This window comes from Astatotilapia calliptera, chromosome 20 (genome assembly GCF_900246225.1).
Source record: "Astatotilapia calliptera chromosome 20, fAstCal1.2, whole genome shotgun sequence".
In the NCBI taxonomy this organism is placed as follows: Eukaryota; Metazoa; Chordata; class Actinopteri; order Cichliformes; family Cichlidae; genus Astatotilapia; species Astatotilapia calliptera.
The window spans coordinates 15,684,798-15,756,886 of NC_039321.1; the positions used below are offsets into that span (position 1 = coordinate 15,684,798).

The 72,089-nt window shown below is 40.7% G+C and overlaps 1 protein-coding gene across 3 annotated transcripts; it reads left to right on the forward strand.

Moving 5' to 3' along the window:
• Window positions 1-13,362: 13,362 nt before the first annotated feature.
• Window positions 13,363-43,359, forward strand: slco4a1 (solute carrier organic anion transporter family, member 4A1). 3 transcript variants are annotated; one of them, XM_026154544.1, is made up of 12 exons: window positions 13,363-13,509; window positions 27,477-28,580; window positions 30,189-30,279; window positions 31,123-31,244; window positions 31,393-31,504; window positions 33,024-33,178; window positions 35,532-35,802; window positions 37,572-37,722; window positions 39,078-39,253; window positions 39,619-39,683; window positions 39,788-39,936; window positions 40,713-43,359. In XM_026154544.1, exons 2-12 carry the CDS (start codon window positions 27,749-27,751, stop codon window positions 40,881-40,883), a joined length of 2,295 nt encoding a protein of 764 aa, XP_026010329.1. In that variant the 5' UTR covers window positions 13,363-13,509; window positions 27,477-27,748; the 3' UTR covers window positions 40,884-43,359. The 3 variants fall into 3 exon arrangements, with proteins under 3 accessions (XP_026010329.1, XP_026010330.1, XP_026010328.1); XM_026154545.1 differs by lacking the exon at window positions 13,363-13,509 and adding an exon at window positions 19,597-19,760; XM_026154543.1 differs by lacking the exon at window positions 13,363-13,509 and adding an exon at window positions 25,387-25,951.
• Window positions 43,360-72,089: the final 28,730 nt, after the last annotated feature.

The following is a 72,089-nucleotide window of genomic DNA, read 5'->3' on the forward strand; positions in this document are numbered from 1 at the left end:
TTGTCAGTAAATAATAATTATTTTTTTTACAGTAAATAACTATGAATTTAAAAATAAATTGTAAAATTGTTTATGGGTAATTCATGTGAAAACAACAGACATTCTGTTAACCTGATTTACTTCGTTAAATATAGTGAAACTGTATAAAATAATACGGTATCAGACTAAAAAGTTTAATATTATGGTAAATTACTGGCAGCTGTGGTTGCAGCTACATAGTGATAATGTAGAATATATAACGGTATGCTATGTTGATAAATGTAAAATTCACAATAAAGAATCATAAACCTGTTCATGGTAACTCATGTAAAAACAACAAACATTCCATTAACCTGATTACAATTTTGCATTGTTAAATACAGTGAAACTGTATAAAATAATTATTAAGAAGTTGAATATTACGGTAAAATACTGGCATCTGTGGTTGCCAGAATTTCACCGTGGAAAATATAGTGATAATGCAGAATACATAACGGTATACTTTGTTGAGAAATGTAAAATTCACAGTGAACTTTGGTTTTTGTACAATAATTACATTGAAATCAAAAACTAATATAATGTAAACCAGTTAAAATACATTTTTAATAAGCTTGATTACGATCTCCTGTTGACAAAGCACAAAAGCATTGCATGTTGTTCTTCAGATGCTCGGTGTAGATTAGCGTTCTTTCCTTGCAGTCTGAAATTACACACATGAAATTTCCTTTCATGTGTGTATGGAAAAAAAGTTTACTTTTCCTTGCTTTGATGCAGCTTTTTTTTTTATCCCAATATAACATTTTAAAGCCCTACATGTATATGCAGCACATATTTCACATAGTTCGTAGCAATACTCATGAGAAACACAAAACATCAGTGCAGAGATCCAAAAAGTTAAAAGAGCACACACTTATTTGTTACTGCAATACGAAGTGTTCAGTTGAACTGACAAAAAAAAAAATTCTGCAAACTTCAACAGAAAAGATGACTCTGCAACCATCCTCTGATACTGGAGGGTGATGTTTTCCTCTGATACTCTGACACAATTGTTTACACTGTGTGGGATTTGAACAATGGGCTCTCCTGTCACTCGCAAAATGAATGTTACCCCTCAGCCATGAATTGTTGACTTTGTTTCCCTTTAAAAGCAGATGACATTAATTAATATTCACACAAATAATCCCTGTGCATTTCCCTGATTCCCGTTTCGTGTCTTTCTCCCCGATAAGTCTGTGTCTACTGCTCTCCGTTCCCGTGTGTCTGCACTCTCTGTGCTTGCTGCTCTGGCTTTCCATGCTATCCACTATTCTGAGCGCACGTAAAAAACAATTTGAGCGCACGTAAAAAAAGTTTGCAGGTGCAAGTGTTGTATTTTGAGGAGAAATTTATTTTGAGAAAAGAAAAGCTGAATTTGAGTGAAAAAAATTCATTGCTGCATGCAAAAAATGTATTTCTGTGTTTGCTATTATCCATACACACACACACAATAGCAGCCCCTCTCGCTCAGTTTTTGTATTTGCGCTCGCTCACAACGTGTTGCTTGCGCTCTAAACATTTCTGCCCGTGCGCGCTCAACTCTTTCTGTACACCGTTATATTTCTGCCACAAAACCAGCAAACCCGGTATAAACAATGAAAGGTGGTGGATTAGCCAGTTGGTCATGATCAACCCTAGGCTGGATCAATTACAATCAATGTTGGGTAAGTTACTTTAAAATAGTAACTTAGTTACATTACTAGTTACTTCTCTCAAAAGTAACTCAGTTACTTCAAGTTACTCGTTACTTTCAAAGTAACTAGTTACTAGGGAAAGTAACTTTGGTTTTACTCAGAATTCACTTGTTAATGTGTTTCTTCCATAACTTTGCCAGTCTTCTAGCTTGCTTACTTGCCACAAGTGCACTGTGCCACCTACCAATAGAAAGGAAAAGATAATGTGCATATTTCCACGAGAGAAATCCCACGCCTGGACCGTCATTGACTGCTGCCTTGATTCTAGCCTACGTCACAGCGTCAAGCGCGCCTTTTACATCCAACACAAAAACTGCAGTCGTGGTGCTTTCGATTGTACTCAGAACTCGGAAATTCTGCCTTCTGAATAGGAAGATGTAGGTAACACCAGACTGAAGATGAGCTGCATACAGAGCTGGACTGGGACAGAAAATCATCCCGGGCATTTTGACTAGAGACTGGCCCACCATTATAGGAAAAATCATAAAGCCTTTGAATATAAATAAACACTGTTGTGACAGTGATGTACACTGTCTTGATGGTGTATATGCATCAATCTATCAACCGTTTGTTGTAAGATTCAGTCAATTATTTTTTAAAAGCTAGACATTTTAAATGAGAATAAGAAAGAAAAGTATTTCTTTGTGCCCCCCTTTCCCTGTTAATGCCCTACATGCCCCCTGGCAACACTTTGCTAGATCCGCACCTGCACAGTTACCAGCTGTCAGCTACCTAAAAAAGGATCCTGGTGTTATTTGTCTCTCAGAAACAGTTCATAACTTCCCTTCAACTCATTCATGTCACCTAAAAGGTAAACCTGTTTCTCCATCATTGTTCAGCTCTGATGATCCAGTAAGGACATCTCCTGGTTTCATCTTCATGTTTCCCTCTCACCAGATAACCAAACCGACATCATGACCAGCAGCTTTTTTGCAGCTGTGGCTCCAGCAAACATCAGCTGATACTAGAAATTAATATTAAATAAATTCTAACAATAGCTGATCAAGCTGTTGTTTAGCGCGACATCGGCTGGTTTCCTCTTTCGGCGCAAAGTGAGCGATAAACAAACAAGAGAGCCGATCAGCTGATCATTGATCAGTTTTCATGATTGAAGCAGAAACGGGAGAGGGAGGGGGGAGAATGAAAGAAGAATAGGCAGCTGTGCAGCAAAGACACAGAAAAACTCCACCTTTGTGCCTTTTTCATTGTAGCTGAATTACGGGACAAACTGTTCCTTTTCACCTCAATAAGAAACGCGTAATATTTTCTCTGAATACCAGGCGGGACGGTTGGCAACTCTAATAACTTATGAACAAAATAAAGTTCAACATCATTAACATCACAGCACCCACCCAGCTGTATAGAAACTCCGTCATGCTAGCTAGCACGCAGTACGGAAAAAGTCAGAATAACGAAAATAGACTCCACCTAAACTTGGTTCATATCTGACCCAGAGAGACTGCAGGTCATAACTTCTTACCTGAAGTTCAGTTCACACTTGGACCAGCGGCCGCCTCGGGTCTCTTTTCCTTCATCCACCTGCTGCCCTCCACCACTTGCTAATGTTACTGAATCTGTGGAAGCTCCGCGATAGCCACCACACGAAGTAACGAGTAACGACCCTATCTAAATCCCAGTAACGACCAGTGTTGGGAAGGTTACTTTTAAAATGTATTCCATTACAGAATACAGAATACATGCCCTAAAATGTATTCTGTAACGTATTCCGTTACGTTACTCAATGACAGTAACGTATTCTGAATACTTTGGAATACTTAATATATTATCATGCTTTTTACAACAACGTGAATGTACTATTGCTGTGTGATTTATTACTATTACTGAAGGTCCGCGACTCCTAACTGTAGTAAAGGGACCTCTGACTGATACGGCGGGGTCCCTGTCGGCTCGTAGCCGAAAAATAGCTTTACTTTGTTGTGTGGGTCAACTCTGCTTGCCAGAGACAGAGAGAGGCGTTGAAAGACTGCTCCAACGGAACTTATTGTTTTCGGAGGAAAACACTAACACAGTGTACAGTCGAGTCTTAATAGCTTACTTACAACTGGGCTCGTCAGGCACTCTTCTTGGCTGAAGTGGTTATTATTATATTTACATGCTTCCAGCTCCCGTTTTGTACTTGTACCTTTCCACTCCCCTTTTTCTCCCTCCTCGCGCTCACAGACACATAACGTGTATGGCAGTCCATTCTCCCTGCAGCACGGACTACACTGCCCATGATGCTACATTCTTTAGAGCTATGCTTGTAGCATTCTGCCTGTTAGCTTAGCACAACAACAACGAAAAGGCGCTCTCTCACCCAGGAAACACACAATCGCAGAGAGAGAGAGAGAGAGAGCGTCGCCCTGTAACCATGGCAACCGTAACGCTGCCGCCCGGAACAACAGAACGTAGCTGTCAAACAAAACCCAAACAGTCCTGACCCGCGACAATATGAAACAGGAAAGTACCGCCGTGTAATCCATTTATTTCAACAAAGTAACTGTATTCTGAATACCACCTTTTTAAACGGTAACTGTAACGGAATACAGTTACTCATATTTTGTATTTTAAATACGTAACGGCGGTACATGTATTCCGTTACTCCCCAACACTGGTAATGACTAACGCGTTCCTGATTTTGGCATAATAACTAGTTACCGTGCTCGTTACCACAATAATAACGTAGTTACTGTAACGCATTACTTAATAACGTGTTAGTCCCAACACTGATTACAATACATCTGTATTGAGGTGGAAAGGAATGCGATTCGTCCCGGACTTCAGCTACAATGAAAAAGACACAAAGCTGGAGTTATTCTGTCTTTGGTGCACAGCTGCCTCTTCTTCTGCCTCTTCTTTTGAGTGAACAAAAAATTATTTTGTTCACACAAATTCAGCTTTTCTTCGCTCAAAATAAATTTATCCTCAAAATACAACACTTGCACCTGCAAACTTTTTTACGTGCGCTCAAAGATTTTTTACGTGCGCTCAGAACAAAAATAACGCCATATAGAAGTAGTTGTAAGGACACTCAACTAAAACAGGTATGCACTCACTGGACTTGGTACTAACAACACTAACGTGGAGTCTCACGCAACGATCCCGCGCCAGTGGAGGCTTCATCACGCCGTTAAGTAGCTCCCTCCGCTGACACTGATCCGCTGCAGGTGTGTGGCATCCTCCCTGGGCGTGGCCTGTTATCCAAAGGCCTGACAGTGCCTGTAGCCCGGCCTCCTGGCTACAGCCACAACCACGCACACACACACACACACACACACACACACCTCCCTATACATAGACACATGGAACAAAACCCCAGATGGCAGAACAGTGCACACACATACACCAAATAATAACAACAACAACAACGACAACAACAACAACAACAATAATAATAATAATAACAACAACACCAACAACAGTCCACCCTGCTCACGGACCCCGAGTCCTCCAGAGCTGGGTCCGTGACACAAATATACAATTTTACATTTAATAGAGCTGACACAATTAATCGTATAATGATTTACAATTGTGATGCATTGCAATGCGGATATAGAACTAATCGATTATTAAATACAGTCCCGAAAAAAAGTTTACGATCACTTGAAAAATAGTGTGAGATTATTATATTATCTTATGCCACCTTAGACCCCTAATTAAAGATTGTGAAATCATAGTTTTGGTTTGCATTATTCTCCTGACTTAGAAGAAGGTGATAACTATTACACTTATTAAACTGATTTGTATTACATTAGACTGCTGATTTATTGTGAATGAATGATATTGTTTTATGATGCATTATACTGCTGAGTTATAAGAAATACTGTTTTCAGAGAGTCATCGCCTTATTTGTCTGATTAGAAAAGAACAGAACATACTGCAAAGGAAGCCAAGGTCATAACTCAGGCTCACTGAGAGAGAGAAAGAATGTGAATGTTTAGTTTTTTACGACTAGGTGGGGGCCATCAGGGGCTATAAGAGATTTGCTGTGACCCTCTTCATGCATGTCTCCCCATCCGGATGGTTTATGCTCATAAAGTGTTGAATTGTATGGAATAAAAGATTGTTGATTGAGCATCTATACACCGAGTACTGTCCTTCCTTCAGCCCAAAGATTGAAAGAATTGGGAGGATTTAACAATAGCAAAAAATCATCTTTAGCATGGTTGGATCTTAACAAGGTTCCAACAACATGCAACAAGTAGAAATGGGAGTGAGACAAAACATTTAGCTTACATTTAATAAACTTAAACTGGGACAGGCTGTTTTACAGCTGGTCAAAAGTTTAGGACCACATGCCTTTAAAAGGCCAAATCTTTGCAAAAATGTGGATTCATTGTCATTTTCTGTCAGGTAGTCACACTGTCATGACGTTCTGATGGCAAAAGCAAAAAACGTTCCTTTTTGAACATGGTTGGCTTGTTGAACTGCATAAGTCAAAATGTAACCTTTTTTTTTCTCCTACAAAAAAATGTAAACTTGATGGTCCTGATGGTTTCCAACGTTACTGGCATGACAAGCAGATCCCACCTGAGACGTTTTCTACGCGCCACAGTGGAGGGGGCGCCATAATGGTATGGGGTGCTTTTTCCTTCAGTGGAACAATGGAGCTTCAGGAGGTGCAGGGGTGTCAAAAAGCTGCTGTCCAGACATCTATGTCCAGATGTTGCAGAGAGCATCTCTCATGACTAAGGGCCCTCATCTGTGTGGTAACAACTGGGTTTTTCAACAGGACAACGCTATAGTTCACAATGCCCAAAGGACAAAGGACTTCTTCCAGGAGAATAACATCACTCTTTTGGATCATCCTGCGTGTTCCCCTGATCTAAATCCAACTAAGAATGGACAACAGTTCCAGACAGTAGATGCCCTTCTTCACCACTTGGAGAAATGGTAAATGGCCTGCATTTGTATAGCGCTTTTCTAGTCCATAGGACCCCAAAGCGCTTTACACTACATTCAGTCATTCACCCATTCACACACACATTCACACACTGGCGATAGCAAGCTACATTGCAGCCACAGCTGCCCTGGGGCGCGCTGACAGAGGCGAGGCTGCCGGACACAGGCGCCACCGGGCCCTCTGACCACCACCAGTAGGCAAACACGGGGTTAGTATCTTGCCCAAGGATATTTGGCATGCAGCCAGGATGCAGCCTGGGATCGAACCACCGACCTTCTGATTAGTGGCTGACCTGCTCTGCCACCTGAGCTACAGCCACCCTAAATGTTCCCACTCACCTCATGGAAGTGCTTGCATGAAGTGATCAACAATAACAGCGGACCTATTCATTACCGAGTTCAAGTTTGGAACTTTGATTTCTGTTTTTTGGAGGGGTTGTCCTAAACTTTTTACCAGCTATAAAACAGCATGCTTCAGTTTAAGCGTTGCTTTTAATAAATTCCATGCACAAAAAATGTTTTGCCTTACTCCTATTTCTTCTTGTTGCATGTTGAAGCTCTACTTGGAACCTTTTTAAGATCCAACCATACAAAATATGATTTTTTGCCATTTGAAAAATGGCATTTTTCAAATGGTCTTAAACTTTTGATCAGGACTGTAATGTCAGGGTGAGTGGGATGAGCTGTGTGGCTAAAGCTAAACTGTACTGGGAACAAAGCTAAACTACAAAACAGCAAACATGAAGGAGAGTCAGCAGAGGCATATGGAGGTAGATAGCAGGGAGAACACATGGAATGAAGTACGGTAAATTCACAGACAGACCAGCAACTACATCAACAGAAGACACGACTTAAATACACACAGAAGAACACAGGGAGATTACACACAGGTGGGGAACACAGCTGGAAGTAATAAGGGCGAACGAGACAAGGGGAGAATTAAAACAGAACACGCTGACATCACACATGAACCACTGACCCAGAACCGTGACAGTACCCCCCCCCCCCCCCCCCCCCCATGCTGCTGGCTCCCAACAGCCCTAAACAGAAAACAGTACAACAAAACAGAGCACCAGGGCGGGCGGAGGGCGTCCAGGAAAGAGGAACAGAAACAACCAAAAGACAAGGAGCAAAAATCCAGGAACACAGGAAAACAGATCAAAACAAAACCAAACTAGATCTTGACATGAGTCCATGAAAAGTTCAGGGGGTTGACCCGGAGCTTGAAAGCACATGAGCCAAAAAAGTTCCGGGGACCGGCCGTGCGGACAGCAGCGGCGATGCAGGCAAAAAAAATCAGGAGGCCGGCCACGACGGCCATGATGTCCCATTAGAGGCCTGGAAGGCGGCCGGCAAAGGCAAGATGGAACAGACCATGCTGGATCTGACAGCAGTGTAGCAACCGCAGGACCAGACGAGGCAGGACCAGACGAGGCAGGACCAGGCGGGGCAGGACCAGGCGAGGCAGCTGCGGAACCAGATGACAGCGTGACAGCGTGGCAGCTGTGGAACCAGACGACAGCGTGGCAGCTGCGGAAGCAGACAACAGCATGGAGGTTGCAGGTGGTGATGCAGGTGGTGGCTGAACAGGCTCCCCAGAGCCGTCAGCAGACACGAGGATGTGCTGGCTGGGTCCTCCGGGTCCTCTTTGCAATGATAAGGAAGATTAAAACATAATCACTTGTGACTCATGATGTGCATTAAAGGGTTAAAAAACACTGTAAAAGCACACAGACGGTGTTATTTTCAGGGTAGTTGGTTATAATATTTCTCCATCGTCCTCTCAGTATCACACTGACAAGTTGCTTACCTTTCATACCTGGTCCTCTTTTACTCCTGTTACCTTACGGGACATCAGTGCTCTGCTTGGTCGAATGAAACTGACTTCAAGCCACCTTGATGTACTTCCTCCATCATTTTTCATTAGTGTGTTTGACTCTATTGGCCCCTGTATTCTGGAAATAATTAATACTTCTCTTTCCCAGCTATTTTAAACAAGCTATTGGTTAAAGAAACCAAATTTGGACCCATCTCTTCCAATCAGTTACAGGTCAATATCAAAATTGCCATTGGTGTCAAAGATCTTGGAAAAAACAGTTGCAGAACAACTTAACAACTTTTTGGAGAAGAACAATTTTCTGGACATTTTCCTGTGTGGTTTCCGCAAATTGCACTCTACTGAAACTGCTTTGCTTAAAGTGTCTAGTGACATTCTGATGGCAGCAGACACTGGAGAGTACACCATTCTGGTTATGTTGGATCTCAGCTCTGCTTTTGATACTGTTGATCACAGCATCATGATAAATAGGCTGAAGGACTTGTTTGGGATTACTGGTGTTGTTTTAAAATGGTTTATGTCGTATCGATCTGAGAGATCCTTTACTGTCTGTATGAATCATGTGTTGTCGGAAACATCAGTTCTGCCTTCTGGGGTACCTCAAGGATCTGTTTTAGGTCCTATTCTCTTTTTGCTGTATATACTCCCTCTAGGCCAAATTATCAGACGTTACAATAATATTTCATATCATCTCTATGCTGATGACATTCAGTTATACTGTTCTTTCAAAGCTTCTGAGTTTTATAAATTGTCTTGTTTAAATAATTGTGTGTCAGAAATCAAACAATGGTTAAATGACAATTTCCTTCAGTTAAATGCAGATAAAACAGAAACTTTGATTATTGCACCTGATCACATGCTCTCAGAAATTAGGCAGCATATCAGTTTTTTAGACCCTTCATTTCAGTCTCAGAAACTTGGGTGTTGATTGAGATGATTATTCATGCTTTTATCTCTTCTCGTTTGGATTATTGTAACGGTCTTTTTACGTGTCTCAACAAGTCAGCTCTGGATTGCCTTCAGTCTGTACAGACTGCAGCGGCAAGACTTTTAACTAGTACAAACAAGAGGTCACACATTATTCCAGTTTTGGCTTCTCTTTTCATTAGTTGCTAGTAAATTTTAGGGTTCATTTTAAAATTATAGTTGTAACTTTTAGAACTCTGCACAGTGAAGCTCCCTAGTATATCTCTGACCTGTTGAAACCTCATGCTTCATCCTGAGCACTTAGGTCTTCAGGTCAGAGGCTACTGGTGGTCCCAAGTACTAGGTTTAAAACACGTAGGGATCGGGCTTTTCAGGCACTGGCACCTAGGCTGTGGAACTCTCTGCTGTTGTCTTTACACTGTCTAGACTCTACTGACTCCTTTAAAAAGCAGCTGAAGACATTTTTATACAAACTGGCTTTTAATTAATTTTAACTTGTATGTCTGATCTTATTGTGAAGCACTTTGTGATTTTTATCTGTGAAAATGTAAATAAATTTTACTTACTTGCTTACTTACTAAAATGTTTTTTTGCTATTAATTATGCCACTTTTTTTTTTCATTGTAAATAGCTGTGGTATACTTGGTAAGGCTGTAGAACTTAAAGAAATATACATACATATACATACATACTATTTTATCAAAAAGTCTGAGCTTGTCAATGTTAAGAAAAATCATCGGAATTTTTACAATAATTCTAACAATGTTTTGACATTTTGTTAAAATTAAAAGTACGGTACGTTTTGAGTAATTAATATACAGTTGTAAATTGTTAAGAAGATTGTCATTCATACAGAATTATTATGTAAATTGTAGGGTGATTAATTGTTACGGTGGCCCCTAGAGACAAAGCACTTGGAAACTCCAAAACACTTGCAAACTCCAAAACACATGCAAACTCCAAAGCACTTGGAAAATCCAAAACACTTGCAAACTCCAAAACACTTGCAAACTCCAAAACACTTGCAAACTCCAAAACACATGCAAACTCCAAAACACTTGCAAACTCCAAAACACTTGCAAAATCCAAAACACTTGCAAACTCCAAAACACAACGGAAGTGCTCCAGGATGCTAGGGGCAGTGTTGAGCTCGATTTGCAAAATAAACGGCAAGTTTGTCTGTATGGGACGGTCTAGTCTCCGTTGCGCTTCCCAGGTTGCCTAGCAACCATGATACTAACCACTCGAAATGTGTCATACAACTTTGTTTGACAGAAATGAAGGAGAACATATTTTGTTCATTTGTTTGTTTGTTTCTACAAGAGCTTTGTGTGATTTGATAAGTATCTGAGGCTGAGACCACAGGACAGTAAAACATGATTTTTGGGCTTCATTTCTGTACTGAACAGTTATTTCAAGATTAGTTAGTAAATAACAATTAGCTAATGTTGTTCATGAGACTAAAGTCATATCCCTTTGGTAATGTGAATATAATATGGCCAATATTATAGTTATTATATTATTCATTATTAGCTATTACAGCAGTGAACATGAACTCTGTGTCAAATACTGAGCCTCAGTACAGATTCAAGTTGCAGTTATTTATATGTCTTATCACCTTAAATCTTCACTCAAAGACAAGTATCTTTCACAGTGTATATATAGGTGTATCATATATAAGAGACAAATGTTGTTCCTTCAGTATGTTGGCTTACATATATTTATAAAAAGAAAATGTACAAGCTGTGATAACTGTTTCTGATAAAATGAAGAGTAGATTGATATATTGAATAGTCCTTTATTGTCATATGTCATAACTGCTTTAAGTCATACAGAATAGATATCAGAGCCTTAAACAGGCTGACTTCTGCTAAATGGGTCAAACTGGGCAGAAAGTCTACAAACACATAACATCCTTATAGAATATGATGTAACACTATAGATCAACTTACCTCAGAATATATAAAGCATATAAACAATTACAGCAATATGATGCAACAAACACAGCAGTGCTACTAATCCAAAATACTCAAAGCTTCATAGAACTGGAACAAATATTTATTTTTAGGTCCATTCTGCTGCTGATACATACTTTAGGTTTCTGAATATTAAACTTGTTGCTGCCTTTCATAGTGTGTAACTTGAAGGCCCTGAGTACTTTCTCCCACACTGAAAACACTGGGAGGATAAAATTATTTGAACATTACCTAATAAGACTGATTCAGGACAGACAATTAGTGATTCTAAACTTTTCTAGCAGTCCTTCACAAACAGGGAACAGTCTGTCTATTCTCTCCATCTGTCAGCTGCTGCTGGCTCTTCCTCCTCCTCTTCCTCACACACTGTTGAGTTTGTCCTGGTGGATCATCAGGGGTGCAAAGCCTCACAGATGATGTGCAGCAGTGGGTCCCTCAGTCTGTCCTCACTCTGGACACTTGCAGTTGTCACACATGGAAATCAAATGTGTGATAAGCTGCAAGACTCAAACACAAGTGTAACTTATAAATACATGTTCATACTTTTATTACACAATTCGAGAGAAAGAAAAAGAGAGAGAGTGCAGGACAGATAGACAGGTGAGTCAGGAGTCTCAGGTGTATACACTGCTACAAAACAGCACAAGAGAAGGAGGATTTAGTGTTTGTGTTATTACGAAACAAGAAGAGTTCCCAGATGGTACAGTGGACACATGTGTGACTCCTGTGATTAAAGCATCTTTCTTTCAGCTTAACGAGTGAACCATCAGCTCGTTCAAACACACGTTAAAGTCCGTTTTAACCGAACAGAGGCAGCAATATAACATAGCTAACATTAACAGTGCAGTGGATCCTGCTTGTGCCGTGATATTCAGGACTGCAAACCGAGCAGCATCACTGACTTTCAGCCTGTTGTGTTTGTGGATATATGACTGACTTTAATTATCCATAAAATCATCACATTCTCTGTAAGATTAAAGTCAACTATTGAACGGTGTATAAAGTAAAGGCTTTAAAACCAAGTTAGTACAAACATCGCTAATGCCACATAACTTTCCCGACATGTGGCCAACAGTAATGTTTTAATGTTCTTCATTATAAAAACATTTGCGCATAAATAAGTGGCATAATATTCAGTACTTACTTCTGAAAGTTTGCTCTTCGGTGGCTCCTCTTCCACCGCTAAATTATCCACACCACCGCCGCGCTATGAAATCTGGGATATGTTGGGCCCATCCTTAAAATTCAGGGAAATTAAGGACGCATTTGAGGGCCGCATTTCGAGCAGCCTTTGAATTGGGACAGCCTTCGTCGTGTCGCTGTGACGTAATCGGCCTTAAAATGCGGTCTTTAAGGCTGCAGACCCTGAATTGGGATACAGCCCAAATCCGGTCATTGGCACTTCCTGGCTTGTGTAGTTACTAGGTAACAAAAGCTCAACACTGCCCCTAGCGTTCCTGGAGCACTTCCGTTGTGCGTTGGAATTTGCATGTGGTTTGGGGTTTGCATGTGTTTTGGAGTTTGCAAGTGTTTTGGAGTTTGCAATTATTTTGGAGTTTGTACGTGCTTTGTCTCTAGGGGCCACCATAAATTGTAGATAATGTTACAGATTTTTCCTGTTGTTTTCAAAGACAATGTGCCATATTACTGTAAATTAATATATTTTCAACTAATTAGCAGTGTAAAAATAACTGCAAATCACTGTTTCTCAATTTACAGAAATGTAATATACATATTACAATCATTTACTCTTTTTGATTTAATGTTAATTTACCGTTGCCATTTTACAGTTATTTACTGTAATTTTTACATACATATCTTACAGTGATATTTTACACAATTTAATACTAAACGGAAGAAGACAAGAAATGAATAAACATGCATGCGTAATCGTAATATACTCTATTTTTGCTCATATGTGTGTATTTGTTCATTTATTAATTAATTTATTTTATTTTATTTTTAATGGCGGCATCGATCATCCTCCATACTAAAAGTGGCCACACCGCGATTAAATCCCGCTACCTCCATAAAAGAGGATCGCTAAGCAGCAGCACTGCAGTCAATGCACCACATCTGCAGCTAGTTTTTCAGCACACGAGACTGTAGACAGAAGATTATATGGGAAGAAGTGAACTAATAAGCGCTGATTTACAAGGTAAGCGTGCCTATTTTCATACACCGGTGTCGACTATATGGCGGGGACTGCCGCTCAGCATCAGCAGCAGTGATATCCCTGTATCCACATGTCCGAAGCTAAAATGATGGCAAGAAATGCATTTAGTTTGCAATCTACAACATGTTCATATAGCAATACGAGAACATTCCACACATTCTCTGTTTTTTAGGGTTTTTTGAGCAATCCATAAACTAAAATGAACAAATGGCTTTTTAATCAGTCGCATTTGGTCTCATTCATCCTTCACATGCTCTGTCACTGAATTCTGCACTGTAGCAAATAGCCTACTGTAATATATAGATGCGCTTTCAATGTCCACAGAGCCAATCATTCAAAATAAATCAGCAAATCATTAATGCGGATACGTTTTTGAATTGTCAGCCATCAAAAAGCATTCCCCTCACATATACGTCGCTCCCACGTGTCTTTCATTTAATGAAAAATGCGCCGATTTGGCTGATTATTGCAAGACAAGCATCTTCCGGTGGGTTTGTTTGCCTTGAGTGCCTTTCTTAGAAGCATGTGTAGACAGTGTGAGTCACCATTTATAGTCCTATGTGTATTCGCCTACGCTTTGTTTCCTGTGAGGCTACAAGATCTGCTTTAGCCAGACATCCGAACACACGCACACACACACACACACACACACACACACCTGCGGTACAGGCGGAAAGAGTGCGTTTCAAGAGCTCGTGTGATGCAGACATGCAACACGGGAAGTCCGTATAGGGAGGCAATTTGATTATTTTATCAAAGACAGATTGGTGTAGGTGTATTGGGTCATGTTTTAATGCATACAATCTTTATTAAGGTGTAGGGAAATCTACAAAAATAACTGTTACGTTTTACATTGCCTATTGAGTCCAAGAAGCTTTTTAATAATAATAATAACAACAAGAGTAATAATAACAATAATAATGACATGAAGGAATGCACAATGAAACTTTTTATGATGAATGACATAGGATGAAGACAAATCACATGAAAAATTTAAAAATGTGAGCTAATTTCTCTGCTTAAGTCTTGTTTCGACTGTGAGAGTGTGTTTGTCCTTTGCCTGCTCTCACTGTGACACATATGCATGTTGCTTGTGGATTATGTTGCTCCAAAGTAGTATCCACACAGTGAGCAGCAAGCACTGATGTTGTGATCAGAAGCGTTCAATGACTTCAAGTGACAGCTGGCGATACAAAGTGGGCAGATCCTGTGTTAATTTATTTATTTTTTTAATTTGAGGAAAGCGATTTAAGCAGCTACCAATGGCCATGAAGAATATCGCTGACTGAAACATGACACAATTCAGACTGTATTAAAGGCAACTCAGGCAATCACAGCTTAGAATGTCTATTAGTTTCAGTTACCATCTCAGTTGGACTTTTCATTTCATTTATAGCCATTTATCCATCCGTCTGTTAGTGTTGCTGAGTAAACTGTGGCCAGGAAGGGATTGATATGATCAGCAGCGATACTCAGGTAGGTTGTGACCTTTAAATGATCCCCACAATTAACCACATAGACCTTTTTGGAAGCTGTCAGTCTGGTTGCTCAATAGACTGTTACTGACACACTCTCTCAAGAAGTGTGTGGCACGTTATCTGTCATGTTCCTAGTACAGTCCCCATAGTCATTTCTTCTAATTTTGACTTGATAATGTGGTGATTCTAGGAATCAGCAGATAGATAAGAGCCAAAAGTAATAACTTAGTAGAACTGCCAAAGTTTTAATGTGAGAAATTCCCTCTTGACTTTGTGATAATTAAAGTGCTGCCTGCTTGTCATCCAGATGACAAAAGGTTCATCCACTGAGAAAGCCAATGATATATGTTAAAGATGTCTAACTTTCCAAATTTTGGAAAGGTTTTGTAGACAATTTCTTGGTTCAATTCCCATTTAGCAGCCTCCATCACAAATCTTTTTTTAGACTTCTGAAGTGATAAGGTTGATTACTCGCCCAGTATACTATAAATAAGGCGTACAATGAACTATAAGCAATGTGTTTCTGGGTATCTAGTAGAGTCCTAGAAAAAAAATATGGAGCTGAAAATCAGCATACTAGGTCACATAATATAATGTTTAGTGATATTTAGGAAAGTATATTCCCTAAAATATCAAGTCTTTTACTTAAGTATCTTAATTCTGCAACATGAAGGTTTTTCTCTTCATTACAGGACAGAATAGCTCTGATGTGGAATCCCTATTCTGCATATTGCCTGGTTAAGACCCAGCTGACAGAAAGAGTGTTATGAAGTCACTGGCACTTTGTGTAGGAAATTATGAATGTGATTTTATACACAGCTCCAGTATTAGATCACTTGTTGTCAAGTTAATATTCCTTGGCACATGCTTTAAGATGTTCCTCCTTTCAGTTTCACTTTGATAGCCGATCAGATTTGTATCACAGTAGACATTATTTTCATGTGGACACTGTTCTGTACATTTTAAAACATTGCATTCTAGTTCAGAGCTTATCAGAAGTAAAGTCATAATGTTCGTGTGTGTCTAGGCTTTGACTGCTGACTTAGTTTCTGCCAAACCACAACAGACCTATAAGCACTTCTCATCAAAGCTTGCACCTTCTCTGCACGTCTGTGTTTCTTACACGTTAGCACAACAGAAACAAGCTGTTTGCTGATGCCTCGTGTCAGTTATTTAATCTGTTAACACAGCTGTTTTACAGTGCAGTTTGAATGATGTACAATGTAAAGTCATAGAGTGTACCAAATGTGGAACATGACATTTTGCTTAATAACAGCACAGCGGTTTCACAGGGAGTTCAGCCTCTGTGCTGATGAGCGTGTTGCAGAACTAATGCAGCTTAATTTAACAAGATTGTCCGACCCAGTTCACAGAAACAGATGGGGCCAGATCAGGACCTTAATCCTAACCCCGTGATAAAATATCAAACTTTTGTTATTTTTGTTCTCCAAAGTGTTGGCTATTATGAGGCAAGAAAAGTAATTATTGTAACTAACACACACATTTTTTTGTATATGTATTTAAGCACTTTTTGCTTGTCTTCCACACATATTGACACAGCAAGTGTTCAGAGCTTGGGTTGGGGTCATCGCAGATGACAGTTTAGACCTCAGAGGATTAATTACCATCTCTATTTCTGGCTCTTCTTGCCTCTCATTAGTCTTATTTTTATCACACCCCCTTCACCATAATTGCTTTGTAGTTTCTTTAAAAAAACTAATTATAACATAGATATTAGTATTAGTAGCATAGTATATGAATGTATTTGTCCAAAACAATACAGCAAATTTAATTAATTGTATCACAAAAGTGAAGTTTTCAACTGATACATCCTAATAGGGGCTAGCATGTACACATCTGCCTATGCAGAATATAACACATGTACCAGTTAGTAGTTCATTACTGGATCCACACGAAGCAGAAGTAAGAAAGACAAAAAAGAATAAAATCCATGAAAAAGTATATAACTTTGAAATGAGAAGCAGGCAACTTCATAATGTTACCCACATTATTTCTTAACAGGAAATAATGAGTCAGTGGTAAACAGTCATTTAGTTCTGAGAAATGGTGTGAGAGAGAAATTCCTGGAAAATACATGATTTACTGATATTTTCCCCAAATACATATTAACAGATGAACGTCAGTAAGGTAGAGTCAAAGGAAGGAGTTTTTTAGTAGCGACAGAGACAGAACAGAAACTTTGTCTTTTTAGACATTTCAACTGATTTAAGCATGTGTCTTTGCCTGTTTACTTTTAAATACATATAAAGCATTTAGAGCTGTCTTCATTTTTTCCAGCTGTAGGTGAATGATTTTGGAGAAAAAAAAAAATATATATATATATATATATTTTTGGCCTTCAGGTAAACCATTTCAGAGTTTTTGGTTGTCTATTTCTGTATGATATTTTCCTTTAACCTCCTATGTCATTTTTAGTGGTTGACTGCCTGTCTTTCTTTTAAAAGGGGGGTCTTGTGTCCCATGATTGCCAAGTGCTTGGATAATTGAAGTTCTCTAATCTCTATTCTCTATCTGGCTTAAGAGTTGGTAATTAGGTTTATGTGTGGCATGTTTGTTTCTGAGACTGTTCATCCTTTCTTGTGGTTCACAGTACAAATGCGGTACTCTCCCTCCTGCACCCTCCATCATTTCTTGAAAGGTTTAGCTAAGGTCAAAAGTTGAACTTCAAAGCAGTGCAGACAGTCAAACAGATTTGGTGGCATCTTCTTAATTGCCTTTTATACCCAGTATTGACTTACTCTCTAGGTCACTTCTTTCACCAACAGGAGGCAGCAAGTTCACGTATGCTAGTATGACTGTGAGATCTGGGGCAGGAGGTTGACGCATACATGATGACTGTGTGTGTGTCTATGTCTGCAGGTGGATGCTTTTAGCTTTAAACAAGCATGCCACAGTGGCATTACTGAATAGATCAAATTTAGGTTACAATTAATGTAAATATGTAACTTATTGTATTCCCCTTACAATAATTAAATAGCTGAACTGAAATAGAGGTGATTTTATCAGGTAGGGGAAGTGAAGCTGTTAAAGGAGAATGCATTTCAACAAGTCAGTTGTCAGAGAACCAATCAGAATCAATGAAAACACAAACTGCTTTATTCACAACTGTGTCATGCAACACTAAGATGGAGATCTGGACAAAATGGATATTTATATAGGTTTAAGAATGGTTGTGTAGTATATAAATATACATATCCTCCTTTTATGATAACTGTGACTTGGAGTAAAAGGCTCCACTGCTGCTCTGCTGGATGTTATCAGGTTCCTATTTTCTCTGAAATGTTACCATGAGCACACTGTGTACTGGTGTACTGCATGGACTTACTTCCCCCTAAATTTCCCCTTTCAAACCATGTGTATATGGATGGAAATCAATACAGGATAATTTGCATATCATGCAAATATTCTTCCACCTTCAATTTAGGTAGAGGTAGAGTTGGTGTACCTGCACTTCTAGTTGTATATTTGTTCTCCATAATCAGCCCATATTGTCACGACTATGGAGTTAAAAAGGCGAGGAAGAGAAGGACAGCAGACAGTAATGATGCTACTGTTGGTGTTTTTGCTTTCGAAGTTGCAGCCAAGCAGAAGGGCATTATCAGGTCAGTGCTGTCCCATTGCATTAATTCCCCACAGTAACAGTGGGATTCCACAGAGGTAGATCACCCTGCCTACTGTAAAATGAGCAACTATTGTACCACTTACTGACTAAAAGAAAGGAGTTTGCTGGGCTATTAATATATGCACTAATTTCTACATGCATTCATTGCAGACATCTCAGTTAAATGGATAGACTCTGCAGTCTGTTTAATTTTCAATGGAAATATTAAGACCAAAAATTGAGAAAATGGGAAAATGGACGGTGGTTTCCTTTTTCTGCGGCCTCAGTAACCTCTCAATGAGGTCTTAGATGCTCATACTAAGTAAAACATGAAGTTTATCTTTTCAATTAGAGTCAATAAGAAGTATTGTCTAGAGTGTGCTTATGAGTACCTTCAGGTTTGGTAGTAGTGTCTGCTTTGAAAACACCAATACACAGCGGTCAAAAAACTTTCAGCCCAAAGTTTTATAACAAACCTTCCCTTACCAAGAAGTGACAGCAATAGCATTTACCTGAGGTCAGAGATCTGGAGCAAATGGGATTTTCCGCCAAGGCTGGGCTAAGGCCAGGCAGGGTCTGATAATTTTTCTTTTTCGCCTAATACGTGAAATCATAATTTAAAAGCTAGACTTTATATGTTATCTTTCTAATATCGAATCTATCTAATAAATAAATAAACTTTAACCAACACTTTAAGTTTAACTAAATGAACAAACAATTATCTATCTAATAACAAAATTAGTTTGACAATTTTAACCGTGTTAGTGTGATAAATATCCCAAAAATATAAGAACTCATGAATGGGGGGGGGGGGGGGGGGGGGGGGGGGGGAGCACTTTATTCAATATGCCAGTTTGAATGTAATCAGAATTACTCTTTTCATGATACAAGTTTCAAATCATTCAATTTATATATGTTTGCAGAAAAAAATATGTGGAGTGTGCCTTTTAACAGTGTTAACATGTAACTCATGTAACTGAGTGGCAGTGACAATGAGCCAGCATGTCCAATAGCAGTGCCCCAGAATCACATGAATGGCATGCAGTAAGTTTCGCTGTTCTCAGTTACACTTGTGCACCTCCACTATTCTGCCTGTACCAAACCAGCCGTGAAGAGGTTGATATCCCTTGCTGGTAAGTACTGAATATTGTACAAAGAAATGATTAACATATATATCAACAGAATAGATACAACAATAAGCAAAGACATACATGACCTGTAAACAGCTTTTGATACTTTTCAGTTACAAAGACTACTTTCTCTGTTTCCTGATTGCCAAAGGCCTTGTAGAACAGTCAACGATAAAACTCGTACTCACAAATTAGAATTGTCTCACATTTAGCAACTGGTGAAAAACTTTAAATTGAAACTGGATACTTACTTTAGAATAAAGTCCTGTCTTACCTTTGAATAAAGAAAATGATTTTTTGTTTCCACTTGCTTAATTGTAGTAATGTGATTAATATGCTTACACATGTATGCTGGATTCTGTCTATCATGAAGCACTGAGATTTATTACAAATTTTAAAGCTCTTACTCACTACGGTATATTGTATGATCAGGTTGGGTGTTCTGCTTTGTTACGTTTGAGACATAACTACTATTATATTCTCATTTTTAAGGCTATACTTGGTTTATGTCCATCTTACTGACTTACATGTGTCAGATACAATGCCATCAGCATGTTAATACTCTAAAATCAGATATGACCCTGATTTTAGACTAAAACAATAAAATCAGGGTCATACTGTGTCATGTGCCAAGGAGTAAAAATGGGTTTTAAAAGTGGACACTGAAGGGGCCTCTCTAATGTGATGGGGCAGATTGTTCCAGAGATTAGGAGCAGCAATAGATAAGGTCCTGCCTTGAGTTCCTCTCTCAGCCCTTAATAATTGTCCAGCTTCTCGTGTTCCTTCTTCTTTATGTTGCTATCACCTTTGCTTGTCCACCACTACTATCACCAGTTAGTTATCTGTATCTGGAAGTCCATGGGATCTTAGTTTTGTTAGCTCCACCACCCTAGCGGGTTTATCTGATTTTGACCTCAGCTTTCCAGGTTATACCCAGCACAGATGTTCCTCTATATTTTGAAAGCGACTTGGTTATGGTGTTCCATGTATGCCCTGGCCTGCTGTTATGTGCTGGATTGTCTCAGGAGCTTCTTTGCACAGCCTACACCTGGGGTCTTGCCTGGTGTGATAGTCCCCAGCCTCTACTGATCTTGTGCTTAGAGCTTGTTCCTGTCCTACCATGATCAGTACCTCTGTAACTTTGTGCAGCCATTGGTAGGATTTCTCAATATCTTCAACTGGTGCGTTGAAGGTGTTGAGTGCAAGAGCAACGGACCTGCAAGATAGGATATTGGCTAAGCTGGAAAAGGATTAAAAATAATTTTTAAAATGTTACCTCATGTTTTCAAACCTTGAAGTTGCCATTCATGGTTGTATCACTTTAAGTCTTGTTCACATCGAAGAAGCAATAAGCAAAAAACAAGAGCTTCCAATACCTCTGTTTTTCTTTAAAAAAAAAAAACAAAAAAAACAACAACAACCAAAAAACTGAAAAATTGCAAAAGGACTCACAATTTCAAGTTCAGACTTGATTGAATTTCAAGCTGACTATTTGTCTCTGCTATTTATAGAAGAACAAAACCAAGAATTCTTGGGTTGTTATCGCCCACAAAAGATGTAACATTAGCCTGACATGCAAAAGTTCAACAAGGCCAAACGCACAGTGCTGCTGTAGCTCAATTTGCTGTAACTCAATGCTTTTCCACTTTAAGATTCAAAGAGCAGTTCCTGGAATTACATCATCAGTGGGTTCAAACAGGGTTACTTATTCTCAAAGCTGACACAGTGAGTCTCACAGTTTGTTCTCTGCTTCCAGTTTTACCAGAGCAACGACCTGCTAAAGTTTCTATTGTTTCTTTTGTAGTGAGATATTACAACAGTGTATACAAACACCGGTGGTGTTTCTGTGTGAGATTGACAGTTTAGGCTTCATCTAAGTCTGTTATAATAACCACATGAGAGACTTCCTCTTGATACTTCAAAAGCCTTTGTGTATCACAGAGGAGGAAAGTCTTCCCATTCCAAAATAAATAAGTTTCTACTGTGAAGATAAAGGACCCATTAGGTAAGGCAGAGCTTGTTGGTTATTAATATTGCAGCTCCCCACTCTGATCTTGCTTTGAAAACAGAAATGAAAAGGCGTGATGGAGAATTGGATCGAAATTACATGAGAAAAAAATTATCCATTGAGAACTATTCCATTTCTGGCTTCAGACAAACAAACAGTGAGACAGGAAAGTGTTACCTCACTGTAAGTGCATTGTTAACAGTGTGGCCTGGTTCAACTTTCAAAACACTCCCACCTCTGGTCGTCTCATCATCACCTGATAGTGGCCCACCTCCTTTCCTCTCCTGATAACTTTTAACCTCTTAACAACCATTGGATCGTGGGAATAACGTGTTGGGTTAGGTGTAAGGTTTGAATTAGATCAGGGCTGGGCAATTGATTTTCCTAAGTGGCCACAAGCTGAACTCAGTTTTGCTCAATATTAATTTTATCTGTTTATACGCTTATTGGTGCAGCCCTCCTCAATAGTCCTAGTTCCTCATGTGACCCCTTTGGGAAAATGAATTGCCCTCCCCAAGTTAGATTAATGCATGGCCACCATTTTTATAACATTTTCAAAATCTGAAAAAAAAAAAACCCAAATGTAAATAAATAAATAAATGAAAAATAATGTACAGTCTAAATAAACACATGCAAGTTCATACCCCTGTCTTACAGAGGTATTGGCAATCTGGTGCATATTGATCCTGAGGAATTAAGTCATAATTGGTGATATCCCCAATCTAAACCCTAAGCCTAAACACACAAACAAAAAAACTTAAACACAAACAAAAAAACTTAAACACAGCATCACAGCATTCTGATAGTTCAACACTGATGATAATTTAGACATCAAAGTTAAAACTCACAGTCTAAAACCTCAAATTCTTCTGCTTATGAGGAATTCAGCCCCACCTCAATGGGGAAATAAGCCCGAGTTTCATTTGGGCATAATAAGGTTTTACGCTCTGGCTTCCCTCCAAAACCTTATACTTGTTCTTTTCATGGGCGATCAGCTGAACAGACAACAGCTCGCAGCAGTGTGGTTGGTACCATTCATTTTGTGTTGATTTGCTTGCCAGGACCCTTTCATGTTCTGCATCAAGGCATGTTGTCAAAGGAGTTTGCAAAGAAAAGTGTCTGGACTTCTTTAAGTTACTTGAAGACGTTTCACCTCTCATCCGAGAAGCTTCTTCAGTTCTAAGGTCAAATGGTGGAGAGTCCCAGATATAAACCTAGTGGGAGTAACCCCCCACAGAGGAACAAAAGGACCCCCTGATGATCCTCTAATCGCCTGAGCCAAGGTGTGAAACGGGGTGTGGGTCCCAATCAGCCAGAGTTTCGGGTGTGTTCATTGTGAAACCTGGCCCCACCTTATCATGCGAATTCCTGAGGTCAGATGGCATCGATGCATCTTAAGGATAAAGGACACTCTTTCGAGGATGCCAATGTTCATATTTTGGACAGAGAGGACAGATGGTTTGAAAGAGGAGTGAAAGAAGCCATCTATGTCCACTGTGAGTGACCATCTTTGAACAGAGGCGGGGGTTTACGACACCAACTCTCTGCCATCTATAATCCAGTTTTGAGATCCCTCCCCAGACGCCTTAACGCCCACTCACATCCTGGGCCATCTGACCTCAGGAATTCGCATGATAAGGTGGGGCCAGGTTTCACAATGAACACACCCGAAACTCTGGCTGATTGGGACCCACACCCAGTTTCCCACCTTGGCTCAGGCGATTAGAGGATCATCAGGGGGTCCTTTTGTCCCTCTGTGGGGGGTTACTCCCACTAGGTTTATATCTGGGACTCTCCACCATTTGACCTTAGAACTGAAGAAGCTTCTCGGATGAGAGGTGAAACGTCTTCAAGCAACTTAAAGAAGTCCAGACGCTTTTCTTTGCAAGCTCCTTTGACTACGATGACCTGGATGACTGAGAACCTTCACAGACATTAAGGCATGTTAATGCAGAGTAATGAGCTGAAGTGGACAGGTTTTAGGCATTTGAGTTTTAGTGATAAAAAAAAGTGGTCATTTGTTAAATCAAAAATGAAACAGTATTTTACTTTCTACACATAAATACAGTATTTATACAGTATTTATGGATTTTATGTACATGTTCTAAACCATAGGGCTGCCTATATATGCCTTGGTGCATGTATACTTGTTTTTGTCTGAAATTCGACAGTGCTCTCCTAAAGAGGATACATTTTTCTTATTTTCTGTCTTTTATAAACAATATCAGACAATAGATCTCAGTTGTTGAATTCAGGTATTGTCAGTCCAGCTACCACAGGTGTTATAAAAAATAAATCAACAATGTCTGCCTTTACAAACATTTGTTAGAGAAGGGACATTTTAAAAGGCTCACTGAATTTGAGCAGGCTATTATAACCTGTGGTATCAGAAATGAAAACACCAGATCTCAAAGATATTGGCTGTAGCTCAGGGGGTAGAGCAGGTCATCTACTGATCGGAAGGTTAGTGGTTTAATCCCTGGCTCCCCCAGTCTGCATGACAAGTATCCTTGGGCAAGATACTAAGCCCGAGTTGCTCTCTGATCCATCCATCAGAGAATGAATGTGTGTGAATGTTAGCTAGGAAGCACTGAAAACCATAGATGAAAATGCTTGTGTGCGCTTTCTTTGTATAAAGTACTTTGAGTGTTCCGGGAGATTAGAAAAGTGCTATATAAGAATCATATAAAAGAATACCATTTTACCAAAGGTTAAGATGTGCTATATGGTATGCATATGAGGCCCCATACTCTTTTTAGCCGTTTGCCCAGGCCAAGCGACCTGTTTCCTACATCAGTATGTTCAGTCTCATAATCCTCGATGTGCACCAAACCGTTTGTTATTCAGTGCTTTTGCCCTACTTAAGTTAACTATTTTATTTATAACATCAACAACGTGGTTAATTTTTAGCTCCGGTCATTTTAGCCCATTTCAGTCCAAGCCTTTTCAAGCATGCACTAACTGCATGGACATACTACTCCTTGTCATAGTGCTGTTCATTCAGCATTCAGACTGATCAAAAGTCCTTTTTGCATTTGAAATTTTGCTAACAAAGTTTCAGATATCCATTCCTACTTTGCATTAGTCAAGTTTTTTGATTTCTCAGTGTGTTTGATCTTGTAATAGCAATTCAAATTGCAATCCTTAAACACATCAACCTGTTTCTCCGCAAACTAAGTGCATAGCTTTACCTCTGACTTCAGTAAATAAATACATAGAAGTCCACGTTTTGTTAAAAGCTGTACGTTTTGCATTAGACTTTTTTATTTTTTAATATGAACTAACATTTTCCAGGGCTAGCAAATCTCTCATAAACATTGGCTCCAGTACATTTTAAGTGATCAAAGTGATTTAATTTGCAAGTTAAAAAAAATAGCAGTTGGTTTACAAATATAATCAACTAAGTTGTATTGTGATAAAATTAAAAAACAAAACAAAACTGTAAACTATTCTGTGATGGGGAGTTTATCAGAATGTTTCGTGGCTGAAATAAGACAAATTGCCTGGTAGCAGCTGAGGCAGCACAGCACCTCTGCCTCAGATTCAGATAAGGTATTCGTTTTTAAGCTCCAATAGGTCTTAAAAACCTGGGTCTCTCCACCATTCAGTCTTAGAACTGAAGAAGCTCGGATGAAAGGTGAACTGTCTTCAAGAAGCATAAACAAGTCCAGTCACTTTTCTTTGGAAGCTCCTTAGATTACCATGACCTGGATGACTGAGAACCTACATAGACATAAAGTGAATAATAGCTTTGTGCACTTGTTAAAATAAAGAAAAACTATATAAAAAACACAAAAACTTGTTAACCAACATTCAAATATTATTTATAGCCACATTTGAAATGACTGTTTCTATATTTCTCCTTGCTCACAATTTTGCTGCTCATTGGTGAGCAGTAATTCAAAGGTGGACTATGTGGGCTGGTGACACTTCCCTCCTTTCCTCCCTGCAGGCTGCCTGCAGGACTCCAATCATGTGGGGCGGGGGTTGTTGTGTAGGAATTTGCTGATGTAGTCCTTCAGTTATAAGAGGCTTTGAGAAATGGGCTTAGGACCTAGCATGGATATACCTCTCTGTAACTGTTCATCTTTATTTGCCGCTCTTATTCCATCTCTGTCAAATGTTTTCATTTTCCCAGATTAACAACTGTTAGCAGTCCTGTTGGCTGTTATATGAAGGAATAGAGGTAGGAGGGTAAACTGATTCTATTTATAATTTAATTTAATTTATATTTTAACTGCTTTGTGTGTGATACGTTGTAAATATTTTAAAGATTAAAAGGTGATTAAAAGGTGTTGGCAATAGAAATGTTTTGGGGTTTTTTAAAAAGATTTTTAGCGAGTATTTTAGAGATTTTTACAGTATTGGCATAGAGGGAAGTGCTCTCTTTTACATTTTTAGCACAGTTACATAACTGTATGTAGAAGTTTATGAACAAGGTGTTTTTGAACATTGCAACACAATTCTTCATTCTTGGTTGAGATCAGGGAAACACGTTTTCCTTTTCCATAGCGCTGGTACAGTGGTAAGTACAGTCACTACATAACGAGGAGGCTTTTGGTTTTACCAGTCATCATCTGAGGAGTTGGCAAGGATATTGAGTGTGTTTTTATTGCTCAATCAAATTTAGATTTAAAGAGTTCTCTTTCTATAAATCTTTTCACAACTTGAACAAAATGGCTTTTCATCTTTCACTTGTTAAGGCTGACGATACATAAAAGTGACACAATAATGACAACTTAGAAAGGTGGAGTAAACTTGTTGATGTGCTACTAAACCAACATTCAGAGGTTAGCATCATCAGATCATGCTCAGAAGCTATTCCTGCATTCAGTTAAACTCACTGTTCAGATGTTTCTAAGCTGCCACTCCAAAACGTACGATGGGTAAATCTTGGAGTCCAAGCTTTGAGTGGGAAAACTAACAAGAACTTTGCTTGTACTGCATGTATTTAATATGTCGACCAAACTGTTTTATTGTGCTGCGCCTTTTCTTATTTCTCAGTAAATCTCTTCTGTTTTGTTTATGCATCCAATTAAGCTCTATCACTGTCACTGTCAAATATGACCCCCTGAAGGTCAGTAAGGCTGCTTGTTTTGTGTTGTGACAAGTGGACATTGAGTTTCTAGTGTTCCACATTGTACTTCACAATGAAAGAAAGTAATATAAATAAATACATTACATCAGTTAAAATGAGCTTTCAGATTGCAATAATGGATCAAATACACACTTGTGTTGTTGTGTTGTTGTTATGCAACAAATAGACCTGCACAGTATTTTCATGATGGTGATTATGAAAGCTCTATTTGTGATTACTAGAGCAAAGTAACAATGCTTATGGTTCATTAGCAGTGTGCACTTTGAGGTTTTATGAGTTCTCTGTATGTGTAAGACTCTGAGATTGGGTGCAATGCTTGATACTAATGCTTCAATCGACTCACAGTTAGAGGAGTCTTTGTACCAGCATAATGTTAAAAGGCAAAACTGTTCTTTAAACAATGCGGTGGTAATGCCAGGAATTATTTAATGCCCATGTAGAGATATGTATGTATGTGTTTTTATACATTTGGTAAAATATGAAGCATCGGTCTAGGTCACAGTGTCTGTGGCCTGTACATAAATTCTAATGATGACTTCTTTATGCATTAAATCTTTACAAAAGTTGGTTGTTTCTTTATTTAATCTATCTAATTTTTCTTTTCTCTCCTCAGGATGCTATTACTCATCACAGTAACAAAGCCATCTTTACACCATATGCAACCTTGTGCAAATAAAAAGGAGCACACGAAGAGCCGTGGACACATGAGGTGCAAACTACAAAGCAAGAATAGATAATTTCCAAGAAGAACCTGGCCTTACCACAATATCTTCTTGACCCTTTATTACTTCAAATTTCCTTTTTTTGTTGTTGAGGTAATTGATTTATTGCCTCAGTTCATAGAATCCACTTCACAGGATCCTCACAGTGCCCCTCAGAGGGGCGATGCCCGTCTTGCTAAATGCCGATGCCTCTTTTAGCTCCAAACAGGAGCTCCTGGACCTGCAGGATTGTCCTCTCAGCAGAGGCCCCTCTTTGGACACCCCTAGTCCTGTGGATTCCCAGACAGGCAGCCCCATAGGCTCTGGTCTCAGAAACCCTGACAGTCCCATTACTAATGAGCCACTCATTTTCACCGGGGCGTCGGCACTCCCTGGGCCAATATATGGGGGGGAAACAAGACCTAATGCAGAGATTGGGCTAAAGTTAATCTCTACTAACACAGATCAGTTGTGTGGCTGGGGAGCTCTGGCCCCCAAAAGCATCCAAGTTTTCAACACTCCTCGGTGGGTGTTGTTCTTCCTTTGTGTGGCCTCTTTCCTCCAGGGGATGATAATCAATGGCTTCATTAACACAGTGATCACCTCAATCGAGCGACGCTTTGATCTGCGCAGCTACCAGGCTGGCCTCATCGCCAGTTCCTATGACATTGCTGCATGCGTCTGCCTGGCCTTTGTCAGTTACTTCGGCGGTACAGGTCACAAGCCCCGTTGGCTGGGATGGGGAGTACTTATCATGGCACTGGGTTCTCTGATGTTTGCCTTGCCTCACTTTACTACACCTCCCTACCAGGTCAGTTTACCCGAGCAAACAGGAATGTGCTCTACTAACCGTACCAGCCCGTGTCAGAACAAAGAGGCAGGAGGACTGTCCAGCTATCGCTTTGTGTTCATGCTTGGCCAGTTTTTGCATGGTATGGGCGCTACGCCTCTCTACACATTAGGGGTCACATACCTGGATGAGAATGTCAACTCCAACTATGCACCAGTTTATATAGGTGAGTCCTACTAGTAACAGTCACCAGAAATGGCAGCAAGCAGACTGTTCTTCTTTATCTGTTTTGTTTGCAGTTGATTATTTACTATAACCCTATTCATTTATTTATGATTGATGATAATTTATGCCAAAAAAAAAAAAAAAAACATACTGTTGTCACCTCTCTCATCTCATGCCAAGCATTTGACATTATAGTCCCTGAAAAAATAGTAAAGATGCAGCATTCCTGGGATTACCCCAGAAAGTCATTCATCAGTTAAATAATAGCTTCAACTGTTAGGTAGTGGGGATAACTATTAATTACAATAGTAAAGCAGTAGTAGCAGTAGTAGCTTACCAGAAACTAAAATGTAATGTACCATACCTACATTTTATATTTCAGTGGCCAGCTTATTCATTTAGACAGGTGCTTATTCCTATCTGTGGGGGGTGGGGGGGGGGGGGGGGGGGGGTGGGGGGGGGACGGACGACATGCGAGTTCATGCCAAGATGAGTGCCGAGACGTTTTTCTAGAGAGACTTGGTCATTTTAGAAATATGGGACTGAAGTTGTGATAATAAATTGATTATTTAATAGATATATTAAACCATCAAAATTTGAGAATTTATAAAAATTCAAACCACTACTCTCTCTGAAAAATTATTTGAATAATTTATTAGCTTATTAACTGATTGGTTGTTGTTTAGTTTTTTTTTCATAAATGAATCAACTGATTAAACATCAAATCACAATGATATATGTTCCATCAGTTGTGCAGCTCTATGTTGATCTTCCATCATCTTTGTTAAACTGATGACTCTTTGTTAAATTCCCGCATTTTTTAAATGATACAAGGTTTAAGGCCATAGTTGTGCTGATTCATGTGCTGCTTGGCTCATTTTGTCAGCTGGACAGTGATAACTCTCTCTGAAGATTAATTATTTTGACAGAGCTTTGATTAAATAGAATAGTGAGAATGCATATGCAAACAGCAGGCACTGAACACAATCCCAGCTGTGTCTTTTAGCAATAATTCTTTTGCAGGTGCAGGCTCAAATATATCTATTTGTTTAGCTCAATGTAAATGTAGACTTTTGTTTGAGCATCACATGCTAATGCAGGTGCATGAACAGATATATACTCTCACGGTTACAGCACGACTTCTTTCACCAGCTGTCTACCTTCTTTTATCAGTCTCTGTCCCTCTTCCACAGAATAATTTTATTACCAGCAACCATCCAGTATAATCTCTATTAAGAAGGAACTGGATATAGATAAAAGGGCTTGTTTGGTAAACGCAGCTAATGTGCCCCAAATGTACATATTGAGCACTGTCATTGTCTGATGCCATCTACTGCAAGTCTTGTAAATTTGACCCTCTAGGCTCCTGTCATGACCCCTTTTCAGCATTTAGCTATCATTCTCTTTCAAATAACAGCAGAGCACATTGCTTTTATGAAAACACACAAACACAACAGGAAATTTTCTAGATGCAGAGCCCATATAAAGAACAATGGCCCTTTTAACCTGTAGGACAGGAAGACTAAGTAGGAAACAGGAGGTAGACGCTGGAGTCATTGTACTGACACACCCTTGCTCTGTGTCTATGGTCTTCCCCCCCTCCCCTTAGGGATCTTCTACACAGCAGCCATTGTGGGTCCAGCAGCCGGTTACCTGCTGGGTGGTTACTTCCTCAACATGTACACTGAGATCCATCTAACGTGAGTCTGCTTTGGTTGGTACCATGGACAAGGATAACTGACTCAAAAAGAAATGAGATCAGTATAATAGAATAGAACTGAGTCGGGGCACTGCTATGGCTTACCTCACATAGGCCTGCAAGGGCCTGGGTTCTAGTCTACAGGGCAAGACTAGGGAGAGTGCCCCTTATCCTCTCACCTAGTTACCTTACTGTCATTTCCAATACATAAATAAAGGCTAAAATGGCCAAAATAATGATTTAGAAAACCACTGACTAGAATGCAATGCACTAAAACCAATTACAGATTACTAAACTGGGAATAAACAAAAGCTGACATGCAGAATGTGGAATAGAGTCAAATATTGTGATATGAAATAGACAATGGGAGAATGTAGAATAAAAATATACACAATAGAACAATACTGTCTCATTACAAGATGTTTTAGAGATCTGCCTCTTTAAAGGTCAAGTGGTTCATTCCTGCCTGTGCATATCTCTCATACAACTCCTCCAGCTAATGCACAAGTGCGCACTGCAGCAGTTGCACACCTTTATTGCAGATCCTCTACAGAGAAAATAAGAAACGTTTTACAGTTTGATAAGAGAGGCATCTCAGTTTCAACCATATATATTTAATTAGTGTTATATACTGGGAATGTTATATTTTAGCTGTTTGTATATATTAGAGCTATTTTGTTATATTTTGTAACTTTGTAATATATTGTATTATTTAATTTAGTTTAGTCAGGTACTATTCTTACTGTCTTGGAGCAACTGTGAGCACATAATTTATCGGGTATCAATACAATATTCTGATTCTGATTCTATAAATGTGTTTAATCATATGTGCGTGATGTTCCAGGCCTGAGATGACGCCAGAGAACCCTCACTGGGTTGGGGCTTGGTGGATTGGCTTTTTAGCAGGAGGAGCAGCCGCTCTGCTGGTGGCATTTCCCATCCTGGGCTACCCACGGCAACTACCAGGTGCCAGCAAAGGCCATGGCCAGTCTTCTTTATAACAGCGAGGGCATTAAAAAAAACACTGACTAATACATTAGGTGGTACTCTGGTATGTAAAATACCATATATTTTCGAAACAGCCTCACTCTTACTTTTCTGTGTCTTCCTGCAGGCTCTCAGGAGTATGTGACCATGCGTGTGTCTGAGGCCCACCAGCTTAAGGATGGAAGCCACACCACTGCCTCAGACCCTCAGTTTGGCAAATCAGTTAAAGACATGCCAAGGTAGAGAGCTTCAAGAAATAAATGCTTTCACGACCTCGTCTAGTTTCTATTTTAAATTGCATTTTATTACTTTGTACAGTTTGCTTCATTGTTTTGTTTTTTATCTTTTATGTTGAGCACATTGAGTTTATGTGTAATGAAAAATGCTGTATGAATAATTTCCATTGCCATTTTTCATGCTGATGAATCTGCTGCATGCATATTACTGGATCTCACTGCTGCATTTGATGCATTTAACCACAAGATCTCACTTGCCTCATCATCCGGAGTAATGTATTGGTATTTTTAGTACTACCCTGAGCTGTACGTTTCCATCACCATTGGTAACTATTCTTCTAACACTGCTTCACTGACCTGTGACATGCTTTACCTCTGGGTCCACTTCTGTATTACAGCTTCCCACTTTTACACTGATGACGCCCAAATATACTAACCACTTAAATAAATAACTGTTCACTATTACAAACCTCTACCAAGGCTAAAACCTCTGTCCTCACAGTGCTGTGATTAAGAAGCAGGATCCCGAAGGATATCTGTATCTTGATTAGTTTGTTTCACTTAGGAATGTACTGATCAGCACTAAGATTAATAATTTCTAAGCGACCCCTGGTACAGAAAAAAGAATATTGCAAATGCATCCATAACCTCTAGCTTAATCATCCTGATAAACAAACAAATCCCATTTGGGAATGGTGGTTCTAAATGGCTAAAAACTAATAACTAGACTGTTAAAAGGATTAATGTAAAATCTGTTTTGTTGCTGCAAAGAGCCTCCACTTTTTTTCAATGCAAACTATTGTTTGCATCTCCTTGTTTCTTTACATGAAAAGTGGCTAGTTGGCTTAACAAAAGAACCATGCGTTAGATAAATCAGAAACATATTGTTTTCTTTAGAGAATACAGATTAATTAGTTTTAGTTTTTAGTTTGTTACATGTAGCAATTATTACTTTTAATGAAGCCTGCAGTGCTTTCAACCTAAGCCCCATGTTGCTGTTCTGGGAGACAGACATCTCAAACCACATGTGGGCTCTCTTACCATTGGTACTGGTTTTACTGCTGTTTCTCATTGGCATTATGTAGCTCAGGTTTATCAGTGTGGCTTATGCAAGGATTAGTTCACCATGCAAATTCACCTCTAAAATGTCACAGAAAACCTTAATGTTAATAAGTTTACTGTCATCCTAAAGCAACGACAGGCAGCTATGAATGCAGAACAGCACAAATGAGTGACAGTATTGCTCCTTTCCATTTCACAACCATATATACTATGAGCTTACTGTGATCGCATCTATTACTCTGTCTCTGTGGAGATTACAGAGAGTTACATGATACGTTATGTAACTTGATTATATGTCTTTGGATTTACAGCAGTGTGTATCTGCTCTATATTAAGAACATCTTGCGATTAGAGCAGGGTGCATTAATGAAAAAGGAAGCTCAGGTTTGTTCAGTCACAGTGGCTTCACACATCGATGCCCCCTGACTCTCACCCTCTCTCTCTTACTGTGTATTTCCAGATCTGTGCTGCTTCTCCTAAAAAATCCCACCTTCCTGTTCCTGTGCTTGGCTGGGGCTACTGAGGCCACCCTCATTGCTGGCATGTCCACTTTTGGTCCAAAGTTCTTGGAATCACAGTTCAGTCTCAGTGCATCAGAGGCTGCCACATGGTTTGGTGAGTGAAAAGTAAAGAGGCCCATCACATGGGCAACTTTCGCTATGCATTTAACTCATTTTATTACTTTATTTATTGAACCTTAGAAAATCTTCACAACAGCTTGTGAAATAACACTGATCTAAAAGAGAGGATCTATTTTTTTGTGAAAATTTGAAATTTTAGGTGCTTTTGTTCAATCATAGACCGTTCCCTTAGTGCCTCCTATGCTGGTGATTTCTTACTAGCAGTTTATACATAAACTGCTAGTAAGAGAGGATACTAGATAATCATAGTCTAGAAGGTCAACAAATGCAGCACAACCTCTACATGAATACAAAATGAATACAAAAAAATCCAAAATATCATATAGGTCAGATAGTAGTTTATGCTAGTAACAATGTTAAAGAGAAACAAGGAACAATACTGTTCTACTGAATGTAATATGCTAGGCTAAAGAGCAATTTGACAATAAAGGGAAAACTACTGTCACCTGCTGTAGAATGATAGAATGATATCATGGAGGGATCGTTTGGTTTTGGCGATCAAATCCAATCTTACCTTTGGGAAATGTTAGCTAACATTAGCACCTCTGCTGAAACTATAACTGCAAGTTTCTCACGAAGTAAAATACTGAATTTAGTAAACAAGGTCAGCTATTAATTCTAGATTTAATCTCATAATTTAATAAGCCATTTGTAATTACTTTGAGTATCTTTCTTGGCAAACTCATATCTGAATATAAAAGCTGCATATTTTTCATTCTACTTTTAAATTACTGCAGAATGTGATTCAGAATATTAATCACGTAATATAAAATGGTATGATACTCACGGTGTATGATTCACAGGTCAAAATGTAGAACACTTACTGTCTATAGTACAGGGCAGTTAGCCAACTAGTTATTAATTACCTAGTAAACCTGTGTCAGCATTGGTAGCTTTCCAACATTCAAGTCAACTGTATTGTCAGGGTTTAAAGTAGGTCAGAATGATCCAGAAGGGCGTTCCAGCATCCAAACAGCCTAACAAATGTCACCAAACACATCAATAGTTTTTGTGTAGTTTGTCACATAATGTGTCTTGGAGATAACTGTATAGTTGTTGTATCTCCCAGGTAGAAAAAAAACAATTCTGAAAGGTCGTACAAACCAAATTGATGTATATGATTTTGTGTTATTCAAAGGTGCATGAAAATACCAGACAAACTAATTACTGCCAAAGTTTACAGTGATGCACTGTGGTGGACTGGTTGCATCTAGGGCACAGGTGTCGAACTCCAGGCCTCGAGGGCCAGTGTCCTGCAGGTTTTAGATGTGTCCTTGATCCAACACAGCTGATTTAAATGGCTAAATTACTTCCTCAACATGTGTTGAAGTTCTCCAGAAGCCTGGTAATGAACTAATCATGTGATTCAGGTGTGTTGACCCAGGGTGATATCTGAAACCTGCAGGACACCGGCCCTCGAGGCCTGGAGTTCGACACCCCTGATCTAGGGTGTTGTCGCTGGCTGACATCAAGGTTAGAAGACATCAATTGATGATGCTGATTTGATTCACTTACCATTTCTCCCTTTTTGTAATATCTGGAAATCGGCCACAAAGCTAGTGAAAGATCTCTTTAGATCTAGTTGAATTCAGTTGACTAAATCCACGTAGACCCCTGACTATGGAAATTGCAGCACAGGTCAGCTGATCACAGTCTGCACACCCTTTTGTCAGTGCCACCGTTTCACTATTTTGCTGCTATCCTCAGTCACAAATCCACCCTGATACTCATCTCCACCTACTCCACGCTGCTTGCTCTTTCCTTTTCACTTCTCTTTTCCACTGTTTGTTGCTTTGGTTGGTTGACCACAGACATTTAAATGAATCTGTTTACTGCTGCTTACTGCTATTCATTGATCATCATCAGCATTACTGCAGTTTTGCACATCACCTGCTCTGCACATTGTTCCTGAAAACTGGTACTCGCACACTTCTTCTTCACTTTTCTGGCATCCTGTCACTCTCCAGTATTGCGTTAAACAATCTAATAAAAAAGTCCACTGCTTTCTCTCCTTCATATCTGCATACCTCCACAGGCTGCCTTTCCACTCAACCTCTTCATAGCTGCCCTCACTACCTCTTTACTAATCCCGGGCTGTCAATGCTTATCATCAATCAGTTTTCCTCCACAACGAGCAGCACAACATGATCACATTTCTCCCTGATACCCCCAAAAAACTACAGATGACATAAATATTACATGGTTCATGGTTTGGGATCATTTTATGCCTCTTTAAGTCTGGAGGTCTTGCTCCTCTTTTGGACAGATGGGACTCTTTCATATATCAACAACATTGATCCGTTATGCTTTTATTCTTTTTCTCTCAGGATATATGGTGGTACCAGCAGGAGGTGGGGGCACCTTCTTGGGTGGCTACATTGTAAAGAAGTTGAACCTGCGGTGTCGAGGTATCATCCGCTTCTGCATGATGTGTGCCATGGTCAGTCTGCTCGCCATCTTCATCTTTGTCATCCACTGCCCCAATGTGCCCATGGCTGGTGTCACAGTGCCTTACCAGTCTGGTCTGAAGACTAAACAGCAACTGGACCTGTACAAAAATGTGTATGACAGCCCAAGTAAACTGTACCTCAGAAACAGGTAAGCTGTGTATAGAACTCGTTATTTTAGTTATGATTTCTTTAAGTTAAATTGGTTCTGACTGTTGTTAGTTTTATTCTACAAGAGGTTAATGTACCTGTCTGTCAGATCTGACCAGGTAAGTTTTACATTCAGCTCACAGTCTCTGTGCTAGGTAATGTTTTCTCTGAAGTTCCTCCCTCGTGGTTCCTCTTTACTGCTGTCATGTGAACACAAGCCAGAAAATACCAAATTAATTATATCTGGCCAGAAATTACTTTGGACTTTAAGTCACACTTGAAGTATTGGTGCACTGTGGTAAATTGTGTTCACTGTCATGTTATAGCTTCAAATGAGCAGAAAAGTTTTATATCAGTGTAAATGTAAACAGGGACTTTGTTTGTGTTGAGCTGCAGTGCAGTGGAATAAGCCAGCTACCCTTTAGATTTAAGAAGGAAACAAAAATTGCTACCTTAAAATAAAAGGCTGTTATATAGTATTACTGCTTTTAATAAATATTAAATTATTAAATATTAACAAAAGCATTTAATATAATATTAAATGTTACGATAAATCCATAAAACTTCCCCCTCCCACCCCTAACCAGTCATGGCAGATGGTTCCCCCTCCTTGAGCCTGTTTCTGCTGGAGGTTTCTTCCTGTTAAAAGGGAGATTTTCCCTTCCTGCTTAATGGAGTGCTTGCTCCTAGGGCGTCATCTGATGGGGTTTCCTCTCTTTTTTTGCAGGGATTCACCTTCCTTGAGGCAACTGTTGCTATGATTTGCAACTATATAAATAAAATTGAATTGAAATTGAATTAAATATAAATCCAATCATATTTCATTTGGATATCTTTTACCACAATGTTTCTCAGTGCCACACCATCCAGCCATATCTGAGATTATTTTAGATGTTCTTGCACTTGCTGCCTACTCACCCAGTGAATATAAGTATTGCTTTAGTTCCAGGAAAGTAAGATACCTTTGCAAAGCATTGGGATATTGTCCACAGACATTCTGATAGGCCTTTTTAAAAAAATCCAAGTCCAACCATTATAATCACTGATCTGAATGAGAAGGATGTCAGGCAGATACATTAGAATGATTATCTTCTTTGTCCCTTGATTGCCAAGACTTAGGAGAACAGTTTAATCAAAAGTAAAATTACATTTTCTGATTGCAAAGTGTTCTTAGGTTCAGGTTAACTCCAATGATGACTCTGAACTTATAGGGTTAATTAGATTGGGGATTTGTGCTTTACCACTTAGGATGTATTGTACTCTGCAGATGGACACAAGGCCAAGACTAATGTACCCTGGGCATGTGTGCGGCTTCAGTACATGCAGAAACACTAGTTGTAGTTAACAGTTTCTTTTTACTTAATCTCCACACACCCATTTATCAATGGGCACATTGCTCCTGTAAGCGAGCTTTCTTCTCACTGGCCTTGACAGAATGTTTGATCAGCAGATTGGAAGTCTTCTGTGCTTGCAGACAGAGCTGTTTATATGACATTTATCCTCTTACATAGAACAAAAAGTAGAACAACAATCTGAAACCAAGAGTTTAGAAAACGTTTAGACTTTGTGGCTTTCTCTTTTGGCTCCGTGTAAGGAAAAACTTTGCAATTTAACTTGCTTTGTTTATTGTGAGCATCAATCACTGGAACAGTAATCAGTGGTTCATTCTAATACTGAGCTCTAGTGATGTATCCTCATCAGTTCTATCACGCTCTCCCCTCATTTGTTTCCTCTCATTTCTGTCCTTCTTTCTCTCCCTCCTAACTGCAGCTCTTCCTTAGATGTGGGCTGTAATGCAGGCTGTAGTTGTGTCAGAGAGCTCTACAACCCAGTGTGTGGGGCAGACGGTGTGATGTATTACTCCCCTTGCCATGCTGGCTGCACCTCCATTAACCACACCCAACTCTCAACGGGCAAACAGGTATCGCTCACACTTTGCTCACAGGGGAAATTACACCATATTTTTTAGACAGATTGGGAAATAGCAGAAAGCCTGAGCTTTTACAGGGGATGGCTTTGTGATACACATGTGTCTGATAAGCTAAAATCTTTTCTTTTGCAGAAATGATGCAATCTGACTGTTTTGAAATATTGAGTTATTTTACAATTATTTCAAACTCAGGAGCAGAAAAATGCACAATCCTCTGTGGCTCACTTTCATTGATACATTTTAGAATAAAAGCTGAATTTTGCAGCAGAGCCACTTACTGCAGTGCAAAAAGTGCATTTTATTGACAGAGATGCAAAAAAAATATTGCAAATATGAAATTATGTACAATGTTTAGGATTATATCATATCTTCGAAGAGACTTAAAAGAGAATAACTGCATACTGATTACATGGATAGATACAAGATTTTATATACTTCATAATATATTTATAAATGATTATTCTGATTTTTATGATAAAAATTCTCTGCTGTTTAGTCAAATCCACTGGTGTCCCAGAGATGTGCACAAGATGCTCTTTAGTGTTCCTGTGATGCAACAGTTAAAAGGGTTCCAACTTGTTATATTTTTACTCAAACCACAATCTTTCTCTGAACTAATCAAAGTAACTTTGGTGCCTAAGCCTAACCAATATCCACCTGCCTACAAAAAGAACCTTAACATTATACTTTACCTAACCTTGGTTTGTGTGCTATCAGCAGTCAGATAGGTGTTTGAATGATAGAGTAAATATAAGGTTTTATTTACCTAAAGTAATACATCAGAAGATATCCCAAAAAGAAAGAGAAGACAGGCCGGGTGTTGATAGAAGCAAAGATTGTCCAGTTCCTACCAGGGACCTACAAGACAACATAGAGGGGACACACAAAGGGAAACAATGTCACAATGTGCTCTTTAAGAGTCAGTTCCAACCTTAAAATAACAATACAGATAAAGTTAACGAAAACTACAAAATCACACCTGAGCAATGCATGTGACCAGTTTCTCCATACAGGGTGTGTCTTAAAGCCATCATCACCTACAAAGGCTTATGTATGAAGTATTAAATACATAGTAGTAAGCATGTTCATGGACTGTGTCCATTCTCATTATTACACACATATATTAATTTATGGACATCTATATGGTTTGATTTCTTGCATGTGTAATTTGGTTGGGTTGTTATCAACATTTGGGGAGAATTTCATGTCAATATTATGTTTAGAAATTAACTTAGAAAACTGGCAACGTGTTCAATAACTATATAGCCCACTGTATGTAGAGACTGAAGTGTGTTTCAGTAGTTATACATTATACATTTATATCTGGCTTATGTTTTCGCCTCTAGGTGTACTCTGGATGTAGCTGTGTGGTGGGTAATGTGTCATGGGATGAGGAAGGCTTCGCTCTGGCAGGGAAGTGTGGCAGCTCTTGCCATCACATGCCAGCCTTCCTCTCCTTGCTTTTCATCATTATCAGCTTCACCTTCCTTTGTAGCATCCCAGCACTCACTGCCACACTCAGGTAGGTGGCCACACTTAAACCTCTGAATGTACTAAATATGTATCACACTCTGTTTCATTTATTAATGTCATTCATTTGAGCTCTAAGCTTCAAAGTATTTCTTAAACTGTCTATCTTTAACAAAATTCTAGTATAATTTGAATTGGTGAATAAAATAAACAATACATTTTTAATAATACATTTAAGCACCTTGAGACACTCTATAAATAAAATTGATAATTAATAAATTATTGTATTATTTGTTTAGTTCAGTGTGCTACTGTTATTATTCTCTCTAAGCAACTCTAACCACATAATTTCCTTAGCGATTAATAAAGTATTCTGTTTCTGATTCTAATATGTCTGGCTAACCCTGCCCTCCATAGGTGTGTACCTGACAGTCAGAGATCCTTTGGACTTGGTATCCAGTGGATTGTAGTGCGCACACTTGGTAGGCCAAGTGCATTCTTTATTTAGATTAACTTTTACACAGATGCCCATGCAAAATCAAAATGCTTTATGTTCTGCCATTTTGTCTCTTTTTTCTTCTCGCAGGTGGTATTCCAGGACCCATAGCCTTTGGCTCAGTGATTGACCTATCCTGCTTAATGTGGCAGGATAAGTGTGGCGAGCAGGGATCCTGCTACCTTTATCACAATTCAGCCATGAGCCAGTACACGCTAGTAGCTGGAATCCTCTATAAGGTATTAATGATTCATAGGCGAACAGGTTGTTTGACGGATTTTTTTCACTCCCAAATGTCTTTTAACCGTTTATCTTTTTATAGTGTTTTTTTTTTTAAATGAAATATAAAACCAGATAGGGTTACTAAATATTTTCCAAGATAACCAAGTAGCTAAGTTTAAAACAAACATACTTTGCATGCAATACTATTCATAACAGTTTCTATTTTTCAATCAATCAAAATCACTAACAGGATATTAATAGGTATTGGCCTTGACAAGTTCAAATACATTGTAAGCAACACTTACTGCGTGATTTAATAAGTGAATCTATGTATATGTATTCCACCCAATTCCTGTTTTTTAAAGTCTTTAAATATGTATGCTGCAGAATCATCCTCTTAAATAAAGAAAAAGAACAGTTTAAAGAAATCATTAAAAGGCCACATTTTCCTTGACATTCATAGCCATGAGTGTATATAAACCTCTGACTATACCAACATTAGCATTTCAGTGTTCTCAGTTTTGTTTTTGTTTGTTTTTTAGTTTAATTAATATTCTTAATTTTTTGCTTTGTCCACTCATTTTATTGGCACAGAGGAGGCATAGCAGACAATTCTTTAGTGATTAGTGTAATATTTTGTTAAACGTCTTCAATTAAAATGATATCACTTTACTATGCTATAGCAAATTTTTTGACATTCCAGTGACCGACTGTATGTCAGTAACTTTGAATTAGTTGTGCAAATTTGTCATATTTTGATCTCTTTCACATCTTTATTCCTCCTCTGTTTCAGGTTTTGGGGACCATCTTTTTCCTGGTAGCCAGTATCCTGTACCAGCCTCCCCCAGAGTCACCACAAAGCAGCTGCGAGAACACCGACCATAGCATGGAACACTTGAGCGACCTTCCTGTCAAAGATCTCCCTGAGGACGGCGTTATTGTCAACCTGCATGCCAGGCTATGATGGCAGGGATCATCTTGTGTATGTGTATGTAACAAACACCCCCAGAATGCCTTCATGCACACACAAAAAACACCTTGACTTACAATGGCACGTGATGACGTCTAACATGCTGCTATCTTGACAGAAAACCCTGCTATGAACGCGTGGGTGTGAGTGTTTCGTAGCAGGGCCAAGCCACACAGGTTTTTATGTAGTTTTTTATGTACTAAAATTCTACAGATCTCTATAATCAGTTCAATTGACTCCATACAGTGTGAGGTTCATGACATTTGTGTTTCATAATTCAATAATCCTCAAGAACCAATGAAACACCTCAGACCTTTGTGGTATACAAAGCGTTTACAGTATGAACAAAAAAAAAGCATTTATACCGGTCGGTTATTTTCCACATTACTGGAACAAAATTACATATTTTGTTTTTTTTCCTACAGACAAAGCAATGGCATGTTATACTCTACGAGATCCCACAGCCAGTATTAATAAAACCAAATTAACTTCATATTGCTTGAGTCATTTAAAGCCAAAAGTCGTAAAAGGCTCATACCTACACTCACTTTTTAGACATTCAAAAGGGAAATATTGCCTTATTTTTCTCATCAATCTTCACTCAGTATCCCACATTAACAAATGCACAACACATTTTTGATGTTTTGAAATGTAAGACTATTTAGAACCTTAATTCTTTACTTCAATGAACTTCTTAAAGATTAAATACAGCCTCCAGTCTTCTTAGGTAAATCTCTTCTGGTTTTGGATACTTGGATTTGGACAGTTATTGGTAAATCACTTTAAGATATGTCACAGCAGATAGAAAGATCTGTGCAATGCTATCACCACAGTTATCCACAGGTCTTGTCCTGAAGGGATTCCAGCATTGTGGTCTGCCATGTCAGTAACTAACCTTAGCTTCATGACTTTACTGAAATTACTCTATGCTTGATTTTTTTTCCCTTCACTCCATTAGCTACACAATAAACAGTAGAGTAATAAAATGCTGCTTCAGTGGGCGTGTCCTCAGAGATGCTTGATCATCCTCCATCCTCACTTACAGTGATTATAGTCACCTTGCTGTCCAAGGTACTTTCTGTTTACTTTCTCAGTTTGAGTTTTGGTTGTTTTAAACTTGTTTCTATTCACGGGAATTAAGGCTGCTGTGGTCACATTCACGTTCAGAGTGCTAAAAACAGTTTTATGCCCTTGTCACCAGAGAGTTACATACACTGACGCAGAGCTCTTTTTCTCTCTTTCTAAAATCTATCAGGCAAAATCAGTTTACTGCAGGCAGACTGGAGGCAGTTTATTTACTCTTAGCTACAACTTAAGAGCAAATAAAGGAAACAAGATAATCACAGTTTGAAGGGCCATAGCAACAACCCAAATGCCCTTTCTAAGTGATATATTCTAATTACTGGTGGTAAATTCTAAAACAACATTAGGTCTGTGTAGGTTACTGAGGGTAACCTGATGATTAATGCCACTTAAATGTTCAGATTTATTTCAAAACACAATAAAATGTCTAAGAAGCTGAAGGTGCAGTATACTATCAGGATATTATATATATTAATATAACCACACCAGTATAGCAGCACAAATGTATTTTCCATTAGAAAAGCACATGCATATCTATATAGTTACTTGGACGTGCATAAAGAAGACTTGCACCACTTATGGTCTTATAATAAAGATTAGTTTGAAATAAAACAAGAAAGACAAAACTATGATGTATTTCAGATGAAATAGAGAGTTCTGTATAGAGATTATTGCTCTGTTTGCCAATTAATTAATATTTTCTTTAATGCTTCTTGCCCATGGAAATTGCTTGGCTGCCCATTTAAAACAAATGAAAATGTGTGTTAACGGCAGCATTTAAAATTTGTAACCTATTCAGATATGATGAACTTTGCCACAAGAATTTGTGCCATGACCAACAGACCTTTTTCACAAAAACCTGTTGACTTGTCTAGGCACAAAAAGCACAATTGATCATCCCTGTAAAACATGAAAGCTAGAAACCTAAAGCAAAAGCACTTATTAGTTATTAAAATCCTTTGTTTTTACCAGCACATGGGGTCGCTGTAGCTCAGGAGGTAGAGCAGGTCATCTACTGACTGGAGGGTTGGTGGTTCACTCCCCGGCTGCCCCAGTCTGCATGTCGAATATCCTTGGGCAAGTTGCTAAATCCTAAATTGTATGAATGTGGAGCTGAATGTTAGCTAGAAAGCACTTAAAAACGTAGCATGTTGTATAAAGCTCGTTGAGTCCTCTGGAAGAGCAGAAAAGCGCAATATAAGAATCAGTCCATTTACCATTCAATTTGCAATGCACCTCTACAACCAGAAGGTGGCGTTAGTGGATTAGAACTAGTGATGTTTCAGTCGCGAAAGAAACGGCTCTTAGAGCCGGATCATTTGATCCTTATCACTAGCCATAAGTTTTTTTTTCTTTCTCTCACCCTCTCTCTCGCACTTTTTTCCCACTTCATTCCGCACGGGAGCCTTGTGCTTTGTGCTGGGAAGAGGGGGGAGGGGCGGTAGTTACACTCGCACAGGAACAGAGTAGGAGGGAGAGAGAGAGAAAGAGACAACAACGTCACATTAGAAAGGTGTAGTAATCATCCACAACTATTTTCAGTTGTAGATGATAAAGGATTCAGAAAGTTTATTCATGCAGACCCATATGACAGAGAATGTGCATCTTCTTTTTTTTCATATTTTAATTTGTATTTAATTGTGTTGTGGTTTGCAGTGTTTTGTGTTGTTTCACTTTAAATTTGTTTAAAAGGAAAAAGCTGAAAATTTAAATAGTTAAAAGTTGAAATGTGAATAGTTGTTTTTTGTATTATATGATTTATTTGTTACATTTTATGTGGAGTGAATAAATAAAAGCAAAATCTCCAGTGTTAAATTAACACTAGAGAGTGTCTATATGGGTCCACACCTCTGAGTGTTAAATACAACACTGAAAAGTGTTAAATTAACACTTTTGACAGTGTTATATGTTTAAAAGTAACCTAGTCAGTTTTGAAGATTAACAATGGCTAACACTGAGCAGTGCTGGTTTGCTAACACTGGAATATTTCTAACATTTTGAGTTATTTTCCAGTGTTAGAAAATCAGCACTGCTCAGTGTTAGCCATTGTTAATCTTCAAAACTGACTAGGTTACTTTTAAACATATAACACTGTCAAAAGTGTTAATTTAACACTCAACAGTGTTGTATTTAACACTCAGAGGAGTGGACCCATATAGACACTCTCTAGTGTTAATTTAACACTGGAGATTTTGCTGTGTATATTTACGGTGGCACCTAGAGACAAAGCATGTACAAACTCCAAAACACGTAAAAACTCCAAAAAACGTACAAAACACAACAGAAGTGCTCCAGGATGCTAGGCGCGGTTCGGAGCCGAAAAGAGCTGGAAATCCCATCACTACTTAGAAACTCTGTCAAAATGTTCTAAAACATCAATGTGGACCAGGGCAAACACAAGGTAAAGTTAGCATGGTGCAAGTCTACTACAACTATGCACAATCATGTGAAAGAAGATTGGGGTTGGCAGTTGTCAACGAATCGTCAAAAGGAGACCAGTAAATATGAAGTTCTATTTTTGATGTAAATGCCCATCCCTGCTAATAAATAAAAGTTAAAGTTAAATTTAAGTTAAATTAATGTTTAAAGCATAAAAGTCATAAAAGTCATTATTGTGATCATATCAAGATCCAGGCAGAAAAGAACCCTTTTCCTCACAGAGTTCTAGTCTTATTTTTGCAACCACACGAGTCACCCCCTGGTGGTAATTAAAAATAATGCAGCTACATCCACATTGGATGTACTTTTTTGACCAGTAAACTACATTAATCGTTAATATATAGTTTGTGGATCAAACTATGCTTACAATACTGACTTCTAATACCATATAGACATTTAGAAATCAAAGCATCTAAACTCAAAGCCAAATGTTCCATTACAAAAGTTCTGCAGATTTACCTGATTGAAGTGACTTTGGCACCATAATTTTTTAAGTTATTTAATTAAAAAAAGAATGTTTAATTCTTAAATAAACACTGAAATAAATATACACAATGCTATTTTTTTTAAATTCTTTAAATTACTTATCAAGTAAAAACAAGTCAGCTAAACAATAGCAGCTGGTTATAAGCTAACCTTATGCTCGCTAATGTTAGGCTCAAATGTCTTAAAAATCACACTTTCCATCTGATCAGCAGTTTAATTACAATTTCCTGCAATCTACTGACATCTAGTGGTGATATTTTGCACACTGTACCTTTATGTAGATGTAGAAACTCACTGATTGAGGAACTAGAACCACCCTTGCTCTGTGGAGACTCTTTACTCCCACATTTGGCTGTTTTAGATGCTGGTGTGACAGAGCCTTTTACAGAGTAAGTTGAACACTGGGATGTTGAGGGTGATGCTCAATTAGCACAACATGCAATATTTTTAAAAATGTCCCTGATTTGAATCTAATGATCACAATACTGTCTGTAAATGTGCCAAAGCAGCTTTGCATAAAAACTCTTGTATTTAATTTTTATTCACTGACATTAAATTCATTATTTATTTATAATATGTCAGCACTCATATTTTTATTTTTGCATTAATTTTGAAATGAATAACAAGAATGCTGCCCTTTCTACACAAACAAACTCTCCTCCTGTCTGTGTCTTTTCTCTGATAGCATTGTTGTTATGTACTCTGCTGATGTTGAGGAGTGTGGCTGTCATGTAAATGTATATATGCAATCCTGCTTGTTGTGCTCTTTAATCAGTTCTCAATCTTTGACAACTTTATAAATTCATATTGTCTTTTTTTTTCTTTTGGTACTGTTTTTTTTTTTCTCTTTCTTTTATAATGATCTTTTTATGGACTGATTCATAGATGTCATTTTTCTTCTAATTACAAAAGCTGAACAGCTGATTATTTTATGTCTCAAGTATTTTGTGTGTGTGTGAGAGAGATTCAATGTTGGTCAATTAAATGTTATTTATTTAGTGCCAAATCACATTAACAGTCACATCATCTTTATACTGTGAGGTAAAAACTCTACAATAACACACATCAATTAAGGTTTGGAAACAGTATCACCACTAGTTTTAATTCAATTAAATTTTCTTTATATAGTGTCAAATCACAACAACAGTTGCCTCAAGGTGCTTTATATTGTAAGGTAGATCGTACAATAATACATACAGAGAAAAACCCAACAATGATATGACCCCCTGTGACCAAGCACTTTGGCAAAAGTGGGAAGGAAAAACTCCCCTTTAACAGGAAGAAACCTCTGGCAGAACCAGGCTCAGCGAAGGGCGGCCATCTGCTGCGAATGCTTGGGGAGAGAGAATACTGATAAAAATAACTCATAGAATTAAAAAAGGTGCCACAGCACAAGTTTTGATTGCTTAAAAAGCACATTTGGCTTGTTCTTTTTAGGTTAGTTTAGTTTAGGTTTGTGGAAGGAAGGTCTGATGCTTTCTATCATTCGAGTCCTAAAACATCCAGAGGTGTGTTTTGGTTCACTTGCCTGCAGAAGAACAAACAATAGTTACATAAATCTATGTAGCATGACATATCAATGCAGGGTGTTGTGATAACCAGCTTGAATAAAGTCAGTATAAATCATAAACTGTATCCCCATCACAAGGTTCCTCTGTGCATTACAGTGAGAACACCACACACAGAGAACCATCTGCTCATTTACTCCATGTGTCACAAAGACAGAGCAGAGCAAAGTGTGAATTTCCAATGGTCTGCCTGCTTATTTTTCTGTCTCAGTAGTCTTTTCTTCACAGCAGTTGTACTTTTAAATTGGAAAAAAATAGATAAATACTACTTTTTCATAAGACAACTGGTTGCCTTGTCTTAAGACTCACCTGTGAACACCAACCCACGCCAGTCAGAATCGCTACATTCAAAATACAACTGTAATCTAATCTAATTAAGTAGTCTAAATCTGTTCTGCTCTGGGACTGCTCTTAGAGCACAGTTGATTTCATATATAAAAAATAAATATTTTGTTTTTTGGCAACAGACTATATTAAATACCTGGAATTTGGTCCATGTTTTATTCATTCAGTTCACTTAGAACTCAGAGTGCATGTAATGCTTGAGAAAGTCATTTTGGTAGCTGAGTAACTTGTATTCGCGGACAGTCCACAGATATTTATTGACAGGAGTGCAAAAACACTCAGCCATTGCTTCATTGCTAGTCAGGCTCGGAGCCACACTCCTGGAGATGTGGCTCAGAGCCTGACTTTGCTTAGACCATGTGAGGTCTAAGCAAAGACAATGAAATGGAGATGTGACATCAAAGCTGGTGCTAGAAGTGTAGCTTCTAGTGGAAAAGCCTTTATAAAACCATATTTTGGGGCAAAATCATAAAAACATTTTTAAGGATTATTTTGGTTTTGCTTTGCTTTTTTTTTTTTTTTTAATATTTGCCTGGTTTGGCTCCACACATGCAGTTTTTATCCCTGTCACTATTAAAATGAAAGTTAATTTATGCTAACTGCCCAAAAAGGACACAGAGACAGACACTGGGTCTAAATCACCGCTAACGATGAGCAGTAACTGTGATAGTGTAGACTTGCGGTTAGGGATACTCCCATCCTACAGGATTAAAGTTTTTGTTAAGTTAAATAAGGAATATGTCTTTTCACTCGTTTGCTTGCATCCCTGGGCATTCAGGCTGATAATCCTTTCTTTTCTGTCACCTGGTCTTTCCCATAATGTGAAACTCTGCCATCATCACTCTGGTACAGTGCTTTTGCCTGCCTTCTGTGAATCAATAAGCCTCTATTCCTTGTCCTTTAAATCTCAGTTCTGTTCTGTTATTCTGCCTTTCAGTCTCGCTCCCAGTCAGTTCATTCTTGTCACTCAGAGAACCACAAGTCCTCATCTTCTTCACTTCCACCACCACCCTCAGACTCGCCTCTGTTATGTTACATCATTGCAGTGTTTTATTACTCAAAACCATTCATATGTGATGAGTTTCTTCAAATGGTGTCTCCTTAATAAACTGATAGCTGAGCATTACCATTTGGAATGAAGTGGGGCCATCTTACAGTCTGAAGATTAAATAGGCGACCACACAGAGAAAAATCTTTAACTATTCCGTTTCTCCAAGACAAAACTGCGACAATTAAACAGTATGAGATATTAACCATTTTCTTCTACTTAAGCCCTCCTGTGATTACAGATTGACCCCAATTTAAGTTACTAAAATGTTCTTTTTTCATTTCTCCCATCAGTTGTTTTAAGCTGTTTAAAAATAATCAGCAAATTTGATTTGTACAAGGTTGCAGTTTCGATTTTAGTTATTTTTGCTATTACCTTTTGCCCTTTGCCTGGTATTCTCAATATAGTCTAGATTATTTAACTTGATTGACATATTGTTTTGCTTCTTATTTCTCATTAATGAGTAATGTCAGATAAGACAAATGACATTCTATCAGCAACTAAAACTTGTACTGGCCATGAAGAGAATAACAATAAGGCAAAAAACCAAGTGCAGCTTTGCCAAAATCAACAGCTGGGTTTATTATGAGAGAGCAGGTGCTCAAGGGAAAACTAGAGAAACAGCAGGCAAGCTGCTAAGCAGAGGGGCCTGTCTTGTGGTGGATGAGTGGGAAAATCATTTACATGATGAGGAAAAACACAGTAACGTTCATGGTACAGAGAACATCAAGCACAGAACCTGAGAGGACTCATCACACACAAAACTCTGGTAAGTGGAGCCGTTGAAAGTTTTATTCCTGTTGTAATAGTAATTTTACAATGTATGTTGAAGGGATATTATTGCCCTCTGTTGGTGTGTTTGTGCAATGCAAAGCAATAAAAGGTGTTCGTTAAAAACATCAGGTTATGGGCCCAGAGGTCGCCAAGGGAAGCTGTTAACACGTTTTCTTTTGGGAGTCATAAACAGAATTGTGGGATTCCCAATGGAAGATAGACTGTTTATTGACAAGCTGAGCGGACCGGAGAATTGGGCAACGTGGAAATTTCAACTGGAGCACCTGTTGAAGGCAAAAGGACTGTGGGTACTATGGTACAGGAGATAGAGCAGTTAGCTGCTGATTCTAATGCCCAAGCACGAGCTGAATTTGAACGGAAGAAAGAAAAGGCATTTTCAGTGCTGGTACTGAATGTAAGTACACCCCAATTGTACTTGATAACAAACTGTAAGACCCCCAAAGAAGCATGGGAGATGCTAAAAGCACAGTTTGAAAGAGATACTGTTGCTAACAAGCTATTTCTGAAGAAGAAGTACTTCCGGTGTGAAATGAAGGAAGGAGAACATCTCAATGATCATTTAAAGAGGATGAAGGAACTTACTGATCAGCTAGGGGCAATAGGTTCTGTAATTGAAGAGGAAGATCAAATTGTCACCCTTCTAGGTAGTTTGCCACCCAGCTATGCAACTGTTGTTACTGCTTTGGAGACAAAGATGGACAGTCTGACATTACAGTTTGTTCAACAAGCCTTGATAAATGAGGAACAAAAGCCAGTGCTTACTGACAACACCACTGTGTCCAGTAGTGTATCAGCGATGTCATCTCAGATGCATAGAAATGAACAGAGTGGATCAAAAACAGTGGGAGCAAACAGCTCCGACTCATGGAGATGTTACAAATGTGGGAAGGAAGGACATATCAAGCGTGATTGTCCAAGCATTAAAAAGAAATACAAGGCCCACAAGGCTAAAAGCATGGTGTATAGGACAAAGAGGACTCATATGAGGGAGCTTTTGTTGTAAATGAGTCATGTAAAAGTGATGCACAACAAGAAGAATGGTTAATTGATTCAGGAGCATCAAAACACATGACATGTGTTACGCCCCAGTCTAGGGGTACAGGAACGCAACATAAGTTTGAAAAGACTGCCCCGCCCTGGTCCCCAAAACCATACACAGAGGGAAACCAATTCCTTAGTGAATCGTGTTTTATTATCTACACTGCAAAAATGAAGCTCCAGGGTGAACAAAGGCCAAAATAACAAACAAAACAAGCTAAGTCAGGAGGAGGTGCTATCTAAAACCCTATGTGAAATCAAACATCAAACAAAAGACAAGCGCTACACCTAACTCCCTAACTGAAATAAACAGGAGAAAACAGTGCAAGGAAAAACAATACGGCAGCTCACCCCTTCTGTTGCAGTGCTATTTACAATGTGCTATGTACAATGAAAGCTAATATACACACTATATACAAAACTCAGAGAAGCCGCACAAATCACAAGCACAAAAGTCTCAAGTTTTGGAGGCCAGGGTCAGGTCTGCTGCTGCTGTCAGTGGCTGCCCCGGGACAACTGCTGGTGAGGGATTTGAAGAAGATCACATGGCCAGGGGACCAATCAGCAGCCGTCAGCTCATCCACTCCGGGACCTGCAAAGACTTAAAGGAACAGACAACAACAGCCACCAAAACAGATTATGGACAGGGCCATAACACCCCCCTTCCCAAGACCAAACATCTCCCCTAAAGATGTTTGGCGCTTAGGGGTTCCGAAAACCACGTGACAGCGCATCTGCCAGTACATTCTCTGTCCCTTTCTTGTGATGGATCTCCAGATTGAAATCCTGTACTAAGAGGGACCATCTCATGAGCCTTTGGTTAGAATTTCGCATTCGGGTCAAAAACACGAGGGGGTTGTGGTCTGTGTAAACAATGACAGGTGCTGAACTGGAACCGACATAGACCTCGAAATGCTGTAGAGCAAGCAATAGGGAGAGAGCTTCTTTTTCAATGGTGCTGTATTTCTGTTGGTGGGAGTTGAATTTTTTCGAAAAGTAACCAATTGGGTGATCAACACCCTGCCTATCCTCCTGCAACAGTACCGCACCTGCACCGTTGGCGCTGGCATCCACCTCAAGTTTAAACGGATGTGTGAAAACAGGAGCGGCAAGTACTGGTGTGCTGCAGAGGAGAGCTTTGGCAGACTCAAAAGCATTCTGGCAGGTGGGGGACCATACGAATGGTTTTGATACACTTGTGAGACTGGTGAGAGGTGCAACTACATCTGCAAAATTCTTACAGAAGCCACGATAATAGCCGGCCATACCAAGGAACCGGCGAAGCTCACGTCTAGTGCGAGGCACAGGGAAATCTAGGATAGCCTGGATTTTAGCCAGCAGGGGGCGCACCTGTCCCTGACCCACCTGCTTCCCTAGATAAGTCACAGTGGCCTTACCAAAGTCACATTTGGCAAGATTTAGGGTAAGGGATGCCTCTTTTAATCTTTCAAAAATCTCCGTGAGTGTTCCAAGGTGATCTGACCAAGTCTCTGAATAGGCTACAATGTCGTCTAAGTACACTTCACAGTTTGTGACACCACCTAAGACAATGTGCATAAGGCGTTGGAATGTGGCAGGGGCATTTCGAAGGCCAAAAGGCATGACGGTGTATTGGAGGAAGTGATCAGGAGTGACAAAAGCAGAAATTTCAGATGCACGCGGAGTGAGGGGAACTTTCCAATAACCCTTTAATAAATCCAGTTTGGTGACAAACTTTGCGGAGCCAACCCTATCCACACAATCTTCCATGCGGGGAAGAGGGTAGGAGTCGGGTTTGGTCACACTGTTCACCTTGCGAAAATCACTACAAAAACGTGGAGTTTTGTCTTCCTTCGGCACAAGAAGGCATGGGGAACTCCAGGCACTCGAACTAGGGACAGCAAGACCATTTCCCAGCAGGTAGGAAACTTCTTGCTGAAAAAGTGCACGTTTGGTAGGGTTCACACGATAAGCGTGTTGTTTGATCGGAGGGTGGTCACCTACATCTATGTCATGTTCGAGGACAGAAGTGCGAGAGGGAGTATCAGCAAACAGAGATGGGTAATTATTGATCAGAGAACACACATCGGTCTAAAGAAATAAAGAAATAAAGAAGCTCTACAGGACTACCAAGAGTTTTCAGAACCACAAACAGTAAAACTCGGTGATGGCAGAGTAGTTGAGGCTTTAGGTCTGGGCAACATAACAATGAAAATGTCATTCAGAGTTAGTAATGGAAAAGATGCCACAATGTATGATGTGCTGTATGTTCCCAAATTATCAATGAACCTGCCAAGAAGGGAAACACAGTGAAGTTCAAAAGGACTCATTGCTACATAAGAGGAAAGAATGGAGCTCTCCATGGAATGGGAACACAAAGATGTGACGGCTTGTATCAGCTGGATATTGAGGGAAACTGCACAACCTGTCATGGAGTGTCAACTGCTTCAGTTCCAGCAAGTATGTGGCATCAGCGCCTAGGTCACACTACAAATCTGAAAAAAGTCAAAAACTTGGTAAAAGGAGTTAAGAGGAGGACATTTTTTGTGAAGCTTGTGTTGAGGGCAAATTATCAGGAAAACCTTACAAATCAGTGGGAGAAATACGAACAAAACGCAAGTTGCAATTAGTGCATAGTGACGTTTGTGGTCCTTTTCAAACTGAGTCACTAGGAGGAAAAAAGTCCTTTGTAACTTTCATTAATGACTACTCCAGATGTTGTAAAGTGTATTTCATAAGAGAAAAAACGGAAGTCCCGAGCAAGTTCAAAGAGTTTGAAAGAACCTTCTCAAATGAATGTGGACAGGGAGTAATAAGACTCAGAACTGACAATGGTGGGGAATACACATCTAAAGAGTTTTAAGAATATTTGAAAGCTCAAGGCATCCACCATGAAATGACTGTACCACACACACCACAGCAAAATTGGTTTGCAGAGAGAAAAAACAGAACTCTAGTGGAATCTGCTAGAAGCATGCTGTCACATGCAAAGTTGCCAAACATATTCTGGGCAGAAGCTGTTGCTACTGCAACTTACATACAGAATAGGCTCCCAACATCTGCTTTAAAGAACGAAACACCCTATCAGAGATGGTATGGAAAAAACCCAGACATTAGCCCTATGAAAGTATTTGGTTGTATTGCTTATGCTCATGTTTCAGACACAGAGAGAAAGAAGCTGGACAAAAAGGCAGTGAAAGTTCGTTTCCTGGGATATGCAACCAATGCAAAAGGCTACCTGGCTGTGGGATGAGGAAAAAGGAAAAATACTGAGTCGACGAGATGTGGTCTTCAATGAAACAGAGTTTAAATGCAAACAAAGTGAAAAAGATCTCGGTTTGGGGAATGAGGTGATACTACACACGGGTGAAAGACAAACAAGTACTGAGGAGACTGTCGCCAGTGAAGCTGCAAAAGGAGATCAGCGGATCAGAAGACCTCCAAAGAGATATGGATTTGAGGAGTTTGCTGATGTAACTACAGTTGATCATTATGCAAACATCTGTTGTGTCACAGAACCAAATACACTCGAAGAGGCTATGTCAGGTCCAAATGCAAAGGAGTGGAAAGAAGCAGCTGATTTGGAATATGAGTCACTGCTAGAGAATGGCACATGGGATTTAGTGGATCTACCAAAGGATCGCAAAGCAGTTGGATCAAAGTGGGTCTTTAAAGTTAAGCATCACAGTGATGGACAAGTGGAAAGATACAAGTGCAGACTTGTTGCCAAAGGCTATTCACAGATTTATGGTGCAGACTATGATGAAACATTCTCTCCAGTTGTACGATTTGGTTCAATTCGTACATTGTTGTCATTTGCTGTGCAAAACAATCTAAATGTGCATCAAATGGATGTTGTGACTGCATTCTTGAATGGACACCTGGAAGAGGAAATCTACATGGAGCAGCCAGAGGGTTACATCAAACCTGGGCAGGAACATCTAGTGTGCAAACTAAACAAGTCAATATATGGACTGAAGCAGTCTCCACGTTGCTGGAGCAAAGCTTTTACAGAGTTCATGAAAAGTATTGGTTTTACACAGAGTACTTCAGATCAGTGTGTGTTTGTTAGAACAGGTCAGGAGTTGGAAATATTGGCTGTGTATGTTGATGATCTGATTTTGATTGCAGAATCAGCAGAGAGCATGAAGACCTTAAAGGATACTCTGAAGAAACACTACAAAATTAAAGACATGGGTGAGCTATCCTACATTCTGGGCATCTCAGTGATCCAAGACAAGGACAAAAACCATGTTATGCTTCATCAGAGACAGTATATTGAAAACATACTACAAAAGTATGGAATGGACAGTGCCAATCCAGCAACTCCAGCTGACACAAATGTCAAATTAAGAAAGAGTGATGATGTCAGTCAACCTGTAAACCCAAGCATGTATCAGTCAATGGTTGGAAGTTTATTGCATGCTGCCATGGCCACATGACCAGATATTGCACAAGCAGTGAGTGTGGTGTCAAGGTTCAATGCAAACCCAAACACTACACACCTGACAGCTGTGAAAAGAATCCTAAGATATTTGAAAGGAACTCTAAACCTGGGGCTCAAATATCAAAGGACAGAAACAGGAACCTTGGTTGGGTATTCAGATGCTGATTGGACAGGTGATCAGGACGATCGACGTTCTACAACTGGAAACAGCTTTCTACTTGCAGGAGGTGCAGTCAGTTGGCATAGAAACAAGCAACAGTTGCACTTTCAACTGCAGAGGCTGAGTATATTGCTTTGAGCCAAGCTGCACAAGAAGGAGTTTGGTTAAGAAGACTACTAACTGAGCTTGGAATGGAGACCACAGCAACAGTGATCCTGGAGGACAATCAAGGAGCAAAAAATCCAGTCAATCATGCAAGAACAAAGCACATAGACATTCGTTACCACTACATTCGTGAATGTGTGCAAAATGGACAAATCCAGCTGAAGTACTGCTGTACAGAAAACATGAAGGCTGACATGTTAACCAAACCACTGCCTAGACAAAAGTTTGAGTATCTCAGAGGGAAGATTGGACTGTGTTCAGTTTAAAAAGGGTTATCATATGCTTGACATGCCTATTCTATGCTTATGTTAAGATGTCATGCATATAACTGTAATGAAGAATAATAGTTTTGTCTAAGATGGACACAGTACATTTTTTTTCAAAACAAAAGAGAAAATGTTTATTTTCTAATAACACTGTGATATAGGTGCGTAATGTTGTTTTTTGTTTTTTTTTTGAAAGAAATAAGCAATGGGTGGCTGTATCACAGGAGGTAGAGCAGGTCACCTACTGATCAGAAGGTTAGTGGTTTGATCCCTGGCTCCTTCAGTCTGCATGTCAAGAGTATGAATGTAGTTAAGAAGCACTCAGTTTAGAGAAAGTGTATGATTGGGTGCGTGTGGCATGTTGTATAGAGAACTTTGAGTATTCCAGGAGAGCAGAAAAGCGCTATATAAGAATCAGTCCATTCACTGTCTGAACAGAGTTTTGTCATGTTACTTTTGCACTATCATGTTCCGGCACATGTTGTTATTACATGGCTTGATTAAGGTACATATTAGGCTGACATCTGGGGCCAGAGCTGAACTTGTTCTGGGCCAGTCTGCAACTGGCCTTGTGCTGGCCCATATGTGGATTACCTCTGGCAAACCTGGTCTGGGCCACCAAAGGGCTGTCATTCTTTGCAGTATGTGGGCCATGTGTAAGCACATTGTGTGGGACAGATCCAGGCCATACCAATTTTGCTATGTGGGGAGTGTCTCTTACAGGTTTTGCTGGTATCTGTTGTTTTCACAGTTATGCCCACTAGGGGGTGGTAAGCCACAATAATACAGTAGCCATCCTTATCAGTGTGGACATGGAATGCACAAGCAGTAACATGCAGGTTTACGTTCAATGTGCTTTTACTTTATTTCCACATTAAATAGCAATAATGGAAAAATACTTAGCATCCAGGAAATTGGCTTTTAGATGAGACTATGGCATTCCAAACAATTATTCTTTATATATCCATCCTTTAAAATGACTCACCCTCACTCTCGAAAGATAAACCAGTAAACACGAACTTGCATAGCCTCAGTTACCATGGTAATATTCTGAATATCCTGCTTATTTCTTGTAAATGGACAAGGATAAAGATGAGTGACTATAAAGCTATAACCCAGCATGTAGTCAGATCTCAGAATGGCTTCATGTGAGATTTTCGGTAAAGCAAGAGAAGTGATTTGACTTTTCTCTGTCTCTTCTTATAAGGCAAAGGAATACATAGGATGTTTAATAAACAGTGGCACACGGGCATGATGAATCCGCTTACTGAGTGGTGATGTACCAGCATGTTGTAAATCTTTGTGTCTTGTTTTTTTTAGTAGAAAAAGACCTATGAAAGGCAAGTGGTCATTCTTAGCCTCTCTGATTTGTTATCAGCACTGTTCATCACAGCACAACTTTATGCTAAGTAAAAGCTCATGGTGTACACTGCAGTGCAGGCTCACAATGCGGGCATCATGTTCACCAGGACTTTGTCATAGAGAGTTGTGCAGCAACATATTAACAACTAACCTTGTGCTGTAGATGACTCTCAAATGCTTTCCAGGCTAAAGTTTTGTCCCCTATCTACATCTTCCCTGTGCTAATGTGTTTATATTAGCCTAACCATAGCTCTGTAGACAGCCACCAGGTAGCACACCATTATATGTCAGCTAGTCCAAATTCACTAACCCTCAAAATATGACAGTGCTGCTAATTAGTTTTCCATCTTTATGTCCAAAGTAATAACAGAGCTGTATTTTTTGTTTATTTGTTTCGTGTGTGTGTGTGTTTCTTTTCTTTTTCTTTAGAAATACTTCAGTCTGAATATGTTATATCATCCTTAGATGAAAAGTAGCTAGCTATCTCCCTGCTGACTTATAAAATTGTGAATATCAGTTGTTTTACATTTAATCTTTGCAGAAAAAAGATGGATAGGAAGTACCTAAACCCAGGGGGCAGTACCTGCTAGTTGATAATAACAGGCACACAATCTTTCAAACCATGATTTCTTGCTGTGTAATTAGATAAAATACACCCTTGAATATGAATATGAAATGTGAAAATGCACATTTGGTTGAATGCTGACCAACAAACATAAAGTAGAGTGTACCAAACTCAGCTTCACAGTGACCAGCAGGATGTCGGTTGCACAATTCCTGTCAGCATGCTGTCCAGAATTCAGGTGGAAGGATTTTTGAAGTGAAGTTAAATCAATCTCATGCAGAAGAATTGCTAAATTGGATATTTTCCTAGTAGGCAACATTATAGCAGCATGTTGCAGGAACTTCCATTTGGACAAACTGAGCGACACAAATTAAACTCTGGACAGAAATAAAAACTCTGGACTTTGGTCAGAAAATGATGTCATTTATTAAAGCAAACTGATTTTATGCTATGGCAGGTATGTGTATGAGACAATATGAAATGGGACTGAATGAAGCAAAAGCAAGAAAAGTCCATGAGAAAATCAGTTCCATACAGGAGACTTACAGATGGCAGTTCACTTTACAGAGCACCCAGTGACCAAAAGAATGCAGCTAAAAATGCTGCAATGGTCTTGGGATGGATCTTTGACAGTTGTTGAATCGCTTCTATCCAACCTGACAGAGTTTGAGGATCTGCCAGGAAGAATACCATTAACCCAAGGAGCCTTACAAAAGCATTACCCAAGTTGACCTAAAGCTGGAGTTCCAACCGAGTATCATGATAAAACCTGTATAGTCATGCCGGTCCACTGTGTCAATATATATAAATGTGTTAATAATGTCTGTTTAAACACTTTCCTGTTATTATTTTCAAGTTAGCTTGAAATAAAAATAACTCTGTCTGCTGTTACTGTAGCTTACATCAACTTACTGCAACTTCTGCATTCACTCTTCATTATTTGAAGAGTTTCAGTCAGGTTTCAGAGCTCATCACAGCACAGAAACAGCTTTAGTGAAGGTTACAAATGATCTTCTTATGGCCTCTGACAGTGGACTCATCTCTGTGCTTGTCCTGCTAGACCTTAGTGCAGCATTCGATACTGTCGACCATAATATCCTATTAGAGCGATTAGAACATGCTGTAGGTATCACAGGTACTGCACTGCAGTGGTTTGTATCATATATATCTAATAGACTCCAATTTGTTCATGTAAATGGAGAGTCCTCTTCACACACTGAGGTTAATTATGGAGTTCCACAGGGTTCAGTGCTAGGACCAATTCTGTTTACATTATACATGCTTCCCTTAGGCAGTATCATTAGAAGACATAGCATACATTTTCACTGCTATGCAGATGACACCCAGCTCTATCTGTCCATGAAGCCAGATAACACACACCAATTAGTTAAACTGCAGGAATGTCTTAAAGACATAAAGACCTGGATGGCCGCTAACTTTCTGCCTCTTAATTCAGATAAAACTGAGGTTATTGTACTCGGCCCTGAAAAGCCTAGAAATATGGTATCTAACCAGATTCTTACTCTGGATGGCATTACCTTGGCCTCCAGTAACGCTGTGAGGAACCTTGGAGTCATTTTTGACCAGGACATGTCCTTCAATGCACATATTAAACAAATATGTAAGACTGTGTTCTTCCATTTGCGCAACATCTCTAAAATTAGAAATATCCTGTCTCAGAGTGACGCTGAAAAACTAGTTCATGCATTTATTACTTCCAGGCTGGACTACTGTAATTCATTATTATCAGGATGTCCAAAAAACTCACTGAAAAGCCTTCAGCTAATCCAAAATGCTGCAGCAAGAGTCCCGACAGGGACTAGAAAGAGAGAGCATATTTCTCCTGTTTTGGCTTCCCTTCATTGGCTTCCTGTTAAATCCAGAATTGAATTCAAAATCCTGCTCCTCACATACAAGGTCTTAAATAATCAGGCCCCATCTTATCTTAATGACCTTGTAGTACCATATCACCCTATTAGAGCACTTTGCTCTCGCTCTGCAGGCCTACTTGTTGTTCCTAGGGTATTTAAAAGTAGAATGGGAGGGAGAGCCTTCAGTTTTCAGGCCCCTCTTCTGTGGAACCAGCTTCCAGTTTGGATTCGGGAGACAGACACTATCTCTACTTTTAAGGTTAGGCTTAAAACTTTCCTTTTTGCTAAAGCATATAGTTAGGGCTGGACCAGGTGACCCTGAATCCTCCCTTAGTTATGCTGCAATAGACGTAGGCTGCCGGGGGATTCCCATGATGCATTGAGTTTTTCCTTTCCAGTCACCTTTCTCGCTCACTATGTATTTATAGACCTCTCTGCATTGAATCATATCTGTTATTAACCTCTGTCTCTCTTCCACAGCATGTCTTTTATCCTGTCTTCCTTCTCTCACCCCAACCAGTCGCAGCAGATGGCCGCCCCTCCCTGAGGGGCGGCCAAAAAAGGGAGTTTTTCCTTCCCACTGTTGCCAAAGTGCTTGCTCATAGGGGGTCATATGATTGTTGGGTTTTTCTCTGTATCTATGAAGCGCCTTGAGGCGACTTTTGTTGTGATTTGGCGCTATATAAATAAAATTGAATTGAATTGAATTGAATGTGCATTTCACTCAGTGTGATCATTCACTGGTAAACACTAGTTTAATTTTACAGACAATTACATTTTATATTGAACATAAAAGCAATTCTGCCCTTCTTTAGTCTAGAAAACAGCAGACATTGTCATTTCATTCCAAAATGTTGTATACTTTAAATGTATACTTAGAAACATTCATTCACAGTGCAGGGAAGGAACAACTAATGTTGTACCACACACTCCATGTGTGTGGAGTATTAGGCAAAATTAATCCTCCACAACCAGTGTTGGGAAGGTTACTTTTAAAATGTATTCCATTACAGAATACAGAATACATGCCCCAAAATGTATTCTGTAACGTATTCCGTTACGTTACTCAATGACAGTAACGTATTCTGAATACTTTGGATTACTTAATATATTATCATGCTTTCTACAACAACGTGAATGTACTATTGCTGTGTGATTTATTACTGTTACTGAAGGTCCGCGACTCCGAACTGTAGTAAAGGGACCTCTGACTAATACGGCGGGGTCCCTGTCGGCTCGTAGCGGAAAAATAGCTTTACTTTGTCGTGTGGGTCAACTTTTCTTGCGAGAGACAGAGAGAGGCGTTGAAAGGCTGCTCCAACGGAACTTATTGTTTTCGGAGGAAAACACGAACACGGTGTACAGTCGAGCCTTAATAGCTCACTTACAACTGGGCTCGTCAGGCTCTCTTCTTGGCTGCAGTGGTTATTATTATATTTACATGCTTCCAGCTCCCGTTTTTCCTCAATGACAACTTGTACCTTTCCACTCCCCTTTTTCTGCCTCCTCGCGCTCACAGACCCATAACGTGTATGTAGGGTTGCCAACTCCCTGAAAACTAAATAAGGGACACCTCGTGGCCAGGGCCGGGTGACCCAGTTGTCTTCACCCTTCCCAGTGTGGTGAATTTTCTAGCTCTTTTTTGTGTGTGTGAAATTATTTTTTTAACCATTTGACTTGAATTTGATTTAAGTAGATGTGTATTCTTTGTGATATGAACACATGTGAAACAAATGATCATTTAGCCATTTATTTTTAGCTCAAAATGACAACATTAACACAATAAAACAGGTCTCCTTCTTAAACAGAAGCCTGTCATGCTTAACTTTTGAGAATATAAGTAAATCATTCTTTAAAAGAACTCTGTCCTGCTTAACTTAAAATAATAGAAAACAATAGAAAGAAAAACATTCTTGTAACAGTGCACATTTAGTGCATTTGGCTTCAGTTGAGGTATTATTTCAGCTTTTCTAATGCTAATCAGCTGCTCCTGTTTGTAAACCCGCTTGTTCCCATGATTACGCATCTTAACTCATCATCATTATTCATCTATGTATTACTTTTATGTATTAGTCATCTATTTGTTGTAATCATCTATCCTTGCAGTTGTTTATTACACAAAATAAATTATATTATCACACTTCTGGCCACATAGCGCTGATATTCACTGCACATGCCCATATTAACTTTTTCCAGCCAGGTGTTTTCCTTTTCCCATTCTTCCCTTTCTCTGAGGGGAACAAACATTGCTGCTCTAATGCTGGGCTTACACTGTGCGGTTTTAGGCCCATTTTGAGCCGATTTTTGAGTGATCGGACCGATTTTGGCCTTCATCGTGCGTCGTGTAGTATACGTGGGGTAACGAGAAGTGATTAACACCTCACAACCAGCTCCCGATCATCAATCGCTCGTGAGGGTTTCACCACAGCCGCTCACACTGCTCGCGCGCAAACACGTAAACGTTGGTGTAAAAGATGGAGCAGCGCGGCTGTGCAGCCTGTGATCTGGACACAAGCGATGGAGGCACAACTTGTAGAACTTTGGAAAGCTCATCCGATGCCGATGTGGCATCACAAAATTATCACGACCACAACAACCGTGAAAATAGGTGGATTTACATTGCTGCTCAATCACAGCTGCCTGATCAATGTTTTTCATTAGCAATTTAGCAAAGTTGATGGTGGTGGTGTGCGTGTCTGTGTGAGTGTAAGACGGAGAGAGAGAGCGCGACAGATTTTCTGTTATAACCTTCATTTTATGGAGGCACAGTGTGAGCACTCAGGTCGCATCAGAGCATCGGGCGGTATAGTGTGAGACCCTGCATCGTGACCTACCAACTTCTAACCCCTGCGAGTCAATCGTGCAGTTTGAGCAGGAGCTGAATAACGTGACTGAAAAAATCGCAGTGTTTGCCCAGCTTTAGGTTTACTGTCGTCCGAGACTTGCACCGCAGTGTCGGCGTTTGTTTCCCTGTTGGCCATGCTTCTTGTTTTGGTCATCTGTTGTCTTCCGGTATTTTCTCCGTAAGCGACCTTTCCTCGACCAATGAGATGAGCGGTAATCTGAATTGTCATACTCGTAAGTGTGCTGTCAGCTCATTGGTCACAACGCAGGAGAGGGGCTGGGAATTATGTTTTCAAACAAAGCGTTAATTCCATTAAAAGTTATAGACTACTTTTGATTCTCACTGTATTACGGGACAAAGCGCGTCCCTTATTAGCTCAATACGGGACGTGTACTTTTGTTTTGAAATACGGGACGATTCCGTATTTTAAGGGACGGTTGGCAACCCTACGTGTATGGCAGTCCATTCTCCCTGCAGCACGAACTACACTGCTATGATGCTACATTCTTTAGAGCTATGCTTGAAGCATTCTGCCTGTTAGCTTAGCACAACAACAACAACAACAAAAAGGCGCTCTCTCACCCAGGAAACACACAGTCGCAGAGAGAGAGAGAGCGTCGCCCTGTAACCATGGCAACCGTAACGCTGCCGCCTGGAACAACAGAACGTAGCTGTCAAACAAAACCCAAACAGTCCTGACCCGCCACAATATGAAACAGGAAAGTACCGCAGTGTTATCCATTTATTTCGACAAAGTAACTGTATTCTGATTACCACCTTTTTAAACGGTAACTGTAACGGAATACAGTTACTAATATTTTGTATTTTAAATACGTAACGGCGGTACATGTATTCCATTACTCCCCAACACTGTCCACAACCAACCACTACATACTACATCTATAGTACAGATGTTAGGGTCCCTGGGTCTAGCTTTGTTTATGGGTTTTAGGATTATTCTTAGTTTAGGTTCTCTGGGTGGGGTTTGGTTAGAGTTTTAGTGTTCTGGTTTTCTGTCTGTGTTCCATAGTTGCTGTCTCCCCTGTCTGCTGTATCCACACGTCCAGTCAGTGTCTGTGTCTGCCCTGGTCCCACGTCTCTGTTCCCTTTGTTATAGTGCCTGCCTGTGAGTCTGTGTTATGTTTCCTGTTTTACTTTGAAAGTCCATGTCTGATGTTACAGTTTTTCTCAAATGTTAAAACACAAAAGCCAATCCTGTAACCCAAATGACCAGTAGTCTAAACACATTTACTAAATGTAGCCACCATATTCCAGTACCATAAACACATGTCACATGAAGACACAATTCACAAAACACAACCCCCTGTACTCATAAATCTAAACACATTTTTCCTTGCTAAAACACATGTTGCAAAACAACTCTGTTCATATCCTCAAATGAAAGCCCATGTGATGCAAAATGCTTGCCACAGTCACCAATCTTTGAACACAGGGAACACACCTGGCGTCATTCACTACACACAATGACTCAAAATTGAAGACACTTGTTGCTAATGCTGTACCCACATGTAAAAGCAAGTTCAGAGTGCACAGTATGCTGAAGGTTCCAAACAAACACAATGGATGAAGGCAGAGTCAGGGGAAGAGGAATTTGATGCAGAGGAGGGAGAAGAGCTGGCCCTGGAAGAAGAGGCGCAGGCCAATGAGGAAGAGGAGTTCAAATGAGAGGAGGAAGAGGAGCGACCAACGAGGAAGAGGAGAAGGCCAACATGGGAGAGGAGAAGGTCCAGGAGGGAGAGCAAGACAACCTCGCACCATCATTACGGACGAGATGCGAGCAACAGCTCAGCGACATGATGCCGCACAGTGATTGTGGTGTGTGTGTGGTGTGAATAACGTAAATAAAAAAACTTCACACCCTGTTCATGTTTTCAAGATTACTGTTGTGTGCAATAGATTCTGTTTTTGCATTGAGTTGTGTTACAGTAGTGTACGTACATGCAGGATTTTCTATAGATTTATACTACTCATATGAAACTCACAAATCTAAATGCCTAATCCTCTGCAGAGATCTACGACGATCCGTTACTGTATAGCTTTTAAAATATGCATTGGCAGTTATGAAACAAAGAACCTTCTCACAAATTGAGCATTGTGTTTTCAATTGTTTTGCTGTAGTGTGTAATGCTGTGTATAGTGTTTACAGTTTTGACAGCTTCGAGCTGCTCTCTTGGTGTGGGAGTTTGAGTTTTGCAGTGGGAAGGTGTGGTTGTGTTTATGTAGCTTTAGAGAAGGGTGTTGTGTTTGGACATTGGGGGACCTGGTGGTAACGTTTGTGAAATGTGTTTTAGCATTTGAGAAAAACTGTAATGTGTCTGATTTTGCTTCCCCTTGAATGGTAAATGGCCTGCATTTGTATAGCGCTTTTCTAGTCCCTAAGGACCCCAAAGCGCTTCACACTACATTCAGTCATTCACCCATTCACACACACATTCACACACTAGTGATGGCAAGCTACATTGTAGCCACAGCTGCCCTGGGGCGCACTGACAGAGGCGAGGCTGCCGGACACTGGCGCTACCGGGCCCTCTGACCACCACCAGTAGGCAAACACGGGGTTAGTATCTTGCCCAACAATATTTGTCTCGTTAGGCCTGATTTGCCCCAGCTGTGTTTCCCTCCTGTTACCCATTCCCTGATTGCTCCCTCTGTGTATTTAAGCCCTGTGTTTCTTTGTGTCTGTGTTGTGATCTACTCTCATTTAGGCTGTGTGTTCTGTCTGCCTGGTCATATAAGTTTATTTGGATTTTGGATTTTTGTTACGTTTGCCACGTTTTGCCACTTTTTGCCATCCAGCAATAAAACCTGAGTTTTGAGTTACTTTCCGCCTCCGAGTGTCTGCACTTTGGGTCCTTCTACTTCCACTCCTGCCTGCACACAGCCGTTCCATGACAGAAGATCACGACCAGAACATGGACCCCGCAGACTCTTCAGCTTCTGAATTCAACGCTGAGATGGAGCGGATGATTAAGCTCCTTGACCGCATTGCTCAGGCCAACGATTTGAGGACCAAGGCAGTTGGGCTAAGCGCTGTAGATGCCATCATTCGGAGCAACCCTCGGCTTACTCAGCTCTCTACGGACACTGTGCTGGGCAGCTCCATAGCTGCCTGGAGGGAGCAAGTCAGGGCTGGCGAGCTTGCCCTCTCTACCTCCACCTCCACTTCTTTACCGCCGCCCCAGGACAACACACACTCACCACCTGCCTCATCGCTACCGCACACTTCCTCTCCTTCCCCACACCAGCCGTGACCTTGTTCGCCTGTCCATTCGCCTGCCTTTTTCCTGGCGGCTATGTGGTCGGAGGATGAGGAGGTCTCCATTTCTCCACCGGTTCCTGTTCCCTTGTCTAGAAGGAAGTGACGCCACCGTCACTCCTCTCCTCGGTCATCCGTCCAGCAACCTGCCTCCGCTGGAGGGTCCGAGGGGCCCGTCCAGCAACCACCTGCGGCTCCCACACCGTCGCCTGCAGCGTCACCACCCTCACCCGGTCCCGCCTCCGAGTCTTCACCCTCGCCCGGTTCCGTCTTCAGCTCCGCCCGGTCCCGCCTCCGTGTCTTCGCCTTCGGCGTCGCCCGGTCCTGCCTCGCGTCGTCGGTGACTGAGGTCCCCATGCCGTCTAGGCCTGCCTGTCCTGCACGTCCTGTTCGGCCGCTTTCCAGGCCGATGACTGGACATCGTTGCCGTCCCGGCCGGCCTCCTGCTTGGTCGCTGCCAGTGCCTCCCGCCTGCCCGGCCCCCTGAACTGTTTTCTGGGCTCTTGGGCCATCAGCCTCCGGGCCGGCCCCCTGAGCCTTTTTGAGACTGTTGCCTGGGCCTCTGCGCCTTTCATGGGCTCTTTTGTTTGTTTGCTTTTGGACTGTTCCTGGGCCTCAGTGCTGTTGTTTTGAACTTTGTTCCCTGTGTTTTGGTTTCTGGCTCAGTCCTGTTTCCCCCACCGCCCACCCTGGTTGGGTTGTTTTTGGTGTTCTGGTTTGGGCTGTCTGGAAGCCAGCCCTTAAGGGGGGGGGGTACTGTTAGGGTCCCTGGGTCGTTGACCCAGCGTTTTGTGTTTTTGGTTCTTTGATTTTGTTATTTCATTATATTCTAGCTTTGCTTTATGGGTTTTAGGATTATTCTTAGTTTAGGTTCTTTGGGTGGGGTTTGGTTAGAGTTTTTTAGTGTTCTGGTTTTCTGTCTGTGTTCCATAGTTGCTGTCTCCCCTGTCTGCTGTATCCACACGTCCAGTCAGTGTCTGTGTCTGCCCTGGTCCCACGTCTCTGTTCCCTTTGTTATAGTGCCTGCCTGTGAGTCTGTGTTATGTCTCCTGTTTTACTTTGAAAGTCCATGTCTGATGTTAATGTGTCTGGTTTTGCTTCCCCTTGTCTCGTTAGGCCTGATTTGTCCCAGCTGTGTTTCCCTCCTGTTACCCATTCCCTGATTGCTCCCTCTTTGTATTTAAGCCCTGTGTTTCTTTGTGTCTACTACTATAATCCAATAAATTTTTTCGAGTAATGAGTAAAGTAAGGGATTACTATTCCCGTAAGCACACTGCGTTACTAAAACCGTGAATTTTTTATTTTTTTTTCCTCCTGCGAGAGTGTCTCATGACAATGACGTAAGCGAGTGCGACATTTGTGGCAACAACTGTGTGCAGATCAAAAATGGATAATAAAATGAGTGCGGGAGAAAGTATGACCATGCAGCATTTAAAGCGTGGAAGTACTGACCTTACTTTGAGTTTGGTTCTGTAAAAAGTGACAAAAACATTAGCATCCGCTGCTCACTGCGTGGGAAGAAAACTTCTTTTTACAGCGAAAAACCCCCTAAACGTCCGAGCAAGCACTACATAGGCTGCCGCTGGAATGTGAAATTCACAGAGATACTGCCGGATCCTTCCACTGACCGCTGCGGCACACCTGCACCAGGGCAAACCTCACCTGCCCCACAGGTGAAAATAGCGCAACAGGACCGCTGAGTCTTTGATTTTATTTATTTTCTGCTGTGCTTTACATGCATCTATTTGAAAGAGTGAGTGTAAACACAAAACTATTTTATTTTATATGCTGGAATATGCAGAAAATAGGTTTAAATGTTAAACAAATCCATCCATCTTCATCCGCTTTATCAGAGGCCGGGTCGCGGGGGCAGCAGCCTAAGCAAAGAGGCCCAGACCTCCCTCTCCCCAGCCACCTCCTCCAGCTTATCCGGGGAAATACCAAGGCGTTCCCAGGCCAGCCGAGAGATATAATCTCTCCAGCGTGTCCTGGGTCTGCCCCGGGGCCTCCTCCCAGTGGGACATGCCTGGAACATCTCACCCAGGAGGCACCCAGGGGGCATCCTTGTCAGATGCCCGAACCACCTCAGCTGGCTCCTTTTGATGTGGAGCAGCAGCTGCTCTACTCTGAGCCCCTCCCGGATGGCCGAACTTCTCACCCTATCTCTAAGGGAGAGGCCAGCCACCCTTCGGAGGAAGCTCATTTCTGCCGCTTGTATCCGCGATCTCGTTCTTTCGGTCACTACCCACAGCACGTGGCCATAGGTGAGGGTAGGGACGTAGATCGACTGGTAAATTGAGAGCTTCGCTTTTACACTCAGCTCCCTCTTCACCACAACGGACCGGTGCAGCGTCTGCATTACTGCAGCTGCAGCCCCAATCCATCTGTCGATCTCCGGCTCCCTTCTCCCATCACTCGCGAACAAGACCCCGAGATACTTGAACTCCTCCACTTGGGGCAGGAACTCATCCCCGACCCGGAGTGGGCACTCCACCCTTTTCCGGCTGAGAACCATGGCCTCAGATTTGGAGGTGCTGATCCTCATTCCCGCTGCTTCACACTCGGCTGCAAACCGTTCCAGTGCGAGCTGGAGGCCCTCACCTGATGAAGCCAACAGAATCACATCATCCGCATGTGTTTTGTGGACTCTCCAAGTCCACAAAACACATGTAGACTGGTTGGGCAAACTCCCATGCACCCTCAAGTATCCTCGAGAGGATAAAGAGCTGGTCCAGTGTTCCGCGACCAGGACGAAAACCGCATTGTTCTTCCTGTATCCGAGGTTCGACTAGCGGACGAACTCTTCTTTCCAGCACCCTAGCATAGACTTTCCCAGGGAGGCTGAGGAGTGTGATCCCCCTGTAGTTGGCACACACCCTCCGGTCTCCCTTCTTAAAGATAGGGACCACCACCCCGGTCTGCCAGTCCAGTACTGTCCCTGATCTCCACGCAACATTGCAGAGGCGTGTCAACCAGGACAGCCCTACAACGTCCAGAGCCTTCAGGAACTCGGGGCGGACCTCATCAACACCAGGGGCTCTGCCACCAAGGAGTTGTTTAACTGCCTCAGTGACCTCGCCCCCGGAAATTGGCGGGTCATTCCCCTCATCCCCAGACTCTGCTTCCTCCTCGGAAGACGTGTCAGTGGGATTAAGGAGGTCCTCGAAGTATTCCTTCCACCGCCTGACAATTTTCTCAGTCGACGTCAGCAGCGCTACGCCAGCACTATACACAGTGCAGGTAGAGCACCGCTTTCCCCTCCTGAGACGCCTGACGGTTTGCCAGAATCTCTTCGAGGCAGTCCGAAAGTCTTTTTCCATGGCCTCTCCGAACTCCTCCCACACCCGAGATCTTGCTTCAGCCACTGTCCGAGCCGCATTCCGCTTGGCCTGTCGATACCTGTCGGCTGCCTCCGGAGTCCCACAGGCTAACCAAGCCCGATAGGATTCCTTCTTCAGCCTGGTGGCTCCCTTCACCTCTGGTGTCCACCATTTGGTTCGGGGATTACCACCACGGCAGGCACCAACCACCTTGCGGCCGCAGCTCAATGCAGCAGCTTCAGCAATGGAGACACTGAACATGGTCCATTCGGACTCAATGTCCCCAGTCTCCCTCGGAATGATGTTGAAGCTCTGCCGGAGGTGTGCGTTGAAGATCTCGCGGACTGGGGCCTCTGCTAGATGTTCCCAGCACACCCTCACTATGCGTTTAGGTGCACCAGGTCTGTCCAGAGTCCTCCCCCGCCACCTGATCCAACTCACCACCAGGTGGTGATCAGTTGACAGCTCAGCCCCTCTCGTTACCCGAGTGTCCAGAACATATGGTCGCAGGTCTGGTGATACGATTACAAAATCGATCATCGACCTACGGCCTAGAGCGTCCTGGTGCCACGTGCACTTATGGACACTCTTATTTTCGAACAGGGTGTTCTTTATATGGCCAAACTATGATTAGCACAGAAGTCCAATAACAAAGCACCGCTCGGGTTCAGATCAGGGAGGCCGTTCCTCCCAATCACGCCCCTCCAGGTCTCGCTGTCGTTACCCACGTGAGCATTGAAGTCTCCCAGCAGGACAACAGAGACTCCAGGTGGAGCACCTTCCAGCACCCCTCCCCCCCCCCCCCCCCCCCCCCCCCCAGGGACTCTAAGAAGGCTGGGTACTCCGAACTGCCACTCGGGTGTTCCCCGACCCTAAGGCGCAGGGAACAAACCCTCTCGTCCACCGGGCAGCAAGCCGAGGGGATATTAGAATACCCACCCCAGCCCGCCGCCTCTCACCAGGGGCAACTCCAGACTGAGACAGAGTCCAGCCCCTCTCCAGGAGACTGGTTCCAGAGCCCAAGCCATGCGTAGAGGTGAGCCCGACTATATCTAGCCGGTACCTCTCAACCTCACGCACTAACTCAGGCTCCTTCTCCACCAGAGAGGTGACATTCCATGTCCCTATTGCCAGTCTTGGCAGCCGGGGGTCAGTCCGCCAGGGCCTCCGCTCCTGGCCGCCACCCGGCACACAATGCACCCGACCCCTATGGCTCCTCCTGCGGGTGGTGGGCCTGCGGGAGGATGGGCCCATGTCTCCTCTTCGGGCTGTGCCCGGCCGGGCCCCATGGACTAAGGCCCGGCCACCAGACGCTCGCCCTCGGGCACCCTCCCCGGGCCTGGCTCCATGGCGGGGCCCCTGTAACCCTATCCCGGGCAGGGTAAACTGTTCCCTCGATATTCTTTTCATAAGGGTCTTCTGAATCGCTCTTTGTCTGGTTCCTCACCCAGCTTGCAGAAAACTGATCCTTTTTTTTGACATTCAAAAAGTCTGCCAATTTGTTGGATTTATTCTGTATATGTATACATATACACCAGTGTGGTACGGTATCTGCCACTCAGAGCTTGACACACAGAAACAACAAAAGAGTGCAGCATGAATTACAAGCCACAGGAAACAACTGAAGGCAGTGATTTCCATTTTTATCAGAAGAACAGAAGTTATTCTTTTACAGTGGAGCAGGAACTATAGAAAATGTTAATGAGCTCGTTTCCATTCATGTAGCAAACCTATTGAATTGTTAAAATGGAGAAAAAAAGTAGAAGCATGCTGAACCTGTTAATTAACTTCTTAACTACTTCTGAAAGACTGTCTTCTTTGTGTGACTGTCTTCATAACACTCCTACTTTCTTTTCAGTCTTTGTGGGCGGTTTTACTGGTTGTCTGCACTATAGCGCAAAGTCTTGAGTCAATCCCTATTTCTTTTATTTTGCATAATCTAAAGCCTTTTCCTAATATGAATTTCTAAATTGATGTACAACATAAGGAATGTATGTGGTGTTTTTTATATGGGGTGCTGTGTCTACCATGGGAAGTCTGAAGCCAGAGCTTATTGCAGCATAACTAAGGGATGGTTCAAAATTAGCTGATCCAGCCTTAACTGTATCTATATCAAAATAAGAGTTTAAAGTCTTGTGTTTTATAGTAGAGAGGGTTTTTGTCTCCTGGCATTTGGAATTTTTGAGCATCAGAATGCTGTTTCAGATTAAAAAAACAAAACACCCAGCTCGCCCCTGTGGGCGGTTTATCCTTCAAGCTCGGGTCCTTTGGGCCTGGGAGCTTGAGGGTCCTGCGCAGTATCTTAGCTGTTCCCAGGACTGCGCTCTTCTGGACAGAGATCTCCGATGTTGTTCCCGGGATCTGCTGGAGCCACTCGCCTAGCTTGGGAGTCACCGCACCTAGTGCTCTGATTACCACTGGGACCACCGTTACCTTCACCCTCCACATCCTCTCGAGCTCTTTGTAACTGAGGCCCTTGGTATTCCTCCAGCTTCTCATGTTCCTTCTTCCTGATGTTGCTGTCATTCGGAACCGCTACGTCTATCAGCCGTCTTCTTCTGTTTGTCTACCACCACTATGTCCGGTTGGTTAGCCACCACCATTTTGTCCGTCTGTATCTGGTAGTCCCACAGGATCTTAGCTTGGTCATTCTCCACCACCCTTGAGGGCGTCTCCCATTTTGACCTCGGAACTTCCAGGCCATACTCAATTCAATTCAATTCAATTTTATTTATATAGTGCCAAATCACAACAAAAGTCGCCTCAAGGTGCTTCATAGATACAGAGAAAAACCCAACAATCATATGACCCCCTATGAGCAAACACTTTAGCGACAGTGGGAAGGAAAAACTCCCTTTTAACAGGAAGAAACCTCCGGCAGAACCAGGCTCAGGGAGGGGCGGGGCCATCTGCTGGGACCATTTGGGGTGAGAGAAGGAAAACAGGATAAAAGACATGCTGTGGAAGAGAGACAGAGATTAATAATAGATATGATTCAATGCAGAGAGGTCTATTAACACTGGAAAGGGAAAAACTCAATGCATCATGGGAATCCCCAGCAGCCTACGTCTATTGCAGCATAACTAAGGGAGGATTCAGGGTCACCTGGTCCAGCCCTAACTATATGCTTTAGCAAAAAGGAAAGTTTTAAGCCTAATCTTAAAAGTAGAGATAGTGTCTGTCTCCCGAATCCAAACTGGAAGCTGGTTCCACAGAAGAGGGGCCTGAAACCTGAAGGCTCTCCCTCTCATTCTACTTTTAAATACTCTAGGAACAACAAGTATGCCTGCAGAGCGAGAGCGAAGTGCTCTAATAGGGTGATATGGTACTACAAGGTCATTAAGATAAGATGGGGCCTGATTATTTAAGACCTTGTATGTGAGGAGCAGGATTTTGAATTCAATTCTGGATTTAACAGGAAAGCTCGGCAGCTGCCTTCTCCTACCTATGGTAGCTTTGAAGTTCAATTAGTGGAACTGGTCAATTCTTCTAAACTTGTGTGCCGTGGTTTATCGACCGCCGAAGTATAATAAATTTTTTATTCATGATTTTACTGATCTGTTAGGATCTATTTTTGTTGATTATGACTGTGTTCTTATTACTGGTGATTTTAAAATTGATATTTGCTGTAAGAATGACCTCTTAGCCACAGACTTTCGTACCTTAACTGACTCTTTTAATCTTGTTCAGTGGGTTAATGGGCCAACCCACTTCAAAGGCCATACCCTCGATTTGGTTTTCTCATGTGGCTTGGATATTTGTATTAAGCATATTGATAATGTTGGGATCTCTGATCACTTCCCAGTTATCTTTGACACTGATCTGTGTAAGATTGAACTGTTTCCTGAGAATCCCCGACGCCCTATGCGTATTATTAATTATGAATCTGTGACTAAATTTTCTGTGGCTTTTCTCATTTCTGCCTCTACTACTAGCTTTGACTGCTCCAAACATCATATGGTTGACGACATCGCTAATTCTTTGCTATCCATGTGTTCTTCCATCCTTGATACTGTAGCACTGATCAAAATGAAATCTCCTAGAACTAATTTTCAACGTTGGTTTAATGATTCTATGCGTGCCCTGTGGCGTGTATGCCGCCAAGCTGAGAGGAAATGGAAGAAAGATAATCTCCAGGTAT

Bases quoted from the DNA above. Each gene is read 5' to 3' on its own strand.
- slco4a1 (XM_026154544.1), top strand. From the start codon at position 27,749: ATGCCCGTCTTGCTAAATGCCGATGCCTCTTTTAGCTCCAAACAGGAG. The intron at 30,280-31,122 runs GTGAGTCTGCTT...GTGATGTTCCAG, and splicing joins TACACTGAGATCCATCTAAC to GCCTGAGATGACGCCAGAGA. The intron at 31,245-31,392 runs GTGCCAGCAAAG...GTCTTCCTGCAG, and splicing joins CTACCCACGGCAACTACCAG to GCTCTCAGGAGTATGTGACC.